The 72089-nt window shown below is 46.5% G+C and overlaps 1 protein-coding gene across 1 annotated transcript; it reads left to right on the top strand.

The window, feature by feature from the left end:
* The first annotated feature begins 8283 nt into the window (after window positions 1–8283).
* On the top strand, window positions 8284–44155 carry LOC147993152 (uncharacterized). Its single transcript, XM_087539240.1, has 7 exons — window positions 8284–8678; window positions 42102–42183; window positions 42358–42849; window positions 42998–43108; window positions 43452–43613; window positions 43708–43805; window positions 43912–44155. The coding sequence occupies exons 1-7, from the start codon at window positions 8284–8286 to the stop codon at window positions 43934–43936; spliced, it is 1365 nt and encodes a 454-aa protein (XP_087395366.1). The 3' UTR covers window positions 43937–44155.
* Window positions 44156–72089: the final 27934 nt, after the last annotated feature.

The following is a 72089-nucleotide window of genomic DNA, read 5'->3' on the forward strand; positions in this document are numbered from 1 at the left end:
GGATACATAGACAACACCATGTCCCTAGTAAGCCTCTAGTTGACTAGCTCGTTGATCAATAGATGGTTACGATTTCCTGACCATGGACATTGGATGTCGTTGATAACGGGATCACATCATTAGGAGAATGATGTGATGGACGAGACCCAATCCTAAGCCTGGCACAAGTTCATGTAGTTCATATGCTAAAGCTTTTCTAATGTCAAGTATCATTTCCTTAGACCATGAGATTGTGCAACTCCCGGATACCGTAGGGGTGCTTTGGGTGTGCCAAAAGTCACAACGTAACTGGGTGGCTATAAAGGTACACTACAGGTATCTCCGAAAGTGTCTGTTGGGTTGGCATGAATCGAGACTGGGATTTGTCACTCCGTATAAACGGAGAGGTATCTCTGGGCCCACTCGGTAGGACATCATCATAATGTGCACAATGTGATCAAGGAGTTGATCAGGGATGATGTGTTACCGAACGAGTAAGGAGACTTGCCGGTAACGAGATTGAACAAGGTATCGGGATACCGATGATCGAATCTCGGGCAAGTATCATACCGATAGACAAAGGGAATTGTATACGGGATTGATTAAGTCCTTGACATCGTGGTTCATCCGATGAGATCATCGTGGAACATGTGGGAGCCAACATGGGTATCCAGATCCCACTGTTGGTTATTGGCCGAAGAGTTATCTCGGCCATGTCTGCATGACTCCCGAACCCGTAGGGTCTACACACTTAAGGTTCGATGACGCTAGGGTTATAGGGAATAGATATACGTGGTTACCGAATATTGTTCGGAGTCCCGGATGAGATCCCGGACGTCACGAGGAGTTCCGGAATGGTCCGGAGGTAAAGATTAATATATAGGAAGTATGGTTTTGGCCACCGGAAGTGTTCCGGGCATCACCGGTAGTGTACCGGGACCACCGGAGGGGTCCGGGGGTCCACCAGGTGGGGCCACCAGCCCCGGAGGCCTACATGGGCCAATAGTGGGAAGGGACCAGCCCCTAGGCGGGCTGGGGCGCCTCCCACCAAGGCCCAAGGCGCCTCCAAGAGGGGAAGGGGGCAAACCCTAGGGCAGATGGGCCCTAAGGCCCACCCCAGGTGCGCCTCCCCCTCTCCCCCTTGTGGCCGCCACCCAGATGGGATCTGGGGGCTGCCGCCACCCCTAGGGAGGGAACCCTAGGTGGGGACGCAACCCCTCCCCTCCCCCTATATATACTTGAGGTTTGGGCTGCCCAAGACACACGATTCAATCTCCTTCTTGGCATAGTCCTACCCCTCTCCCTCCTCGTCTCTTGCGGTGCTTGGCAAAGCCCTGCTGGAGTACCACGCTCCTCCACCACCACCACGCCGTCGTGCTGCTGCTGGATGGAGTCTTCCCCAACCTCTCCTTCTCCCCTTGCTAGATCAAGGCGTAGGAGACGTCTCCGGGCTGTACGTGTGCTGAACACGGAGGTGCCGTCTGTTCGGCATTAGGATCATCGGTGATATGAATCACGACGAGTACGACTCCATCAACCCCGTTCACTTGAACGCTTCCGCTTAGCGATCTACAAGGGTATGTAGATGCAATCTCCTTCCCTCGTTAATAAAGTTCAAGCTGTTTTTCAAAAAAAAAATGCAACTAGAAAAGGTTGCTAAGACACAAAATGATTCGTCTAACAAGATGCATAATAAATGTAACAAACATGTTGTTAGAGTAATGACTAGAGGTAGTATAATGACTCGGGATTCTCAAAAGAATTGAATAAGATTCTTAGAGGGTCAATAATAGTGCATCTAGTTTCCCTAAAAGAAAAATAATAGGGTTAATTGGATTTATGCCACTGCAACTTTGACGAGTTGGAGAAATGCCATTACAAAAAGTGAAGTTGCAAATATGCCATTACAACTTTTTTATACCTCTACATTTGCCATTTTATTTACTTAAGAGAATATCGGTTCAATAAACGCTTGTATTTTAATATGTATTTCAGTACTGGGCTGGGGAATCAGCAGCTGCATCGCGCGCCCCTCATGCCGCAGCATGCCCATCGCGTCCACCTTCATGGCTGCCGCTGATGGAGGGGGAAAACCGGCGGGAATCACGGCGACCTCTCCACGGCTTCACGCGGATTTAGTTCTACAAGTGGAGGGTGGACAGCGAATAAACACAAGCACCTTGCGTGCATGCACACATAAGCTGGCCTTGCCGTGGACAGAGTTTCCCGGTGCACCGGCGCCGTCGTTGCAGCATGACGCTGATGATTCCACTTTTCACGCGATGACGCATGCGTCCGCTTCCTGCCGCCGCCGCCGCTCCCCTCCAGACGTCGGGCCGCTCACCTCCTGCCGCTGTCGCCGCGCGCGCCTCCTGCCGTTGTCGCGCCAGCCTCCAGCCGCCATCGCCGCTCCGCTCCAGCCGCTGGCCGCTCGCGCCTCCAGCGGTCGCTCTCCTCCAGACACCGGGCCGCGCGTGCCTCCAGACGCCGCCCAGCGCGTGCGTGTGCGTGCGGCTCGAATCAGTTTGGGCCAGCGTATAATGGTACGTGAATGTATACGGGACATATAAAAGGCAGTATATGGACAGGTATTGAAGAAAATGGCAAATGTAGAGGTATGAAAAAGTTGTGGTGGCATATTCCCAACTTCGACTTTTGTAATGGCATTTTTTCAAGTCATGAAAGTTGCAGTGGCATAAATACAATTAATCCAAAAGAATAAGGACAAAACTTGCATATTCTAGTTAGACTGCTACAGATAAATTTATTGAGAATCCTACTAATGTTTCTATTTTTTATGCTGAGACCAATTTGGTGATGAGCATATGTCTAGTGATGATAATATTGATAATGCTAATGATGATGCTCCACCTAATGTAACCAAAAATCCGATAATGAAATAGAAATAGAACCTGAAGTTGAGCTTAATGAATCACCTCCTAAGAATAAAAGATGTGATAAAAGAGATTTTTTTTCCTAAGAAGCATGAAAAGGAAAGAGATACATGGGTTCAGAAACCTATGCACTTTCCTAGTAAAGCTTTAAAATCTAAGGATGAAGATGCTTTCAATAGCTTTGTTGAATTGCTTATACATATATTCTTGTAAGTATCTTTGACTGATGCTATGTAAATGCCTCCTTATGCTAAATACATGAAAGATATTGTTACTAATAAAAGAAAAAAATTCTAAGGCTGGAATTTCTACTATGCTTGCAAATTATTCTTTCAAAGAAAAAATACCTAAAAATCTGGAAGACCCAGGGATACCTACTATACCATGTTCTATAAAGAATAACTATCCTAAAGGTGCCTTATGTGATTTGGGCGCTGGTGTTAGTGTTATGTCTTTCTCTTTTTATAAAATACTTGATTTGAGTAAATTGACTCCTACTGAAATTTCTTTGCAAATGGCTGACAAATCAAATACTATTCCTATCGGAATTTGTGAGGATGTTCTGTTTGTGGTTGCTAATGCTAATATTTTAACAGACTTTGTTATTCTTGATATGCCCGAGGACGACAACATGTTGGTTATCCTTGGAAGACCTTTTCTTAATACTACGGGGCCTGTTATTGATTGTAACAAAAGCAAAGTCACCTTCGATGTCAACAACAATGAGCATACGATATATTTTTCGAGGAAGCAAAATAAAGTGAATAGCCTCAATTCTATTGAAAGAATTATGACAATCACTATTGGAGGCTTTGAATCTCCTCTTCCGGCTCACGAAAAGGAATATCAAACTCTTATTGCTGGGACCATGCATATATGAGTTGAGGTAACTTAGTGCTATACAAAGATTCTTTGCTTTCATGTCACTCGGATGTAGTTCGGTAATAAGACCTAATCAACATTGTTAATGGATTCCTGTATCAATGGAATTAAGTTGCTGTGCTTGCAAACTAAAGTAGTATTGGGTCATGCATATTATGTGAGATGTAACCTCTTGCAGAGAAGAAATGGCTTTATTGGATAAACACAACTCGTTTATTTATTAAGAACTATATGGTTGCCGATTTGTACAGCCCAAGCTCATGTGCTATTGTTTTGTTTTTTTGCGAGATCATGTGCTCTTTTTGTTGGCAATACAAAAATTGGTGTTACAAATGGAGTAAATGCCTTTTTTCTGATGACATGATGTTGCTAAGACTGATACCTCCTTGCAAAAGCAGATCTAATAGGAGCATAAAGAAAAATTGACCATTTATTCATAGTTGATGTGCACCTTCCGTACTCATTTACTAAAGTAATTTCCTATTTTGTGCATCCCTTTCTCCAATGTTTTCTTATAGGTTTATTTGTTGTGATACACTGATATTTAAAGCAGGAGAAAACTTAGCTAAACCGATCATTTTTCTATTTCACACATCCTTCATGATGCAATGGAGTTAGAAAACTCTCTGTTTTTACTTGGCAGTCAGGTGATGACAATTCTAACCTAAACTACCATAACGTACATACTAAGTGAAGGTTGGTTACTTTGGATCATGCAAGATTATCCTGTTTGCAAATGCAAATGCGGTTCAACCACTCACTCATGTAGAAACTGAGTAACTGAGCACAATTTTTCCTTTCATTTTGTTTATGGCAAGAGATCGAAAACTGAACACGCAAGTAGAATGGTCACATCTTTCTGCAGTCTACTCCCATGCTAAAAATGTCGTGATAAACGATTCCTGCATGGCCATCTCAATACAAATCCCATGCTCATAATTTTTTAGAACTGATGCTCACAATATACTTGTTTCAAAAGAAGAGCTAACAAACACTAAAGACTTATAGAAGTCTTATATATACCTATGCATTTGCATGTGGAAGTGTGATATGATTTGCTTACGATCTCTAGCTTCAGCCCGTCTAAAGTATTGGAAGAAAACAAAAACATGAGTGTCGAGGAGGTGAGGGGAAAAGGAGCTGAAAAATACTGGCAATGTTGTGTCTTGCTTAGTCGACTTGAAGTGGGATTACCACTCTACAGTGTATGCCGATAGGAGCCGCGGTGACCTTTGTAGCTCTAGGAAGATCACCTACCATACAGTCGGTACACCTCCGGGCACATAATTCTAGAAGACGTGGTTGAAGCACCAGGTTGCCAAAGGTCTAATTGTGTCTTGTAAACTTGACAATGGAAGCCGAAAGGAGCAATGTTTGTCACACGTATACCTTCCATCATGCGACGACACACAACGAGATCCCAGTTCAAGGGAACAAGGAGGACTGGGATACGTATGATGGACGGCCCAACAGACAAAAAGACAAAGGAGTGAGCCGTAGGAAGATCATCTAGTACACTGGGTGTGTGGACTCGTGGGTCCTACTTGCAAGAGACTATATCGGAAGAAATGAGAATTATCTGAACTCACCTACTCTGTTCTGCATCTCCCCCACTTCCTCTATTCTTAACCCCTTCTCCCAAATTATCCTCTCAAATATGTGATCCCTCTACCACCACTAGTAGGACATCATAGTTTCATAGTGGCTATCCGGAATAAAATTTTGCTAGTGGCAGTCATGCTAATTTTTCTCTTGGACAGCACTCCGGAATTGATGTATGCACAAATCCGTGACAGAACCGAATTGGTGCGGGCTGGCATGGCAGCGCTCCGGGGCAAAGAGGCGGCGGGGTCAACGAAATGTTCCAGCCTCCCTTTTCTTGAACCCACGGTGGTGATGATGCCGTGGCCGTGGGTGGAGGAACACCAGGAGACCGGCAGCCTGCTGGATGATGATGGGCAGGTCCAAGTCCAAGGCGCCCTGCACGCATAGGTGATGTCTCACTCAACGTCCGATGGTCAGGAGCAAGGGTCTTGGCCATGGATGACAATGCTCTCAAAGCCTTAAAGGTAACCTGCAGGTGTTGCTGCTGCTGCTGCTAAGTGCCGCTGCCATCGATGCCGTTGCTGTTGACAATCAAGACAAGACTCACTTGGGAACCGTCTGTGGAGAATCACCTTCTGGCCAAGAGGATGCAACCTTGGAGTGACAATGGTGTCAAAGGTCATCAGGTGGTGTTGCTGCTGCTGCTGCTGCTAAGGGCATCTCCAGCCGCGTCCCCAACAGGCCTCCTCAGGCCACTTTTTCGGCGCCAGCGCCGAAAAAATGGCCCAGTCGCGCCCCCAGGACGCCGAAAATCGCCGGTTCGGACCTTTTTTCCGCCCGGCGGTCACAGGCCGAACCCGGCGCGCTGGGGAGCCGTTGGGGGCTCCGGCGGTAGGGAAAAGCACGCCTGGCCCACACCGACAGGGGAAAAGTCAAGGTTTTCTTCCCCCGACTCGCCTCGCACCCCCCGCGCCCTCGGCCACCACTATCTATATCCTGGCGACGGCCGCCGCCCTACCCCGCTAGATAGCCATTCCCCGCCGGAAAATAGCAGCGCTTCGCCGCGGCAGCCCCTCCCACAGCAACTGGGCGTTTTCGGCCGCCGTTTCCGGCCGCAGAGGCGCGGTTTAACGGCGGGTACACGCCCACCGAGCGCAAGGTGTTCGGAGTTTTGTCTGTCTCGGCAATGGACTCGGATGAGGAGGAAGAGCTCGCCGCGCTGCTGGAGGAGGAAGCCGCGGCCGACGTCCAGGAAGAAGAGCATCTGATGGTGCTCGCCGCCCTCGCCCAGCTGCTGGCGAGCAATGAAAAGCCGCGGCGAGGTGGCTCGACGCCGGGGCGGGTGAAAGCAAAGAACCGGCATCGTCTGCAAGGCTACTGCATGCTCTACTCCGACTACTTCGCCGATGCTCCACTTCATGGCGAGAGAACATTTCGGCGCCGTTATCGGATGAGCCGAAAGCTCTTCCTCAGGATTGTGAATTCCATCCGGGAGTTCGACAACTACTTCAAGTGCAAGATGGATTGCACTGGCGCTCTTGGATTCACCTCCATCCAGAAGTGCACGACAGTGATGAGGATGCTTGCATATGAAGCTCCCAGTGATTCACTCGACGACTATGGGCGCATGGCCGAGTCCACCAGCATAGAGTGTTTCTACAAGTTCTGTCGGGTAGTGGTGGCAGTGTTTGGGCCACAATACTTGAGAACACCCAACGTGGAAGACACTGCTCGGATCCTAGCCCAGAATGCAGCAAGAGGATTTCCTGAGATGCTTGGAAGCATCGATTGCATGCATTGGAAATGGAAGAACTGCCCATTTGGTTGGCAGGGGATGTACAAAGGCGCCAAAGGCGGTTGCAGTGTGGTGCTTGAGGCGGTAGCCACACAGGACCTCTGGATTTGGCACTCCTTCTTTGGTATGCCAGGAACTCACAATGACATCGACGTGCTGCAGTGCTCTCCTGTTTTTGCCAAGCTCGTTGAGGGCCATTCTCCTCCGGTGAACTTTGAGATCAATGGGCACCAATACAACAAGGGGTACTACCTAGCAAATGGCATCTATCCGAGATGGTCGACATTTGTGAAGACGATCTCAAACCCTATGCCAGGAGGCAAGAACACCTGGTTTGCGAAAGTTCAGGAGGCTTGCCGGAAGGATGTCGAGCGGGCATTTGGTGTGCTCCAATCTCGATTCGCTGTTGTTCGGTACCCCGCTCAGACCTGGTCGAAAGATCAAATGTGGGAGATCATGACTTGTTGTGTCATCTTGCACAACATGATCATCGAGAGCGAACAAGAAGACCCAGTGTTTGACACTGAACCATACTACAAGCAGGGTCCTCTAGCCGAAGTTGATCACCAGCTACCGGCAACTTGGACTGCCTATCTCAGTATGCGTCAGGAGATCCGAGACCCACAGGTGCATCATCAACTGCAGAAAGATCTGATTGAGCACCTATGGAGGCTCAAGGGGGACGCCGTGTGATGAAATACGAGTTTTTATTTGTTGAACTATATAATTTGTATTGAACTATTTGTTGTTGTACTATTTTGTTGAAGTATTTAATTTTTCTGTGATGAAATATGTGATAAGAAATAATTGTGTTGATAATTGAACGCCGAGACACGGCGAAACCACGCCGAATATGGGCCTATTCTCGCCCATATGGCCGTTTATTCGCCGAAATTGGGCTGCAATGTGGGCCAATTTCGGCGCCTGGAGGCGAGCTGGGGGCGACAACTGGGCGCAAAACCGCCCCAGCACTGAGTGTATCGCCGGCTCGCCCTCGGGTGACGATTTTTACGCGTCCTGGGAGGGCCAACGGCTGGAGATGCCCTAAGTGTCATTGAAAGAATGCGCACCACCACAGATCACATTGCTGTCGATCGAGAATCATGAAAAGGATGCGCCACTTTATTACTACTTGTGAACCATCGAGAATGGTGTTGTTGTGGGTGGGTGATCAGCAGATGCTAGAGCATGATTGAGGTGATTCTATCCAAGAACCACGAATCAAGAACAACCAAGGATGACTACACTACGTTCATGCATGTGTGGAACAATGTGAGCGAGTACCAGGCCAACCTCAACCTCGTCGCCGGCGCCTTCCCGGAGAAGGTCACGGCTCTCGCGCTCTGCCCGCTGCGGGGACGCAAACTCCAGGTCCTGCTCCAGCTGCCTCGTCAATTCCTCTCCCTTCGCCAACCTCCCGAACGTGTGCCCCGGCCCGGCTCCAAGGACGCCGTCATCTACTACCACACCTGCATGCTCCGCTACTCCGACGTCCAGTTCCTCACCGCTGCCGACGACTCCGGGCCCCTGGGCAACATGATGATCCGCAACACGGCGAACGCCACGTTGGAGTATCACGACCGGTTTTCCAATAAAAATATTTATTGAGAAACCAATCTTTTGAGTCCAGTATGAGAAAAATTCTCCTTACCGGTAGACAAATTCTTGATACAATAAGCCAGTAGCATGAAATATATTACAGGGTTGAGCCACGGTTGCTCAACCAAATTATTACAAGTATGCCAATAATTATACATAATGGCGGACATGACACAGTGGTGTGGAGGCATACTACTGACTCGACGATAGGGTGGTGGTGGAAAAACACAGCGGGGAGTGAGATACATGACTCTAAAACTGGCATCTCATCGAGCGTCGAGGTGAGGCTCGATGAATTTATTTGGTAGCGGAAGCGGATATAATACAGTGACCAAATCCAGGGTCGCACGAGACTGACTGGGATTCCTCTAGGCGTCGGACTCGCTATCGAACTCTTCATCCATGAGATCGCCTTCGTCAGCATCTGGCCAAATCAACAAGCCAGTGAGTACTTTGAAAGTACTCGCAAGACAGTTCGGACGTAAGATATAACAAATGCATGCATGAATGCGTCATGATTTATTCACCAATGTACATTCAAAAATTAGCATAACGAAGTAAGTAAAAGGGAAACGGCGGTAGTCCGCCTGAAATCCCAACAAAACATAAATGAAAACCGATCGGGTGTCTGAAGCGACGCCTCGAAGGGTGGACAAATAAATATAAGAAAAGGATGCCACAGTTGGGCGTCTTAGCGGCACCACATAAAGGGCTTTAAAAGAAATGCCACAGTCAGACGTCTAAGCGACATCACAGAAAGGGCTTTAAAAGAAATGCCACAGTCGGACGTCTAAGCGACATCACAGAAAGGGCTTTAAAAGAAATGCCACAGTCGGACGTCTAAGCGACATCACAGAAAGGGCTTTAAAAGAAATGCCACAGTCGGACGTCTAAACGACATCACAGAAAGGGCTTTAAAAGAAATGCCACAGTCGGACGTCTAAGCGACATCACAGAAAAGGGCTTTTATCGAAAGTAAAATATAACAATGCCACAGTCGGACGTCTGAGCGACATCGCAGAAAGGGCTTTTATTCACAAGTAAATAATACTCATAATCAACATTCAATTCATGAAAATAAACGGGTTAGTCCATCCACAGGAATAATCATTTAGCCGGAATTAGCACTCATACGATTCACCGGAGTCTCTGTCATCAAAATTGGCACTTGTCAGGATAAGATGATGTGAAACTTGGACATGGAATAGATGATTCGAAGGAATATAAGACTCTGCAGAGGTTGTACAAAAAATTTCCCACAGCCAACGGATTTCCGTTGTCACGAAGGACTAGTTCCGTTTATGGTATTTCGGAAGAAAACACAGCTAACCAGTACACACCCATCCTACGTCTCGATGCTAGGAATCACCCTAGACATCGTCCAAGAAAAACTTTTGAGACGGGGAGATCACAATGTCGAATAGCATGGGATCAAATTTATATACGTGCGCTCTAAGGGGTGCCCCCCTCTCGGTCCCAACCGGAAACACCCATGCCCCCTGACCGGATGACTGGCTTTAATCCAGGGCCATGGAACCATCATCACGGCCTCTCCTTTTGGTGTGTACCAGGAAAGCGGTTTGCAACTTACTAAGCCATATTCCCTGCGAAAAACATGTGGTAGTACAGGGAAGGAAAAAGGAGGAATTGGATCGATACGGTTTGACACTGTAGTCAAATAGTCTGGCATAAGACTGGCATGCTACAACACTGCCATCTTACCCATCCTCATGCCAACACATGGCCATTCATACTCACATCCATCCACTTATGGATCATCGAACTCACTTACCTCAACAATGCATGGAAATAACGTTCATCGGTATGCTCATCAACATGCCATGAGACTAACTAAATGCAAAACATGCCAAGACACTCATCATATCAAAATTTCAAACATGCTTGCCTGGTTCGGGGTAGTCGGAGCCTAGCTCGGTGAAGTTTGCGGTTCCGTCACCTCCTTCGGTATCTACGGTATAAAGAAAATGTATGCGCTATCGTAAATACCGTGAGGTGCACAAAAAGTATTCCAAATTTTTTTCAAATAAATATGATAGAAAACTAGACAAAAATTTGAAGAGGACAGAAAAAGAATCAATCAAAAATATTATCCTGCTTAAAAGTTATAAAGGTTTTTGTCCAGGGACTCATCTGTAATGAAACAGAAAGTTTCCAGGGGCTAGCTCATGAAAACAGAAAACGTTCCAGTGTTGAATACGCCAGCCCAGAGGGGAAAGCGTATTTTGCCCGAAGGCGCTTCTAGAAAACGATTCACTTAAAAATGACAGAGAGGCTGACGGTGGGGTCCCACTCGTCAGGTTTAAACTTTCAAATGGGGGGGGGGACGAAGCTCGTCGGCGCCCGAGAGCCGCGGTGGTCGCCGGCGGCGATCCACGGCGAGGCAGGGGGATCGGAGGGTACCTCCGTGATCAGGGCACCTTCCCGCGTCGGTTGGTGGTGGTGGTGGTCGCCGGCGAGTACCACGTCGACGGCGAGCTTTGCTCCGGCGGACGGCGGCTCGGGTGGTCGAGGGACTCGTCGGAGAGAGCTGCGAAGGACAAATTGATGCTGGCGTTAGCTTACTGGGTGCTAGAGGGAGTAACTGACGGGGTTTGGGCGCCGGAGACGGCCTCACCGGAGCGAATCGTGGTGGAGGCCGAGGCGGATCGGGGCGGCCGGAGTTGGGGGAGGAGACCTCCTCGAGGTCCTCCGGGTGGCTTGGCAGAGCTTTGGTGAGGTGTAGAGGTGGTGCGTGCTTGAGGGTGAGCTCGGGGGCCCTTTTTATAGGCGGCCCGAGGCGGTGGCCGTGAACGGGGGTCTCCGGTGAAGGTTACGGCGGCGCAGGGCTTGGTCGGGGGTAATTAGGACGTTGGGCGTCATCGTGGAGGTCCACGGTTCCGTTTAGGTGCTAATCGAGCTGGGATTTGGTGTTTTTGGGCGAGTTCGACAGAACGGGGCGGCGCGGGCCCGTCGGCAGCAGGGAGCACGTCCCGTGCTTGCCGGGCCACGGTAACGGTGCCACGGGCGTGCGCTGGCATGCATGAGGCCACGCGGAGAGCGGAGAAACGTTGGGCGGCGCCGAACGGCGTTGAGCCGCCGTTCTTGTTCCCTGTCGGCTGTAACGGGGTTTCGGCCGCCGCAAGACACGCCGGCGCGGGCGGCCAGGGGCGCCACCGACGCCGGGAAGACGCCAAGCGCGCGTGCGGGGGTGCTGGCCAGGGAGAAGAAGCCGCGTGCAACGCGCCAAGCGCACTGTCAACGCGTGAGTGAAGCTGACGGACGAAAAACGACACTGAAGTCTGAATTTTCTGAATTTGCAAAGGAACAGTGCAGCTCAGGTGTTCGACAGAATGTTTTTGGCCTCTGGGGATTTTTCCTTGAGCTGATTTTTGGTGGAGTGGCTACTCATTGCTCCAGTAGGCTGCCTGAATTTTGGTGGAATTTTTGGAGAAGTGTAGATATGAATTTCACCAAATTTGGCAAATCTGGTCCAAACTTGCAGAGACTGAATTTTGAAAATTTTGAAAAGGGGAGGAGTGGATCAAGATGGTTCTGGGTTGTGGATGTTAAGGACAATCCAGAGGAGTTGGTTTTAGGTCAAAACTCAAATGCAATAGGGTACTTGCTTTGAAAATCTCTCAGGCTCCAAATAATTTTCAGAAATGATTTGAGGGGAAAAATAATTAGAATAAAGTCCAAAACTTGCTTGGATGAGTTGGGACAGAGAACTTAGGTTGATTACAAGGAGTAGGGGAGGTTTTGGTGGGGTTTTACCACATGGACAAAATACAAAGTCATGGGTGGTTAACAAGATATGAAAATCCCAAATTTTCATAGAGTTTCTTTTTAAAAGAAAAAGATCAAACTCCCAAAATAATTTGAGAGGGAACCAACATAGGAGAAGTTTCAAAATATCAAACACCATAGTTTGAAGAAAAATAAAATCCTTGCCAAAGAAAAGGAAGTTTTTAAGAGGAAGGTTTTCTGGAAAAGAAATTTTTTAAAAGCCTTCTTTTAATAAAAATTCAACAAAGCTTTTGATGAAAACCAATTAAAATTTTTGGAGTGTCACAACACCTACCCCCTTAGGAAAAATCTCGTCCCCAAGATTTCAGCTGATCCTTAAATAAGTATGGATGTTCTGTCCGAAGAAAATCCTCTCTTTCCCAAGTTGCTTCACTTTCGGTGTGATTGCTCCACTGAACTCTGAAAAACTTGATGGTCCTCTGTCGGGTTCACCTTTCAGACTCCTCTAATATTTTTACTAGGCGTTCCCGATAAGTGAGGTCTGGCTGCACGTCAATGTTCTCATGGGATACTTGCTTCTCTGGTTTGCTTACGCACTTCCTTAATTGAGAGACGTGGAACACGTCGTGGATGTCGGACAAGTCTTCGGGTAAGTCTAGCTGGTAGGCTACAGTGCCTCTTCGTGCCACTATGCAGAATGGTCCAATGAATCTTGGTGCTAACTTTCCTTTAATCTTAAACCGTTGCAGTCCCCTCATGGGTGATACTCGTAGGTACACAAATTCACCGGGTTCAAAATTGACCCCACGATGTTTCTGATCATAATAACTCTTCTGTCGGCTTTGAGCGGTCTTGAGTCGGTCCCTGATTAGCTTGACTTTTTCCTCGGCTTCTTTGAGCACGTCTGGGCCGAAGATACGGCTGTCTCCGGTCTCTGACCAATTTAGCGGGGTACGACACCTCCATTCGTATAGGGCTTAAAAAGGTGCCATTCGCAGGCTGGCCTGGTAGCTGTTGTTGTATGCGAACTCGGCATATGGCAGACTTTCTTCCCAACTGGTTCCATAGGTGAGGACACATGCTCTCAGCATTTCTTCTAAAATTTGGTTTACGCGTTCAGTCTGTCCATCAGTCTGGGGATGGTAGGCTGTACTGAAGGCCAATTGAGTTCCCAGAGCCTGTTGTAAATGATCCCAGAATCTCGAGACAAATTGAGTGCCTCTGTCGGATATTATAGTCTTCGGGACTCCATGCAGACAAATTATACGGGAGAGATAAATCCTGGCAAGCTTCTGAGTGTTGTAGGTTGTCTTCACTGGAATAAAATGTGCCACTTTGGTTAATCTATCGCTGATGACCCATATGGCATCATTCCCGTGTCGTGACCGAGGTAGTCCGACAATAAAATCCATCCCTATTTCATCCCATTTCCACTCAGGTATTTTGTTTGGTTGCAGTAGTCCGGCTGGTTTTTGATGCTCAACTTTTATGCGTTGACAAGAATCGCAACACGCAACGAATGTGGCTATGTCCCTCTTCATACCGTGCCACCAAAATCTCTCCTGAATATCCTTATACATTTTGGTTCCTCCAGGGTGGATTGAATATGGGGTGGTGTGTGCTTCAGTTAGGATTTTCTGTTTGAGGTCCTCTATGTTTGGCACACAGAGTCTGTCTCCGTACCGTAATATTCCATCATCGCCTATGACAAATTCCGAGGCCTTGCCCATACTCACCTTTCTTTTAATTCCTTCAATGCTGGGGTGACCAGGCTGAGCTTCCTTAATTCTCTCCACAAGGTCGGGCTTTATTTCCAAGTTTGATATGGTGCCTTCCGCGATCATTAATAAGTTGAGTTTGGCAAATTCTTGTTGGAATTCAGGTCTCAAGCTTTGCAGACTGTTTTCGTCGGAGCTGGGGTTCCGACTAAGAGCATCGACCACTACATTTGCTTTCCCTGGATGATAGTGGATACCAACATCATAATCCTTTACCAGTTCCAACCAGCGTCGTTGCCGTAAGTTTAGTTCTGGCTGTGTGAAAATATATTTGAGACTTTTATGGTCCGTGTATATTTCACATCGATTCCCAAGTAAGAAATGCCTCCATTCCTTAAGTGCATGAATAACTGCTGCCATTTCTAAGTCATGAGTGGGATAATTTTCCTCATGCTTGCGGAGTTGTCGTGAAGCGTATGCGACAACCTTGCCTTCTTGCATCAACACGCATCCGAGACCTTTTCGGGATGCGTCACAGTACACCTCAAAGTTTTTGTGTATGTCAGGCACAATTAATACTGGTGCTGTGGTTAATTTCCGTTTTAACTCTTGGAAATTTTTTTCTCAGGCTTCTGTCCATTCAAACTTCTTGTCCTTCTTGAGCAACTGCATCATTGGTTTGGCTAGGGTGGAGAATCCTTCAATAAATCTGCGGTAATATCCTGCCATTCCCAAGAAACTTCGTACGTCCGTTACGCTGGCTGGTGCCTTCCAGCCAAGTATGGCCCTAACTTTCTCTGGGTCCACTGCGATACCGTCTTGGTTCAGCACGTGACCTAGAAAGCCTACTTGCCTTAGCCAAAATTCGCACTTGCTGAACTTGGCATACAATTGATGTTTCCTGAGTTCTCCTAGCACAATCCTGAGGTGTTCCGCGTGCTCTTCTGGTGTCTTGGAGTATACTAGAATATCGTCGATGCATACCACAACGAACTTGTCCATAAACTTCATAAATACTTTGTTCATGAGGTGAACAAAATATGCGGGAGCGTTTGTTAATCCAAAAGGCATAACTGTGAACTCATATAGTCCATATCTGGAGGTGAAGGCTGTTTTGGGGATATCTTCTGTTCGCACTTTTAATTGATGGTATCCTGACCTTAAGTCAATCTTTGAGAATACCTTGGCCTGAGCGAGCTGATCAAATAAATCATTTATTCGAGGCATCGGGTATTTGTTCTTGACTGTGACCCTGTTAAGTGCTCGGTAGTCTATGCACAATCTTAGTGTTCCATCCTTCTTTTTGGCAAATAGAATTGGTGATCCCCAAGGTGAGGAGCTGGCTCGAATGTATCCCTTGTCTAGTAATTCCTTTATTTGTTTCTTCAACTCAATCAACTCGGATGGTGCCATTCTATATGGTTTCTTGTATATGGGGGTGGTTCCTGGTGCTAGCTCAATGCTGAATTCTATTTCTCAGTCCGGTGGCATGCCTGGTAGTTCTTCGGGAAATACATCTGGAAATTCACATACCACTGGAACCTTGCTTAACTCAGAAACGTCCACCTTATTCAATCTCGGCTGCCGGGGTATTTTTCTTTCCTTGGATGATACTTTTATTGTCTTCCCGTGGTGATGCGTGAGAATTACGGTCCGGTTGAAACAGTCAATAAAACCTTTGTTGGTGGCTAACCAGTCCATCCCTAGGATGACATCCAGTCCTTTATTTTCCAACACAATAAGATTGGCGTAAAATTTCAATCCTTCGAACTCAATAACCACATTCTGACAGTAACTCTGAGTAACTTGCTGAATCCCAGGGGACTTGATGATCATGGATTTTTCCAAGGGAAACATCGAAAAATTATTTTGCAAAGCAAAACTTTTCGAAATGAATGAGTGAGAAGCTCCAGAATCAAACAAAACCGTTGTAGGTATTGTGTTGACAGGAAACGTACCGAGTATGATATCCGGAGCGTTTTGTGCTTCTTCTTTGGTCACGTGGTTTAGATGACCCTTCCTGTGGTTGTTTTTGGGGTTGAAATTGTTGCGCTTGGGCGCCGAATTATTTCCACCATTGTTTGGCTTTGGGGTCGAGTTCCTTGGCTTGGGGCACTGTTTGGCGTAGTGCCCTTCTTCTCCACAAGCGTAGCATGTAACGCCTGGGCGATATATGAACTCTTTGTCCCTTGCATGGTAATTCTTGGTTGGGCGAGAGAAGTTTGTCGTAGGTTTGTGTGTCCCACCTTTCTGAAAATCTGTCCTGCTTCGGTGGTTGCGTGCAAGAGTAGTCTGGTCTCTTTTTCGCTTACGTAAATCTTCCAAGCTACGTCTCTCATTTTCCAGAGTAATAGCTTTGTCCACTAGTGTCTTAAAATCTGGAAAAGTGTGAACGACCAGTTGGCATTTAAGCGCGGGCGCCAGACCGTCAAGGAATTTCTCCATCTTCTTGCTTTCAGTCATATGTTCTTCATTGGCGTAGCGGGACAATACAGTAAATTGACTGTTGTATTCTGACACTGTCAGGTTCCTTTGTTTGAGGTCATCAAATTCTCTCTTCTTGATTTTCATAATACTCTTGGGAATGTGTGCACCGCGGAAACCTTCCTTGAAATCATCCCAGGTTATATCATTTTCGTTGGGGTGCATGTGCAGAAAATTCTCCCACCATGATGCAGCTGCTCCTGTGAGATAGTGCGGAGCATATAGTACTTTCTCGAGATCTGAACATTTTGCAATAATTAATTTTCTCTCCATATCTCGAAGCCAATCCTCGGCTTCAAGAGGCTTGTCAGTATGAGAAAATGTTTGGGGACGTGTCTTCTGTAGCTCAGATAACTTAGAATGCTGCTGATACTGTCCATGGTGATTTCCCATGTTGATGACTTGGTTCATCATTTCCCGATGTTGTTGCTGACTCTGCTCATAAAGGCGGCACATTTGTGAAAGTGCCGATTCACTGCCCTGTTGGCTTGACTATCCCTGAGTGAACTTGTTGCTTGGTTGTGCATCATAATTTTCCTCTGGTGGAGTTGGCATGGAACGAGTCCAAGGACGAGACATTTTTCACTCTGGGGATATATTTTGTAAAACCCATAAGAAAAGCTGAAAGAGTCGCAAAAACAATTCCATAAATGCATAAAGCTGGCAAATAAAGTTAAATAACCAAGCTTACTTAAGAAAAACAAATCGATTTGCGCACGGAGATGGACTGCTCATTACATATCTTACACGCGGGAGGTAATTATACAATACGTCACTCAGGATATGCGTACATAATCCTGACATGTTATTTAGGCTAGTGCACTTCTCCAGATCCTACATGATGCGCAAACAAGCTACTTCTCACAACCTATGTACATATAAACATATCATACAAAACGGTACATTGCATGGCAGCTAAGCGTACTTAGGCGGAGATGTTGACGACCTCCTTTGCCCTGCCGAGGGTGAGGCGTAGCGAGGCTGGAGACCCGACTTCCTCCTCGCTAATAGGCTCCATACGTGTAGTGTTGCGCTGAGTAGATGGAGCGGGTGCCAGGGGCGGAACAACACGAACCGGGGTGGGCGCGCAGGGTGGTGCAGTGCGCGCTGGAGTGGGCGCAATAACTTGGTTGAACTCTTCGGTGGTAGGCAGGCGACGAGTAGGTGCATAAGATGCTGAGGACGAGACCCAAGTCAGTGGCGGTGCGGTGGGTAGGAGCTCCCTCCTGTTGGCAGCACAGCCATGAACTGAGTCCATGCGGGCAGCCACGAAGTCGTCCACCAGGTTGTCGAAGGCTGCCTCCAGGGCCCGGAGATACTCAATAAGCATCTCAAAAGCCTCGTCTCGTTCTCCTCTGGGGCAGGAGAATGCGTAGTGACAGGTGTAAGGCACATGGCATGGAAGATAACGGTAACGACGAGTCTTCATCACGGGTGGGACATCCCTGAGACGAGCTATCGCCTCGCGGGCTGCCATCTGCATAGCATGCCTCTCCGAGGCATGGCTCTTCCCAAGAACCGGAAGCGGCGTAACTCACCACGCCCTCCCTTGAACTGCACCGCGGCCTGGTGCGTGGTCAGACTGTCGTTGACTCGGTGCTGGCAGAGTGTGAAGACTGGGCGCACAGATGGCCCCATCGCGACCTGAACGATGAAGGAAAGAAGCTTGACGAACCCATCGGGCACGTTGGCGAAGGTCTGAGACTCGCAGCTGTTGTCGGCCATCTACAAAAGTAGGCAAAAATTCTGCATGGTCAGAACATAAATTTATGCTGACTGACAGAAAAAAAGGACTACAATCAATAAAATACGAAAAAGGCTCAATCATGCTAATAACCAATTAGCGATCGCACCTAGTGGCTTCCTACAGTCAGCCTGGCTCTGATACCAAGCTTATCATGACCTGTTTTCCAATAAAAATATTTATTGAGAAACCAATCTTTTGAGTCCAGTATGAGAAAAATTCTCCTTACCGGTAGACAAATTCTTGATACAATAAGCCAGTAGCATGAAATATATTACAGGGTTGAGCCACGGTTGCTCAACCAAATTATTACAAGTACGCCAATAATTATACATAATGGCGGACATGACACAGTGGTGTGGAGGCATACTACTGACTCGAGGATAGGGTGGTGGTGGAAAAACACAGCGGGGAGTGAGATACATGACTCTAAAACTGGCATCTCATCGAGCGTCGAGGTGAGGCTCGATGAATTTATTTGGTAGCGGAAGCGGATATAATACAGTGACCAAATCCAGGGTCGCACGAGACTGACTGGGATTCCTCTAGGCGTCGGACTCGCTATCGAACTCTTCATCCATGAGATCGCCTTCGTCAGCATCTGGCCAAATCAACAAGCCAGTGAGTACTTTGAAAGTACTCGCAGGACAGTTCGGACGTAAGATATAACAAATGCATGCATGAATGCGTCATAATTTATTCACCAATGTACATTAAAAAATTAGCATAACGAAGTAAGTAAAAGGGAAACGGCGGTAGTCCGCCTGAAATCCCAACAAAACATAAATGAAAATCGATCGGGTGTCTGAAGCGACGCCTCGAAGGGTGGATAAATAAATATAAGAAAAGGATTCCACAGTCGGGCGTCTTAGCGGCACCACATAAAGGGCTTTAAAAGAAATGCCACAATCGGACGTCTAAGCGACATCACAGAAAGGGCTTTAAAAGAAATGCCACAGTCGGACGTCTAAGCGACATCACAGAAAGGGCTTTAAAAGAAATGCCATAGTCGGACATCTAAGCAACATCACAGAAAGGGCTTTAAAAGAAATGCCACAGTCAGACGTCTAAACGACATCACAGAAAGGGCTTTAAAAGAAATGCCATAGTCGGACGTCTAAGCGACATCACAGAAAAGGGCTTTTATCGAAAGTAAAATATAACAATGCCACAGTCGGACGTCTGAGCGACATCGCAGAAAGGCCTTTTATTCACAAGTAAATAATACTCATAATCAACATTCAATTCATGAAAATAAACGGGTTAGTCCATCCACAGGAATAATCATTTAGCCGGAATTAGCACTCATACGATTCACCGGAGTCTCTGTCATCAAAATTGGCACTAGTCAGGATAAGATGATGTGAAACTTGGACATGGAATAGATGATTCGAAGGAATATAAGACTCTGCAGAGGTTGTACAAAAATTTCCCACAGCCAACGGATTTCCGTAGTCACGAAGGACTAGTTCCGTTTACAGTATTTCGGAAGAAAACACAGCTAACCAGTACACACCCATCCTACCTCTCGATGCTAGGAATCACCCTAGACATCGTCCAAGAAAAACTTTTGAGACGGGGAGATCACAATCTCGAATAGCATGGGATCAAATTTATATACGCGCGCTCTAAGGGGTGCCCCCCTCTCGGTCCCAACCGGAAACACCCATGCCCCCTGACCGGATGACTGGCTTTAATCCAGGGCCATGGAACCATCATCACGGCCTCTCCTTTTGGTGTGTACCAGGAAAGCGGTTTGCAACTTACTAAGCCATATTCCCTGCGGAAAACATGTGGTAGTACAGGGAAGGAAAAAGAAGGAATTGGATCGATACGGTTTGACACTGTAGTCAAATAGTCTGGCATAAGACTGGCATGCTACAACACTGCCATCTTACCCATCCTCATGCCAACACATGGCCATTCATACTCACATCCATCCACTTATGGATCATCGAACTCACTTACCTCAACAATGCATGGAAATAACGTTCATCGGTATGCTCATCAACATTCCATGAGACTAACTAAATGCAAAACATGCCAAGACACTCATCATATCAAAATTTCAAACATGCTTGCCTGGTTCGGAGTAGTCGGAGCCTAGCTCGGTGATGTTTGCGGTTCCGTCACCTCCTTCGGTATCTACGGTATAAAGAAAATGTATGCGCTATCGTAAATACCGTGAGGTGCACAAAAAGTATTCCAAATTTTTTTCAAATAAATATTATAGAAAACTAGACAAAAATCTAAAGAGGACAGAAAAAGAATCAATCAAAAATATTATCCTGCTTAAAAGTTATAAAGGTTTTTGTCCAGGGACTCATCTGTAATGAAATAGAAAGTTTCCAGGGGCTAGCTCATAAAAACAGAAAACGTTCCAGTGTTGAATACGCCAGCCCAGAGGCGAAAGCGTATTTTGCCCGAAGGCGCTTCTAGAAAACGATTCACTTAAAAATGACAGAGAGGCTGATGGTGGGGTCCCACTCGTCAGGTTTAAACTTTCAAATGGGGGGGGACGAAGCTCGTCGGCGCCCGAGAGCCGCGGTGGTCGCCGGCGGCAATCCACGGCGAGGCAGGGGGATCGGAGGGTACCTCCATGATCAGGGCACCTTCCCGCGTCGGTTGGTGGTGGTGGTGGTCGCCGGCGAGTACCACGTCGACGGCGAGCTTTGCTCCGGCGGACGGCGGCTCGGGTGGTCGAGGGACTCGTCGGAGAGAGCTGCGAAGGACAAATTGATGCTGGCGTTAGCTTACTGGGTGCTAGAGGGAGTAACTGACGGGGTTTGGGCGCCGGAGACGGCCTCACTGGAGCGAATCGTGGTGGAGGCCGAGGCGGATCGGGGCGGCCGGAGTTGGGGGAGGAGACCTCCTCGAGGTCCTCCGGGTGGCTTGGCAGAGCTTTGGTGAGGTGTAGAGGTGGTGCATGCTCGAGGGTGAGCTCGGGGGCCCTTTTTATAGGCGGCCCGAGGCGGTGGCCGTGAACGGGGGTCTCCGGTGAAGGTTACGGCGGCGCAGGGCTTGGTCGGGGGTAATTAGGACGTTGGGCGTCATCGTGGAGGTCCACGGTTCCGTTTAGGTGCTAATCGAGCTGGGATTTGGTGTTTTTGGGCGAGTTTGACAGAACGGGGCGGCGCGGGCCCGTCGGCGGCAGGGAGCACGTCCCGTGCTTGCCGGGCCACAGTGACGGTGCCAGGGGCGTGCGCTGGCATGCATGAGGCCACGCGGAGAGCGGAGAAACGTTGGGCGGCGCCGAACGGCGTTGAGCCGCCGTTCTTGTTCCCTGTCGGCTGTAATGGGGTTTCGGCCGCCGCAAGACATGCCGGCGCGGGCGGCCAGGGGCGCCACCGACGCCGGGAAGACGCCAAGCGCGCGTGCGGGGGTGCTGGCCAGGGAGAAGAAGCCGTGTGCAACGCGCCAAGCGCACTGTCAACGCGTGAGTGAAGCTGACGGACGAAAAACAACACTGAAGTCTGAATTTTCTGAATTTGCAAAGGAACAGTGCAGCTCAGGTGTTCGACAGAATGTTTTTGGCCTCTGGGGATTTTTCCTTGAGCTGAATTTGGTGGAGTGGCTACTCATTGCTCCAGTAGGCTGCCTGAATTTTGGTGGAATTTTTGGAGAAGTGAAGATATGAATTTCACCAAATTTGGCAAATCTGGTCCAACCTTGCAGAGACTGAATTTTGAAAATTTTGAAAAGGGGAGGAGTGGATCAAGATGGTTCTGGGTTGTGGATGTTAAGGACAATCCAGAGGAGTTGGTTTTAGGTCAAAACTCAAATGCAATAGGGTACTTGCTTTGAAAATCTCTCAGGCTCCAAATAATTTTCAGAAATGATTTGAGGGGAAAAATAATTAGAATAAAATCCAAAACTTGCTTGGATGAGTTGGGACAGAGAACTTAGGTTGATTACAAGGAGTAGGGGAGGTTTTGGTGGGGTTTTACCACATGGACAAAATACAAAGTCATGGGTGGTTAACAAGATATGAAAATCCCAAATTTTCATAGAGTTTCTTTTTAAAAGAAAAAGATCAAACTCCCAAAATAATTTGAGAGGGAACCAATAGAGGAGAAGTTTCAAAATATCAAACACCATAGTTTGAAGAAAAATAAAATCCTTGCCAAAGAAAAGGAAGTTTTTAAGAGGAAGGTTTTCTGGAAAAGAAATTTTTTAAAAGCCTTCTTTTAATAAAAATTCAACAAAGCTTTTGATGAAAACCAATTAAAATTTTTGGAGTGTCACAACACCTACCCCCTTAGGAAAAATCTCGTCCCCGAGATTTCAGCTGATCCTTAAATAAGTATGGATGTTCTGTCCGAAGAAAATCCTCTCTTTCCCAAGTTGCTTCACTTTCGGTGTGATTGCTCCACTGAACTCTGAAAAACTTGATGGTCCTCTGTCGGGTTCACCTTTCAGACTCCTCTAATATTTTTACTGGGCGTTCCCGATAAGTGAGGTCTGGCTGCACGTCAATGTTCTCATGGGATACTTGCTTCTCTGGTTTGCTTACGCACTTCCTTAATTGAGAGACGTGGAACACGTCGTGGATGTCGGACAAGTCTTCGGGTAAGTCTAGCTGGTAGGCTACAGTGCCTCTTCGTGCCACTATGCAGAATGGTCCAATGAATCTTGGTGCTAACTTTCCTTTAATCTTAAACCGTTGCAGTCCCCTCATGGGTGATACTCGTAGGTACACAAATTCACCGGGTTCAAAATTGACCCCACGATGTTTCTGATCGTAATAACTCTTCTGTCGGCTTTGAGCGGTCTTGAGTTGGTCCCTGATTAGCTTGACTTTTTCCTCGGCTTCTTTGAGCATGTCTGGGCCGAAGATACGACTGTCTCTGGTCTCTGACCAATTTAGCGGGGTACGACACCTCCATTCGTATAGGGCTTAAAAAGGTGCCATTCGCAGGCTGGCCTGGTAGCTGTTGTTGTATGCGAACTCGGCATATGGCAGACTTTCTTCCCAACTGGTTCCATAGGTGAGGACACATGCTCTCAGCATGTCTTCTAAAATTTGGTTTACGCGTTCAGTCTGTCCATCAGTCTGGGGATGGTAGGCTGTACTGAAGGCCAATTGAGTTCCTAGAGCCTGTTGTAAATGATCCCAGAATCTCGAGACAAATTGAGTGCCTCTGTCGGATATTATAGTCTTCGGGACTCCATGCAGACAAATTATACGGGAGAGATAAATCCTGGCAAGCTTCTGAGTGTTGTAGGTTGTCTTCACTGGAATAAAATGTGCCACTTTGGTTAATCTATCGGTGATGACCCATATGGCATCATTCCCGTGTCGTGACCGAGGTAGTCCGACAATAAAATCCATCCCTATTTCATCCCATTTCCACTCAGGTATTTTGTTTGGTTGTAGTAGTCCGGCTGGTTTTTGATGCTCAACTTTTATGCGTTGACAAGAATCGCAACACGCAACGAATGTGGCTATGTCCCTCTTCATACCGTGCCACCAAAATCTTTCCTGAATATCCTTATACATTTTGGTTCCTCCAGTGTGGATTGAATATGGGGTGGTGTGTGCTTCAGTTAGGATTTTCTGTTTGAGGTCCTCTATGTTTGGCACACAGAGTCTGTCTCCGTACCGTAATATTCCATCATCGCCTATGACAAATTCCGAGGCCTTGCCCATACTCACCTTTCTTTTAATTCCTTCAATGCTGGGGTGACCAGGCTGAGCTTCTTTAATTCTCTCCAGAAGGTCGGGCTTTATTTCCAAGTTTGATATGGTGCCTTCCGCGATCATTAATAAGTTGAGTTTGGCAAATTCTTGTTGGAATTCAGGTCTCAAGCTTTGCAGACTGTTTTCGTCGGAGCTGGGGTTCCGACTAAGAGCATCAGCCACTACATTTGCTTTCCCTGGATGATAGTGGATACCAACATCATAATCCTTTACGAATTCCAACCAGCGTCGTTGCCGTAAGTTTAGTTCTGGCTGTGTGAAAATATATTTGAGACTTTAATCAACTCGGATGGTGCCATTCTATATGGTTTCTTGTATATGGGGGTGGTTCCTGGTGCTAGCTCAATGCTGAATTCTATTTCTCGGTCCGGTGGCATGCATGGTAGTTCTTCGGGAAATACATCTGGAAATTCACATACCACTGGAACCTTGCTTAACTCAGAAACGTCCACCTTATTCAATCTCGGCTGCCGGGGTATTTTTCTTTCCTTGGATGATACTTTTATTGTCTTCCCGTGGTGATGCGTGAGAATTACGGTCCGGTTGAAACAGTTAATAAAACCTTTGTTGGTGGCTAACCAGTCCATCCCTAGGATGACATCCAGTCCTTTATTTTCCAAAAAATAAGATTGGCGTAAAATTTCAATCCTTCGAACTCAATAACCACATTCTGACAGTAACTCTGAGTAACTTGCTGAATCCCAGGGGACTTGATGATCATGGATTTTTCCAAGGGAAACATTGAAAAATTATTTTGCAAAGCAAAACTTTTCGAAATGAATGAGTGAGAAGCTCCAGAATCAAACAAAACCGTTGCAGGTATTGTGCTGACAGGAAACGTACCGAGTATGATATCCGGAGCGTTTTGTGCTTCTTCTTTGGTCACCTGGTTTAGATGACCCTTCCTGTGGTTGTTGTTGGGGTTGAAATTGTTGCGCTTGGGCGCCGAATTATTTCCACCATTGTTTGGCTTTGGGGTCGAGTTCCTTGGCTTGGGGCACTGTTTGGCGTAGTGCCCTTCTTCTCCACAAGCGTAGCATGTAACGCCTGGGCGATATATGAACTCTTTGTCCCTTCCATGGTAATTCTTGGTTGGGCGAGAGATGTTTGTCGTAGGTTTGTGTGTCCCACCTTTCTGAAAATCTGTCCTGCTTCGGTGGTTGCGTGCAAGAGTAGTCTGGTCTCTTTTTCGCTTACGTAAATCTTCCAAGCTACGTCTCTCATTTTCCAGAGTAATAGCTTTGTCCACTAGTGTCTTAAAATCTGGAAAAGTGTGAACGACCAGTTGGCATTTAAGCGCGGGCGGCAGACCGTCAAGGAATTTCTCCATCTTCTTGCTTTCAGTCATACGTTCTTCATTGGCGTAGCGGGACAATAGAGTTAATTGACTGTTGTATTCTGACACTGTCAGGTTCCTTTGTTTGAGGTCATCAAATTCTCTCTTCTTGATTTTCATAATACTCTTGGGAATGTGTGCACCGCGGAAACCTTCCTTGAAATCATCCCAGGTTATATCATTTTCGTTGGGGTGCATGTGCAGAAAATTCTCCCACCATGATGCAGCTGCTCCTGTGAGATAGTGTGGAGCATATAGTACTTTCTCGAGATCTGAACATTTTGCAATAATTAATTTTCTCTCCATATCTCGAAGCCAATCCTCGGCTTCAAGAGGCTTGTCAGTATGAGAAAATGTTTGGGGACGTGTCTTCTGTAGCTCAGATAACTTAGAATGCTGCTGATACTGTCCATGGTGATTTCCCATGTTGATGACTTGGTTCATCATTTCCCGATGTTGTTGCTGACTCTGCTCATAAAGGCGGCACATTTGTGAAAGTGCCGATTCACTGCCCTGTTGGCTTGACTATCCCTGAGTGAACTCGTTGCTTGGTTGTGCATCATAATTTTCCTCTGGTGGAGTTGGCATGGAACGAGTCCAAGGACGAGACATTTTTCACTCTGGGGATATATTTTGTAAAACCCATAAGAAAAGCTGAAAGAGTCGCAAAAACAATTCCATAAATGCATAAAGCTGGCAAATAAAGTTAAATAACCAAGCTTACTTAAGAAAAACAAATCGATTTCCGCACGGAGAAGGACTGCTCATTACATATCTTACACGCGGGCGGTAATTATACAATACGTCACTCAGGATATGCGTACATAATCCTGACATGTTATTTAGGCTAGTGCACTTCTCCAGATCCTACATGATGCGCAAACAAGCTACTTCTCACAACCTATGTACATATAAACATATCATACAAAACGGTACATTGCATGGCAGCTAAGCGTACTCAGGCGGAGATGTTGACGACCTCCTTTGCCCTGCCGAGGGTGAGGCGTAGCGAGGCTGGAGACCCGACTTCCTCCTCGCTAATAGGCTCCATACGTGTAGTGTTGCGCTGAGTAAATGGAGCGGGTGCCAGGGGCGGAACAACACGAACCGGGGTGGGCGCGCAGGGTGGTGCAGTGCGCACTGGAGTGGGCGCAATAACTTGGTTGAACTCTTTGGTGGTAGGCAGGCGACGAGTAGGTGCATAAGATGCTGAGGACGAGACCCAAGTCAGTGGCGGTGCGGTGGGTAGGAGCTCCCTCCTATTGGCAGCACAACCATGAACTGAGTCCATGCGGGCAGCCACGAAGTCGTCCACCAGGTTGTTGAAGGCTGCCTCCAGGGCCCGGAGATACTCAATAAGCATCTCAAAAGCCTCATCTCGTTCTCCTCTGGGGCAGGAGAATGCGTAGTGACAGGTGTAAGGCACATGGCATGGAAGATAACGGTAACGACGAGTCTTCATCACGGGTGGGACATCCCTGAGACGAGCTATCGCCTCGCAGGCTGCCATCTGCATAGCATGCGTCTCCGTAGGCATGGCTCTTCCCAAGAACCGGTAGCGGCGTAACTCACCACGCCCTCCCTTGAACTGCACCGCGGCCTGGTGCATGGTCAGACTGTCGTTGACTCGGTGCTGGCAGAGTGTGAAGACTGGGCGCACAGATGGCCCCATCGCGACCTCAACGATGAAGGAAAGAATCTTGACGAACCCATCGGGCACGTTGGCGAAGGTCTGAGACTCGCAGCTGTTGTCGGCCATCTACAAAAGTAGGCAAAAATTCTGCATGGTCAGAACATAAATTTATGCTGACTGACAGAAAAAAAGGACTACAATCAATAAAATACGAAAAAGGCTCAATCATGCTAATAACCAATTAGCGATCGCACCTAGTGGCTTCCTACAGTCAGCCTAGCTCTGATACCAAGCTTATCACGACCTGTTTTCCAATAAAAATATTTATTGAGAAACCAATCTTTTGAGTCCAGTATGAGAAAAATTCTCCTTACCGGTAGACAAATTCTTGATACAATAAGCCAGTAGCATGAAATATATTACAGGGTTGAGCAACGGTTGCTCAACCAAATTATTACAAGTACGCCAATAATTATACATAATGGCGGACATGACACAGTGGTGTGGAGGCATACTACTGACTCGAGGATAGGGTGGTGGTGGAAAAACACAGCGAGGAGTGAGATACATGACTCTAAAACTGGCATCTCATCGAGCGTCGAGGTGAGGCTCGATGAATTTATTTGGTAGCGGAAGCGGATATAATACAGTGACCAAATCCAGGGTCGCACGAGACTGACTGGGATTCCTCTAGGCATCGGACTCGCTATCGAACTCTTCATCCATGAGATCGCCTTCGTCAGCATCTGGCCAAATCAACAAGCCAGTGAGTACTTTGAAAGTACTCGCAAGACAGTTCAGACGTAAGATATAACAAATGCATGCATGAATGCGTCATGATTTATTCACCAATGTACATTCAAAAATTAGCATAACGAAGTAAGTAAAAGGGAAACGGCGGTAGTCTGCCTGAAATCCCAACAAAACATAAATGAAAATCGATCGGGTGTCTGAAGCGAAGCCTCGAAGGGTGGATAAATAAATATAAGAAAAGGATGCCACAGTCGGGCGTCTTAGCGGCACCACATAAAGGGCTTTAAAAGAAATGCCACAGTCGGACGTCTAAGCGACATCACAGAAAGGGCTTTAAAAGAAATGCCACAGTCGGACGTCTAAGCGACATCATAGAAAGGGCTTTAAAAGAAATGCCACAGTCGGACATCTAAGCAACATCACAGAAAGGGCTTTAAAAGAAATGCCACAGTCAGACGTCTAAACGACATCACAGAAAGGGCTTTAAAAGAAATGCCACAGTCGGACGTCTAAGCGACATCACAGAAAAGGGCTTTTATCGAAAGTAAAATATAACAATGCCACAGTTGGACGTCTGAGCGACATCGCAGAAAGGGCTTTTATTCACAATTAAATAATACTCATAATCAACATTCAATTCATGAAAATAAACGGGTTAGTCCATCCACAGGAATAATCATTTAGCCGGAATTAGCACTCATACGATTCACCGGAGTCTCTGTCATCAAAATTGGCTCTTGTCAGGATAAGATGATGTGAAACTTGGACATGGAATAGATGATTCGAAGGAATATAAGACTCTGCAGAGGTTGTACAAAAATTTCCCACAGCCAACGGATTTCCGTAGTCACGAAGGACTAGTTCCGTTTATGGTATTTCGGAAGAAAACACAGCTAACCAGTACACACCCATCCTACCTCTCGATGCTAGGAATCACCCTAGACATCGTCCAAGAAAAACTTTTGAGACGGGGAGATCACAATCTCGAATAGCATGGGATCAAATTTATATACGCGCGCTCTAAGGGGTGCCCCCCTCTCGGTCCCAACCGGAAACACCCATGCCCCCTGACCGGATGACTGGCTTTAATCCAGGGCCATGGAACCATCATCACGGCCTCTCCTTTTGGTGTGTACCAGGAAAGTGGTTTGCAACTTACTAAGCCATATTCCCTGCGGAAAACATGTGGTAGTACAGGGAAGGAAAAAGAAGGAATTGGATCGATACGGTTTGACACTGTAGTCAAATAGTCTGGCATAAGACTGGCATGCTACAACACTGCCATCTTACCCATCCTCATGCCAACACATGGCCATTCATACTCACATCCATCCACTTATGGATCATCGAACTCACTTACCTCAACAATGCATGGAAATAACGTTCATCGGTATGCTCATCAACATGCCATGAGACTAACTAAATGCAAAACATGCCAAGACACTCATCATATCAAAATTTCAAACATGCTTGCCTGGTTCGGAGTAGTCGGAGCCTAGCTCAGTGAAGTTTGCGGTTCCGTCACCTCCTTCGGTATCTACGGTATAAAGAAAATGTATGCGCTATCGTAAATACCGTGAGGTGCACAAAAAGTATTCCAAATTTTTTTCGAATAAATATGATAGAAAACTAGACAAAAATCTGAAGAGGACAGAAAAAGAATCAATCAAAAATATTATCCTGCTTAAAAGTTATAAAGGTTTTTGTCCAGGGACTCATCTGTAATGAAACAGAAAGTTTCCAGGGGCTAGCTCATAAAAACAGAAAACGTTCCAGTGTTGAATAAGCCAGCCCAGAGGGGAAAGCGTATTTTGCCCGAAGGCGCTTCTAGAAAACGATTCACTTAAAAATGACAGAGAGGCTGACGGTGGGGTCCCACTCGTCAGGTTTAAACTTTCAAATGGGGGGGGGGGACGAAGCTCGTCGGCACCCGAGAGCCGCGGTGGTCGCCGGCGGCGATCCACGGCGAGGCAGGGGGATCGGAGGGTACCTCCATGATCAGGGCACCTTCCCGCGTCGGTTGGTGGTGGTGGTGGTCGCCGGCGAGTACCACGTCGATGGCGAGCTTTGCTCCGGCGGACGGCGGCTCGGGTGGTCGAGGGACTCATCGGAGAGAGCTGTGAAGGAAAAATTGATGCTGGCGTTAGCTTACTGGGTGCTAGAGGGAGTAACTGACGGGGTTTGGGCGCCGGAGACGGCCTCACCGGAGCGAATCGTGGTGGAGGCCGAGGCGGATCGGGGCGGCCGGAGTTGGGGGAGGAGACCTCCTCGAGGTCCTCCGGGTGGCTTGGCAGAGCTTTGGTGAGGTGTAGAGGTGGTGCATGCTCGAGGGTGAGCTCGGGGGCCCTTTTTATAGGCGGCCCGAGGCGGTGGCCGTGAACGGGGGTCTCCGGTGAAGGTTACGGCGGCGCAGGGCTTGGTCGGGGGTAATTAGGACGTTGGGCGTCATCGTGGAGGTCCACGGTTCCGTTTAGGTGCTAATCGAGCTGGGATTTGGTGTTTTTGGGCGAGTTCGACAGAACGGGGCGGCGCGGGCCCGTCGGCGGCAGGGAGCACGTCCCGTGCTTGCCGGGCCACGGTGACGGTGCCACGGGCGTGCGCTGGCATGCATGAGGCCACGCGGAGAGCGGAGAAACGTTGGGCGGCGCCGAACGGCGTTGAGCCGCCGTTCTTGTTCCCTGTCGGCTGTAACGGGGTTTCGGCCGCCGCAAGACATGCCGGCGCGGGCGGCCAGGGGCGCCACCGACGCCGGGAAGACGCCAAGCGCGCGTGCGGGGGTGCTGGCCAGGGAGAAGAAGCCATGTGCAACGCGCCAAGCGCACTGTCAACGCGTGAGTGAAGCTGACGGACGAAAAACGACACTGAAGTCTGAATTTTCTGAATTTGCAAAGGAACAGTGCAGCTCAGGTGTTCGACAGAATGTTTTTGGCCTCTGGGTATTTTTCCTTGAGCTGATTTTTGATGGAGTGGCTACTCATTGCTCCAGTAGGCTGCCTGAATTTTGGTGGAATTTTTGGAGAAGTGTAGATATGAATTTCACCAAATTTGGCAAATCTGGTCCAAACTTGCAGAGACTGAATTTTGAAAATTTTGAAAAGGGGAGGAGTGGATCAAGATGGTTCTGGGTTTTGGATGTTAAGGACAATCCAGAGGAGTTGGTTTTAGGTCAAAACTCAAATGCAATAGGGTACTTGCTTTGAAAATCTCTCAGGCTCCAAATAATTTTCAGAAATGATTTGAGGGGAAAAATAATTAGAATAAAATCCAAAACTTGCTTGGATGAGTTGGGACAGAGAACTTAGGTTGATTACAAGGAGTAGGGGAGGTTTTGGTGGGGTTTTACCACATGGACAAAATACAAAGTCATGGGTGGTTAACAAGATATGAAAATCCCAAATTTTCATAGAGTTTCTTTTTAAAAGAAAAAGATCAAACTCCCAAAATAATTTGAGAGGGAACCAACAGAGGAGAAGTTTCAAAATATCAAACACCATAGTTTGAAGAAAAATAAAATCCTTGCCAAAGAAAAGGAAGTTTTTAAGAGGAAGGTTTTCTGGAAAAGAAATTTTTTAAAAGCCTTCTTTTAATAAAAATTCAACAAAGCTTTTGATGAAAACCAATTAAAATTTTTGGAGTGTCACAACACCTACCCCCTTAGGAAAAATCTCGTCCCCGAGATTTCAGCTGATCCTTAAATAAGTATGGATGTTCTGTCCGAAGAAAATCCTCTCTTTCCCAAGTTGCTTCACTTTCGGTGTGATTGCTCCACTGAACTCTGAAAAACTTGATGGTCCTCTGTCGGGTTCACCTTTCAGACTCCTCTAATATTTTTACTGGGCGTTCCCGATAAGTGAGGTCTGGCTGCACGTCAATGTTCTCATGGGATACTTGCTTCTCTGGTTTGCTTACGCACTTCCTTAATTGAGAGACGTGGAACACGTCGTGGATGTCGGACAAGTCTTCGGGTAAGTCTAGCTGGTAGGCTACAGTGCCTCTTCGTGCCACTATGCAGAATGGTCCAATGAATCTTGGTGCTAACTTTCCTTTAATCTTAAACCGTTGCAGTCCCCTCATGGGTGATACTCGTAGGTACACAAATTCACCGGGTTCAAAATTGACCCCATGATGTTTCTGATCGTAATAACTCTTCTGTCGGCTTTGAGCGGTCTTGAGTCGGTCCCTGATTAGCTTGACTTTTTCCTCGGCTTCTTTGAGCATGTCTGGGCCGAAGATACGACTGTCTCCGGTCTCTGACCAATTTAGCGGGGTACGACACCTCCATTCGTATAGGGCTTAAAAAGGTGCCATTCGCAGGCTGGCCTGGTAGCTGTTGTTGTATGCGAACTCGGCATATGGTAGACTTTCTTCCCAACTGGTTCCATAGGTGAGGACACATGCTCTCAGCATGTCTTCTAAAATTTGGTTTACGCGTTCAGTCTGTCCATCAGTCTGGGGATGGTAGGCTGTACTGAAGGCCAATTGAGTTCCTAGAGCCTGTTGTAAATGATCCCAGAATCTCGAGACAAATTGAGTGCCTCTGTCGGATATTATAGTCTTCGGGACTCCATGCAGACAAATTATATGGGAGAGATAAATCCTGGCAAGCTTCTGAGTGTTGTAGGTTGTCTTCACTGGAATAAAATGTGCCACTTTGGTTAATCTATCGGTGATGACCCATATGGCATCATTCCCATGTCGTGACCGAGGTAGTCCGACAATAAAATCCATCCCTATTTCATCCCATTTCCACTCAGGTATTTTGTTTGGTTGTAGTAGTCCGGCTGGTTTTTGATGCTCAACTTTTATGCGTTGACAAGAATCGCAACACGCAACGAATGTGGCTATGTCCCTCTTCATACCGTGCCACCAAAATCTTTCCTGAATATCCTTATACATTTTGGTTCCTCCAGGGTGGATTGAATATGGGGTGGTGTGTGCTTCAATTAGGATTTTCTGTTTGAGGTCCTCTATGTTTGGCACACAGAGTCTGTCTCCGTACCGTAATATTCCATCATCGCCTATGACAAATTCCGAGGCCTTGCCCATACTCACTTTTCTTTTAATTCCTTTAATGCTGGGGTGACCAGGCTGAGCTTCTTTAATTCTCTCCAGAAGGTCGGGCTTTATTTCCAAGTTTGATATGGTGCCTTCCGCGATCATTAATAAGTTGAGTTTGGCAAATTCTTGTTGGAATTCAGGTCTCAAGCTTTGCAGACTGTTTTCGTCGGAGCTGGGGTTCCGACTAAGAGCATCGGCCACTACATTTGCTTTCCCTGGATGATAGTGGATACCAACATCATAATCCTTTACCAATTCCAACCAGCGTCGTTGCCGTAAGTTTAGTTCTGGCTGTGTGAAAATATATTTGAGACTTTAATCAACTCGGATGGTGCCATTCTATATGGTTTCTTGTATATGGGGGTGGTTCCTGGTGCTAGCTCAATGCTAAATTCTATTTCTCGGTCCGGTGGCATGCCTGGTAGTTCTTCGGGAAATACATCTGGAAATTCACATACCACTGGAACCTTGCTTAACTCAGAAACGTCCACCTTATTCAATCTCGGCTGCCGGGGTATTTTTCTTTCCTTGGATGATACTTTTATTGTCTTCCCGTGGTGATGCGTGAGAATTACGGTCCGGTTGAAATAGTCAATAAAACCTTTGTTGGTGGCTAACCAGTCCATCCCTAGGATGACATCCAGTCCTTTATTTTCCAACACAATAAGATTGGCGTAAAATTTCAATCCTTCGAACTCAATAACCACATTCTGACAGTAACTCTGAGTAACTTGCTGAATCCCAGGGGACTTGATGATCATGGATTTTTCCAAGGGAAACATCGAAAAATTATTTTGCAAAGCAAAACTTTTCGAAATGAATGAGTGAGAAGCTCCAGAATCAAACAAAACCGTTGCAGGTATTGTGTTGACAGGAAACGTACCGAGTACGATATCCGGAGCGTTTTGTGCTTCTTCTTTGGTCACGTGGTTTAGATGACCCTTCCTGTGGTTGTTGTTGGGGATGAAATTGTTGCGCTTGGGCGCCGAATTATTTCCACCATTGTTTGGCTTTGGGGTCGAGTTCCTTGGCTTGGGGCACTGTTTGGCGTAGTGCCCTTCTTCTCCACAAGCGTAGCATGTAACGCCTGGGCGATATATGAACTCTTTGTCCCTTGCATGGTAATTCTTGGTTGGGCGAGAGAAGTTTGTCGTAGGTTTGTGTGTCCCACCTTTCTGAAAATCTGTCCTGCTTCGGTGGTTGCGTGCAAGAGTAGTCTGGTCTCTTTTTCGCTTACGTAAATCTTCCAAGCTACGTCTCTCATTTTCCAGAGTAATAGCTTTGTCCACTAGTGTCTTAAAATCTGGAAAAGTGTGAACGACCAGTTGGCATTTAAGCGCGGGCGCTAGACCGTCAAGGAATTTCTCCATCTTCTTGCTTTCAGTCATACGTTCTTCATTGGCGTAGCGGGACAATAGAGTAAATTGACTGTTGTATTCTGACACTGTCAGGTTCCTTTGTTTGAGATCATCAAATTCTCTCTTCTTGATTTTCATAATACTCTTGGGAATGTGTGCATCACGGAAACCTTCCTTGAAATCATCCCAGGTTATATAATTTTCGTTGGGGTGCATGTGCAGAAAATTCTCCCACCATGATGCAGCTGCTCCTGTGAGATAGTGCGGAGCATATAGTACTTTCTCGAGATCTGAACATTTTGCAATAATTAATTTTCTCTCCATATCTCGAAGCCAATCCTCGGCTTCAAGAGGCTTGTCAGTATGAGAAAATGTTTGGGGACGTGTCTTCTGTAGCTCAGATAACTTAGAATGCTGCTGATACTGTCCATGGTGATTTCCCATGTTGATGACTTGGTTCGTCATTTCCCGATGTTGTTGCTGACTCTGCTCATAAAGGCGGCACATTTGTGAAAGTGCCAATTCACTGCCCTGTTGGCTTGACTGTCCCTGAGTGAACTCGTTGCTTGGTTGTGCATCATAATTTTCCTCTGGTGGAGTTGGCATGGAACGAGTCCAAGGATGAGACATTTTTCACTCTGGGGATATATTTTGTAAAACCCATAAGAAAAGCTGAAAGAGTCGCAAAAACAATTCCATAAATGCATAAAGCTGGCAAATAAAGTTAAATAACCAAGCTTACTTAAGAACAACAAATCGATTTGCGCATGGAGAAGGACTGCTCATTACATATCTTACACGCGGGCGGTAATTATACAATACGTCACTCAGGATATGCGTACATAATCCTGACATGTTATTTAGGCTAGTGCACTTCTCCAGATCCTACATGATGCGCAAACAAGCTACTTCTCACAACCTATGTACATATAAACATATCATACAAAACGGTACATTGCATGGCAGCTAAGCGTACTCAGGCGGAGATGTTGACGACCTCCTTTGCCCTGCCTAGGGTGAGGCATAGCGAGGCTGGAGACCCGACTTCCTCCTCGCTAATAGGCTCCATACGTGTAGTGTTGCGCTGAGTAGATGGAACGGGTGCCAGGGGCGGAACAACACGAACTGGGGTGGGCGCGCAGGGTGGTGCAGTGCGCGCTGGAGTGGGCGCAATAACTTGGTTGAACTCTTCGGTGGTAGGAAGGCGACGAGTAGGTGCATAAGATGCTGAGGACGAGACCCAAGTCAGTGTCGGTGCGGTGGGTAGGAGCTCCCTCCCGTTGGCAGCACAGCCATGAACTGAGTCCATGCGGGCAGCCACGAAGTCGTCCACCAGGTTGTCGAAGGCTGCCTCCAGGGCCCGGAGATACTCAATAAGCATCTAAAAAGCCTCGTCTCATTCTCCTCTGGGGCAGGAGAATGCATAGTGACAGGTGTAAGGCACATGGCATGGAAGATAACGGTAACGACGAGTCTTCATCACGGGGAGGACATCCCTGAGACGAGCTATCGCCTCGCGGGCTGCCATCTGCATAGCATGCCTCTCCGTAGGCATGGCTCTTCCCAAGAACCGGAAGCGGCGTAACTCACCACGCCCTCCCTTGAACTGCACCGCGGCCTGGTGCATGGTCAGACTGTCGTTGACTCGGTGCTGGCAGAGTGTGAAGACTGGGCGCACAGATGGCCCCATCGCGACCTGAACGATGAAGGAAAGAAGCTTGACGAACCCATCGGGCACGTTGGCGAAGGTCTGAGACTCGCAGCTGTTGTCGGCCATCTACAAAAGTAGGCAAAAATTCTGCATGGTCAGAACATAAATTTATGCTGACTGACAGAAAAAAAGGACTACAATCAATAAAATACGAAAAAGGCTCAATCATGCTAATAACCAATTAGCGATCGCACCTAGTGGCTTCCTACAGTCAGCCTGGCTTTGATACCAAGCTTATCACGACCTGTTTTCCAATAAAAATATTTATTGAGAAACCAATCTTTTGAGTCCAGTATGAGAAAAATTCTCCTTACCGGTAGAAAAATTCTTGATACAATAAGCCAGTAGCATGAAATATATTACAGGGTTGAGCCACGGTTGCTCAACCAAATTATTACAGGTACGCCAATAATTATACATAATGGCGGACATGACACAGTGGTGTGGAGGCATACTACTGACTCGAGGATAGGGTGGTGGTGGAAAAACACAGCGGGGAGTGAGATACATGACTCTAAAACTGGCATCTCATCGAGCGTCGAGGTGAGGCTCGATGAATTTATTTGGTAGCGGAAGCGGATATAATACAGTGACCAAATCCAGGGTCGCACGAGACTGACTGGGATTCCTCTAGGCGTCGGACTCGCTATCGAACTCTTCATCCATGAGATCGCCTTCGTCAGCATCTGGCCAAATCAACAAGCCAGTGAGTACTTTGAAAGTACTCGCAAGACAGTTCGGACGTAAGATATAACAAATGCATGCATGAATGCGTCATGATTTATTCACCAATGTACATTCAAAAATTAGCATAACGAAGTAAGTAAAAGGGAAACGGCGGTAGTCCGCCTGAAATCCCAACAAAACATAAATGAAAATCGATCGGGTGTCTGAAGCGACGCCTCGAAGGGTGGATAAATAAATATAAGAAAAGGATGCCACAGTCGGGCGTCTTAGCGGCACCACATAAAGGGCTTTAAAAGAAATGCCACAGTCGGACGTCTAAGCGACATCACAGAAAGGGCTTTAAAAGAAATGCCACAGTCGGACGTCTAAGCGACATCACAGAAAGGGCTTTAAAAGAAATGCCACAGTCGGACGTGTAAGCGACATCACAGAAAGGGCTTTAAAAGAAATGCCACAGTCGGACGTCTAAACGACATCACAGAAAGGGCTTTAAAAGAAATGCCACAGTCGGACGTCTAAGCGACATCACAGAAAAGGGCTTTTATCGAAAGTAAAATATAACAATGCCACAGTCGGACGTCTGAGCGACATCGCAGAAAGGGCTTTTATTCACAAGTAAATAATACTCATAATCAACATTCAATTCATGAAAATAAACGGGTTAGTCCATCCACAGGAATAATCATTTAGCCGGAATTAGCACTCATACGATTCACCGGAGTCTCTGTCATCAAAATTGGCACTTGTCAGGATAAGATGATGTGGAACTTGGACATGGAATAGATGATTCGAAGGAATATAAGACTCTGCAGAGGTTGTACAAAAATTTCCCACAGCCAACGGATTTCCGTAGTCACGAAGGACTAGTTCCGTTTACGGTATTTCGGAAGAAAACACAGCTAACCAGTACACACCCATCCTACCACTCGATGCTAGGAATCACCCTAGACATCGTCCAAGAAAAACTTTTGAGACGGGGAGATCACAATCTCGAATAGCATGGGATCAAATTTATATACGCGCGCTCTAAGGGGTGCCCCCCTCTCGGTCCCAACCGGAAACACCCATGCCCCCTGACTGGATGACTGGCTTTAATCCAGGGCCATGGAACCATCATCACGGCCTCTCCTTTTGGTGTGTACCAGGAAAGCGGTTTGCAACTTACTAAGCCATATTCCCTGCGGAAAACATGTGGTAGTACAGGGAAGGAAAAAGGAGGAATTGGATCGATACGGTTTGACACTGTAGTCAAATAGTCTGGCATAAGACTGGCATGCTACAACACTGCCATCTTACCCATCCTCATGCCAACACATGGCCATTCATACTCACATCCATCCACTTATGGATCATCGAACTCACTTACCTCAACAATGCATGGAAATAACGTTCATCGGTATGCTCATCAACATGCCATGAGACTAACTAAATGCAAAACATGCCAAGACACTCATCATATCAAAATTTCAAACATGCTTGCCTGGTTCGGAGTAGTCGGAGCCTAGCTCGGTGAAGTTTGCGGTTCCGTCACCTCCTTCGGTATCTACGGTATAAAGAAAATGTATGCGCTATCGTAAATACCGTGAGGTGCACAAAAAGTATTCCAAATTTTTTTCAAATAAATATGATAAAAAACTAGACAAAAATCTGAAGAGGACAGAAAAAGAATCAATCAAAAATATTATCCTGCTTAAAAGTTATAAAGGTTTTTGTCCAGGGACTCATCTGTAATGAAACAGAAAGTTTCCAGGGGCTAGCTCATAAAAACAGAAAACGTTCCAGTGTTGAATACGCCAGCCCAGAGGGGAAAGCGTATTTTTCCCGAAGGCGCTTCTAGAAAATGATTCACTTAAAAATGACAGAGAGGCTGACGGTGGGGTCCCACTCGTCAGGTTTAAACTTTCAAATGGGGGGGAACGAAGCTCGTCGGCGCCCGAGAGCCGCGGTGGTCGCCGGCGGCGATCCACGGCGAGGCAGGGGGATCGGAGGGTACCTCCATGATCAGGGCACCTTCCCGCGTCGGTTGGTGGTGGTGGTGGTCGCCGGCAAGTACCACGTCGACGGCGAGCTTTGCTCCGGCGGACGGCGGCTCGGGTGGTCGAGGGACTCGTCGGAGAGAGCTGCGAAGGACAAATTGATGCTGGCGTTAGCTTACTGGGTGCTAGAGGGAGTAATTGACGGGGTTTGGGCGCCGGAGACTGCCTCACCGGAGCGAATCATGGTGGAGGCCGAGGCGGATCGGGGCGGCCGGAGTTGGGGGAGGAGACATCCTCGAGGTCCTCCGGGTGGCTTGGCAGAGCTTTGGTGAGGTGTAGAGGTGGTGCGTGCTCGAGGGTGAGCTCGGGGGCCCTTTTTATAGGTTGCCCGAGGCGGTGGCCGTGAACGGGGGTCTTCGGTGAAGGTTACGGCGGCGCAGGGCTTGGTCGGGGGTAATTAGGACGTTGGGCGTCATCGTGGAGGTCCACGGTTCCGTTTAGGTGCTAATCGAGCTGGGATTTGGTGTTTTTGGGCGAGTTCGACAGAACGGGGCGGCGCGGGCCCGTCGTCGGCAGGGAGCACGTCCCGTGCTTGCCGGGCCACGGTGACGGTGCCACGGGCGTGCGCTGGCATGCATGAGGCCACGCGGAGAGCGGAGAAACGTTGGGCGGCGCCGAACGGCGTTGAGCCGCCGTTCTTGTTCCCTGTCGGCTGTAACGGGGTTTCGGCCGCCGCAAGACACGCCGGCGCGGGCGGCCAGGGGCGCCACCGACGCCGGGAAGACGCCAAGCGCGCGTGCGGGGGTGCTGGCCAGGGAGAAGAAGCCGCGTGCAACGCGCCAAGCGCACTGTCAACGCGTGAGTGAAGCTGACGGACGAAAAACGACACTGAAGTCTGAATTTTCTGAATTTGCAAAGGAACAGTGCAGCTCAGGTGTTCGATAGAATGTTTTTGGCCTCTGGGGATTTTTCCTTGAGCTGATTTTTGGTGGAGTGGCTACTCATTGCTCCAGTAGGCTGCCTGAATTTTGGTGGAATTTTTGGAGAAGTGTAGATATGAATTTCACCAAATTTGGCAAATCTGGTCCAAACTTGCAGAGACTGAATTTTGAAAATTTTGAAAAGGGGAGGAGTGGATCAAGATGGTTCTGGGTTGTGGATGTTAAGGACAATCCAGAGGAGTTGGTTTTAGGTCAAAACTCAAATGCAATAGGGTACTTGCTTTGAAAATCTCTCAGGCTCCAAATAGTTTTCAGAAATGATTTGAGGGGAAAAATAATTAGAATAAAATCCAAAATTTGCTTGGATGAGTTGGGACCGAGAACTTAGGTTGATTACAAGGAGTAGGGGAGGTTTTGGTGGGGTTTTACCACATGGACAAAATACAAAGTCATGGGTGGTTAACAAGATATGAAAATCCCAAATTTTCATAGAGTTTCTTTTTAAAAGAAAAAGATCAAACTCCCAAAATAATTTGAGAGGGAACCAACAGAGGAGAAGTTTCAAAATATCAAACACCATAGTTTGAAGAAAAATAAAATCCTTGCCAAAGAAAAGGAAGTTTTTAAGAGGAAGGTTTTCTGGAAAAGAATTTTTTTAAAAGCCTTCTTTGAATAAAAATTCAACAAAGCTTTTGGTGAAAACCAATTAAAATTTTTGGAGTGTCACATGGAGCCAGGTACAACTGCACCATGGCCACGCTCATGAACGCCACCGCTTGCCGGAAGGCTATGCCGCGTGCAACTCCACGCGATGGTACGCGTCCGGGGCTGTCGACCTTGACCGGGAGTTCCTCAAGGTGTACCCGGAGTTGACGCTGTGCCGATGCTGGTTTAGTTCACAGACAGTAGTATCTTGCCCCCAGATGCAGCTTCCGGTACGAGACCAAGCCACTCATCAATGGAATGGCCCGGTGATCGTGCAGCTGGTAGGAACGTCGGTCGGCGAGCTTTGGAGAACATGCGCCGGTCGTGGTGCCCACAGCTCCGGCAGCGGCAACAGCTAGCAGACAGGGTGAGTTTTTATATACGGAAATGTTAACGCCCACACGTGTGGGCGTTCACCACCCCGACCACACGCAAGCATCACCGTTGGCAGGTGTGTGCACGAATCTTGGAAGAAACCAGGTGGTTTTTTGTGCCACGTAGGATGAGGCGCGTGTGCGGTGTGCGAGTAGGTTCGCCCGCACGTTGGTTGCCACCCCGCGGTCAGCGGTTGCCATCTGAGTCGTGCGGTGGAACTGCAATGCGCCCGCACGCCACGCTTCGACTGCGGTTGACGTCGCACGCCTCTGCCCCCTCTCCCTCACACTTCCATTTACTCACCCACACCACAGTTACCGGCATAACCCACTCGCATTTCAAAGCATCGAAGGAGAAGGCGAGGGGAGAAGGCGACGACGGAGGCGGAAGAATCGACGGTGTTCGGGACCGTTGGTGGAGCTCGCCGGAATGGAGCGGCTCGCCGGAGCGCCTGCGGTTGAAGGTACTGCTCGCTGCAACCCTCGCATTCCCTTCCTGCATTTCATCCCCTTCCCTCCCTGTTCGATTCCTCGATCGAGATTCGTAGAAATTGAGGCGATTCGTCGATGCGTCGGCGTTCCTGCCGGCGCCGTAGTCGTCTGATAGCCGCTTTTGGTTGCACTGGTCAGTTTCGTCGCGGGCGCGGCGGCGGCATCGTCGGCGTGGTTCTACCTGTTTGGAGGCACGAACTAGTATTGCCTATGGATTGAGCAGGTGTCTCCCGGGGTTGTTTCTGATGTGCGTTGGTTCGATTTTGTGTTTGCAGTCAGTTCGTGGGAGAATTTTGAGGGTGAATTTGAAGTCGAGGTAGTTGCCATTGAACCCTAGATCTAGTTAGTTTGGTTTTGAAAATGCAGTATGAGGCGAACTTGATAGTTACATTAGCTATCATGTTTGTGCGACCACTAACTCCCTGAACAAATTTGATAGTTGCCACAAATGTGTCTCCCCTTGCGGCAACAATTTACTGAAATGATTGTGTTAGTTGCCACACACACGCTCTTCCATGTGGCAAATAATTTTGCTGAAGTAATGTGATAGTTGACACGCACACGCTTTTTCTCCGTGTGGCAACTAAGGTTTTGCTGAATTCCTGTGTTAGGTGCCACAATCATGCTATTTTCATTGCGGCCAGTGTTTTTCTGAATGATATGTGATAGTAACCACACTGTGATAGTTGCCACAATCGGTAGTCAATGTACATTCACGAGCCAACTGCACTGGATGGCAACCACTATGCACATAAAGTGTGCCTGTTGCCACCTGGATAGTATATTCATGTGGCAAATAGAGTGCGAACACACTGCCTGTTGCCATTCTGCATATAAGACAATGTGGTAAATTGGTTGCATAATGTGGCAACCGACTTTGCATATCAAATGTATCAGATGCCATACATATGCTTTGCATGTGGCAAGTTTTTGCTGACCTCTTTGCATTTACATTTCCACCATGACAATTTGGTCTGTTCCCATCTCAGTAGAATGGCTCGTGGTGATCGTCAAAATGACGATGATGATTTCATGGATCCACCACAGCGTAATCGGGCAACTGTTAATGAGGTAAATGTTCATACATCCCCCTTCCTCCTGCTGTATGTTAATGGTTGACAACCTTGAGCTTGCAGTCGTCTGGCACGAACTAAAATTTCTTTACATTGCAAAACGCGGCAACAACTGATCTCTTTTTTGCAAAAACATGGCAACAACTGATCACTTTATGTCTGTTTTTTGCAGAAGAAGAAACGTATTCGTAACAGAGCCTCCCAAGAACGACTGACTGCGTTGACTGACAAATTCAGCGACGACCAGAAGGGGGCTGCTGCTGAGATGGGTATGCAGTCTATGATGGCTGTCCGGTGCACGAACCTTGTCAACCCTGTATGCGATTGGCTTGGTGAGATCTACGACCCCGCCTCCAGAGAATTCGTGATTCCGGGACGCGGAAGACTACCGCTGAATGAGGAATCCGTGTTCTGCACGTTGGGCGTGCCCCATGGACATATCAAAGTCCCGTACGAGGTCAACAACGAGATCGAGGAAGCGCTGTTCCCCCGTTTGTTTCTTGGGTTGGAATCCATGCCGAACACGACTGCAGTGGCAGATTCGTTGGAGGCCATGACGACGCACGGAGATGTTTTCAAGATGAAGCTACTCATGTACCTCATCTCAGCCGTTTTCGCGCCGACCACTTCTCTTCGCCCAAGCAACAAATGCTTCCCCATCCTGGTGAATGATCTATCTTTACTACATTATTTTTCCTTCAATTTTTTTGCTCCGATGTCATGTGCAAGCTAGTCACTGACAGTTTTTTTTGTTGTTTTTTCATTGGAATTCTGACGCGGCAACTCCTTGTCCTGAATTTTATGGGGTGCAGGCTAAACTAAAAGATGTGAAGAACATGAACTGGTGTAAGTTCATTGCCGACTTCCTGCATGATGCATTTGCAAGCAAGGTGTACCAGAAGGGTTGTCGACTACATTTAATGGTATTTTTTTACTGGTCCTTTATGTGAACACTATTTTTTAACACATCATTATTCATGCATGTCATCATGATCATAACAAGATGGCAACTGCCATGTTGATTATGTGGCAACTGCCATCATGACTATATGGCAACTGCCATCATACTGTGATGGCAACTGCCAACATGACAACATGGCAACTGCCATCATACTATGATGGCAACTGCCATCACTCTATGATGGCAACTAGCACATGCAGATGGCATATTCTTCGTAAAATACCATATATTTTATCCTGTTATTTGTCGCAAAATACCATGACCGCAACTGATTTTTCTTTCTTTTTAAAATTGTTGTACATCAGCTCATGTACGTCGACTGCCTTGATCTGTCCACCGTGGACTTCACTGGGACAGGAGGCCCACCGCCTGCGCACAAGTTTGCTGTTTCTGCGTGGACTATCGATGCTGTCAAGGCTGTGCTTGCTGCAGACAGGGTAACTGATAGCAAATATGGTAAACTGCAGGTTAGTTCTGCTTTTTTTGCAACACATGAACTGCTAGTCAGTGTTCATCATTCTCTCTCTTATATCATTTGCTACTTTTTTTCTTTCTCCCCAGCTGATGGCCAAGCATTCTATAGACTACAGCGTGTTTGGGGGCCTCAAAACTTTGAAAAGTGGATGGACGTGCACTCAGCTCCGTCTTGTCCTTCAGAGGTAATCAAAAGATATACATATATGGTTTGCCGTGGAGTATTTTTCAATGTCGTGCAAGTGATTGCAATACGGGGTTGTCATTGATGCCTCTTTGTTTTGTGTACAGGCGAGGGCACCTGTTGAGCAGCTAATAGGGCAGTTTGCATCTGGAATGACTGGCTTGCTCGGGAAGTTGGTTGAGGGGTGGACGTCCCTCAGTGGCTCTGACGGCGACGCGGTTGCGAGGCAATTCACTTCATTCGTCCCAGAACGTACACACCGGCCAACCGGTTGCCGTGGCCGGTATGACTACAACAGTTCCCAGGAGCCCGCTGACACACAAGATGAACTAGGTGGAGACGCTGGTCTCAGCAAGGATGATGATGATGTCATGGATAATGTGCAAGAGGACACCGATGATGATGAACACACTGAAGTTCGCGCAGGTGGTAACAAGGGCAAGGATGCAACAGATGTCCCCCAACCGGATAAAGTCAAACAACACACGGCTGTGAGAGGCGAAGGGGTTTTTCCATCAAAGAGGGGGATGGCTCCAGAGGGTGCTGGGCAAGTTTCTGCTGGCAAGAGGTCTAGGACCGACCCTGTAGCTGCCAGGAAGAGGTTCGACTTTCATCTTAGCTTTTTGCTTTGTCTATTTTCTTCGAACAGACTCATCCTCTTCTTTGCACTTGTGTTCTTTCAAACGCAGCAACGAGATTGCTGTATGACAATTGCCACCTCTTTTTTTTGACCTCCATCTCATACGTGCAGCGAGCCGACAGCTGGTGGACGAGCAATTACGAAGAAACAGGCGCCAACACCAACCCGTGTTTCAGCTCGGTTGAACAAAGGTGCACCCATTGCCGGTGATGCCACTTCCACCAGGACATCTCCTCGCACGACGACAACCAACACCGGGGATCCTGTCGTGTTGCCAGACCTGAGGAAGGCAGTCAGGAAGTAGGTTTCTTCATCTGCTTTCATTGACATAGCGCTATATTTTTTGATTTTCTAATGCATTCGTTTAGCTTCTCACATTGTCTTCTGTCATCGCCCCCCCACGTGGCAACCGCTGTTTTACCAAATGATATTTTATTTACTTTCTAAACGTGTGGCAACTTCTATTTTTGTTTTTCACATGGCATTTGGAATGTAGGCCAAATGGTAACTTTAATGCACCTTATGGCAACTGCCATCTTTTTACCGTTGTCTTGTGAGCTCATCCCACGCCTAGGTTTGAAATTGCATTCATGGCAGATCAGACATTTTTATCATTCTTTCAAGGTTTGCTAACATGGCAACTGCTGCTGGATGGCAACTGCTAGTTATGACACATGGCAACTGACGTTCCCCTTACATGGCAACTACCAGCTTTTCCACCTATTTTTCCATTTTCTTAAGATTTCTACCAAGGCAAACATAATTTTGTTTCATTTTTACATACCTTTTTCATGCGCTTCATTTTTTTATGCAGGGTGAAGAAGACTACTACGCGTGGGTCCAAGCATATCAGTAAGGACCCGCTCGAACGCATGCATTCAAAGTTGTCAACAGGGGGCAACTCAGATGTACAGGAGGCACCAGTCGACAATACTGCTGCTGCACCGTTGACCGCTCCCACCAACTCTGATGCAAGTGGCAGACCATCTCCGCCGGCTGCAGATGTGCAGCCTACAACAACAGGCATCCGTACATCGGGGAGTGACGAGTCGGTATCTGCCAGGACAGCTGAAATACTGCCAACCCTTCTGGCAATGAAGGATGCTGCTGTGAGTCATGCCACCCCATCAGCAAGCGTTGAAGTGGACGCTCCCGAGACGAACCTAGGCAAGGAAGATTCCCGCTCATCTGACACTGATTCCAAGCGCGTGCGCGGTGGCACTCCTGTGTCCACAACAGAAGCGGTCGAGGCGGCAGCTCACAAGGACTTGCCATCTACAGGTGAGAGTCCTGGCACAACAGCTCCAGCTCCTGGCGGTGCAAATACTGCTAAGGCGACTGTTTCGCGTGTTGGTCTACCACCTAGGTGTCGTAGCCCCCGCAAGCAACCAACAGACATACCGAACGCACCGACAGTAGCCAGGAGCAGGAGAGACGAGTCTGGTTTTGTTCCTGCGTCCACACTGTTCCCGCCACCTGCCAAAAGCAATGTGACGGAGAAACCTGAAGACCGGAGCACAACTGATACAGGTGTCAAGCCGGGCACGAGCGATGCAGGTGAACACCCGGAGCAGACTGTGCCTTTTCCTGCAGTGGAAATCCCCAGCATAAATCTGCGCACTTCCAGGCTCCCAGTCAACGTCGGTGTCCCCTACAGCCCAAACAAGAAGATTGTCATGAAAGCTACGGTTGATACCACTGACAACACGCCCCGCCCTGCAAATAAGGATGATCATTCTGCAGCGGCTGATTCAGATATGTTTGTTGATCCTCCACCCTTGGATTCTGCCCCGCAAGTCGTTCATGGTCCGGCCAGCAGGAATGAGAGGCACCCAATGGCCTTTACCCCACCGAGTTTCAACCTTGGCATCAGTCAAGATCAACCGGTTGTGCAAGATCCTATGCCAGTTGCCTTTGCATTCCCAGGAGGCATGCCTGCAATGATGGCGCAACCAATGGTCGAGGGCAGGAAGGCTGTCAAGTTCGCAGAGCCGATTGTGGCAGGTACACTTGCCATGTCCATATGATTTTTCTTGCACACGTCTGTGTAGTTTCACTGTTGTCCCAATCATATTTTTTGTTTTGGGGGGTTCTCACTTGTGATGGCAACTGACATGCGATGACATGGCAACTGGATTTGATGCACCGTGTCACCTACTTTTTTTCTGCCATGCTGCATTTTACATTTGGGCAACCATGTGGCAACTGAAGTTGATTCAATATGGCAACCGTAGTCTCCGTAACATGGCAAACACAGTGCATCACACATGGCAACTGGAATTGATTCAACACCATGTCACCTGCATTTTTTTTGTTTCCATGCTGCAGTTTTTCATAAAGCAATCACATGGCAAGTGCAGTTGACACAACATGGCAACTGTAGTTGCTGTGACATGGCAACTACATTCCAACTAGATGGCAACTACATTTCAACTACATGGCAACTGTAGTTGCTATGACATGGTCACTACAGCTGGATCACACATGGCAACTGCCCCAGTTTTTCCTACCCACAACTCACATCATGGACCCCATCTTTTCTCACAATCCATCTGCTTTTGATTTCCTAGGTATCCTAACCCACTTTTTTTTATCACTGCAGCCACACCTGAGGAGATTTCACCGTCTCTTGAAGAAACTTACGGCATGCTTGAGGAGGCAGCATTGCAGAGGAAGTCCTCACGAGGGCAAGGGCAATCAAGTTCCAACGTGCCTGCAGACACGGTATCTGAGGATACCATTAGGAGTGCCACTCCTGGTTCTGTGAGGCAGCAGAGGGTAGTGCACCCACCTCCCGCGGAAGACTATGAGCCCGAATTCAGGGCCACTAAAGAACAGACCCAGCTGTACGATATCGTCAAGCGGTTTGGAAATGCGAGGTCCAGCGGCAAGCACATGAAGGAGCTGAAAGCGTAAACGACCACACCCCATAACATCTCATTTTGCTTTGCTCCTTTTTTACCATTCACATCCTTCGTACTTTCTATGTTATATTGTTTTAGTTCTTTCATAAATTTTTTTTACTTAGTAGGCATGATCCTTCCATGTTATATTGTTTTCATACAACTCATGTTTGGACAGAACCAAAGTCATTCAATGCGGAGCGACGTACGTCGACCTTGGTGATCTTGCTGAGTCCATGAGGCCAAACGGCAAAATGTCGACGAACGTAGTTGCATGCGGTATTGACTACATCAACAACCACACCGATGTGTGCGCCGACAAGACAATCATGCATTACAGTGTGACCTGCAAAATATGGGACGGCGACTTCCACCACAAAATCCTGAGGGAGAACTTTGCCCAACACGGTGATTTCAAGCTCACAATGAAGAAATATGTGAGTACTCCTTCAATGTCTACACTTTTTTTTTCACAAGGTGTGCTTTTTGTTGCCATCATATGCAGTTATGTTTTACGTGGCAGCTGTTTTCATGTGGCAACAGCTGCCGTGCACACTGACTTATTTGATTTTTGCATGCCGCGCAAACTATGTGGCAACTTGACAGTAAAATACATGGCATACTTTTGTTCACACATGGACGACAACTTTATTTCAACTACCCCCACCCATAACCATTGTTTTTCTACGTGATTCTAATTCCTTTGTCCCTCTGCTGTTCTTTACGCGAACGCTGATTCTCATTTTCCTCACTTTTTTAAATGCAGGTCATGTTCCACATGTTCCAGGAGCTTTCACCACATGACCCACACGACAAGTGTGGTCACCACTACGTGATCTGTCTTGACCTGAAGAACCAACGTGTTGAGGTGCTTGATTCAATCCGTTCGGAAGATGATGCAGACCTCACCACGCATGTCGAATTCTTCATTAAGAACCTCAAAGAGACATGGCACCGTCACTATAAACACTCAAAGGTCCAGATCAGTCATTTCCCGACTGAGTATGTGGCGACTACAAAGCAAGGGAACACGTAATTCCTTCATCCCTTTTTGTCTGCCATTTTACATCAATCCAATTCTTGTTTTGTTTGTCAGATCTGAAATTGAAGTCTGTCTTTTGTTACGTCTGAGCTCTTTGCGTGGTCACGTTACTCTTTTCCTCGTGCAGGACGGACTGTGGCTTTCATGCGCTGAAGTACCTTGCGAAGTGGGAAGGCAGAATTGTCCCCGCTATCACAGCTGCAACGGTCGTTGAGCTCCGGAAAATCCACGCATGGAACTGGTTGACAAATGAAGATTTCAACAAGCAGGCGGGAGCACGCGAGTTTGTACAGGAAGCTGTCAAGAAAGTCACCAAGAAGTACAAGTGATCACGTGGCGTTACAGACCGGACGCACACCTTACATTCTGTTGCCGAGGAATGTAAGGTATTATCTCGTTGTTTATTGTTGAAAACTATGTTTGTGTGCTATGTTGTGGCTACAACCCCGCGTAGGCTACTATGTAGTGGTGGTGTGCGAGTGACATTTGAATAGTTTCATGTAATATATGTGTGGATGTGAACCTGCTTTTAGGAGTAATTATTACAATGGTTTCGTCGTTTCTAGCACCATTTTGATGCTTTGAACGCGTCTACGATGTTTTCAAAACGATGGCAAATGTAGTTCATCAGACATGGGTAGTGGAAGTCATTGTCGTTTTACATTTTTGGCTGTTTTGCTTCTTCATTGTCATCGGTAACTGCACGGGGGTAGGTTGATCATGCAGCCACAATGTTTTTGCTGGGGTTTATGCACGTTACGCTGTTTTCCAACTTGTTTCCCATACACTTGCACACAACACACTACGTGCTCGTAAACCGCGTCATTTTTGTCATGTGAATACATGCCCTGCAGAGTCATCAGGAATACCATGGCATATGTCCAGTACATCTAACATGGCAGATACAGTACAAACAACATGGCCGCTCCAGCATAATTAACATGGCAACTACAACACAACTAAGATGGCAGATCCAGTACAATTAACATGGCAGATCCACTACAACTAGCATGGCATATTCAGTACAAAACAGCATGGCATATTTAGCATAAATTAGAATGACATGTTTAGTATCAAAAATCATGGCATACTAACTACACATAACATGGCAAATTAAATGCATACATCATGGCAGATTAAGTACCCATAACATGGCAACTGCATTTAACCATTCAATGAATTTTCCCTTGCACTTCTGATGCCCCTGAAGAGTTATTCCCCCAATTGTTTTAAAAAAGAATTCTCAACATGTAGGGTACAAAACAAAATGTCCACAACGCCAAAATTTTTGCTCATGGATTGGCCGCCCCTTTCTTCGTTTTCTTGTGTTTTGCTTGGATCTCCAATCCCGACTTGTACCTTATCTCTCTTGGACGCCCCTTTGTGATAGAACGGGGTGGGTTCCTGACCTGGGTCTGTGTGCTTGCTGTTCCAGATCCTATCTCCGAGTTTTCAGACGACGGCCCCGTGGATGAAGGCACGCTTGATGTGCGGGGGAACCGGTGTAAGGCTCCCTCGGCTTTCCTCTTCTTGATCTCATCAAGCTCTCTTTTGAGTGCTTTCCTGTGTTTTTCTGCGACTCTCGCTGTGTCATCACTCTTGCACGCTTCATCAATTAGCTCAGCATTGTTCTTTGTCAGCACAACGTGCCTCACGGCTTCCATGGCTGACTCTGGTCTCTCGTCATGCACAGCCAGAACTGCGTGTGTTGTTTGCGGCGCCAACGCATCGTCAGCGTCCCAAGTCCATCGCCGCCTTATGAAATGTCGGGGCATCCGTGTCACAGCGTTCACGTCCATTACTTTTAGTATGTGATAGCACACAATGCCGTCCCGTTCGAACTTGCAGCATTGGCAGTAGAACTCGCCTTCGCCTATCGAGGCTGTGACGAAGTAGTTCCTTCCTTTGTCCGGGTCTTCAGGTTCTGAATCTGACATGCCCAAAATAGAACACACCTTGAACGTACGTTCGTCCACCTGGAAAGCCGTGAACATGCTGGCACGCTTTATTTCTTCCTGGAATCTGCATTTTTTGTGTGTTTTCTGTTAAACTATTGTGGGCTTTTTTCTTGTAGCACCTTATGTTGTCATGGAAAATAGATATACATTTTGTTTGAACATGGCAAACGTAATTCATTGAACATGGCAAATATAGTATGTTGAACATGGCAAATGCAGTACGCTATACATGGCAAATGCAGTACAATAGACATGGCAACTGCATTTTCAACAAACATGGAAGATGCATCTTATTTAAACATGGCAACTGCATTTTGTTAAACATGGCAACTAGAGTTTATTAAACATGGCAATTGCATTTCAGCAAACATGGCAGTTGCATTTTAGTAAACATGGCAATTGCATTTCAATAGACATGGCAACAACATAACATTTTCCATTTGACACTAGCATTTGCACACCAACATGTCCAGTTGAAGTACATTGCATTAAACATGGCAACTGCATTTTCATGACAACATTGAAACTGCATCCGGGTAAGCATGACAAACAAAATTTCTATTGAATATGACAACTGCATCTGTGTAAGCATGGCAAACAGTACTTTATTAAACATGGCAACCGCAAAATCATGGCAACTGCATCGCACTCTATAAGGCACATACTGACTTGGTGCTTTTTCTGCAAATAAGACTGTAACGCAACTGACTTACTTGTTAAAGATCTTGTTGGTGTATATCTTGCTCATTTGCCTCTCCATCGGTAAGTACGTTAGCAATTTTGGCTGCTTTAGCGCGGTGTTCGCTTCTTGCTGCAGCTCAGATCCCAGAATTTTTTGTTGCAAAGCTGTGTACTGTTTGGCAAACTGTAGCAATGAGTTGCCAGGACAGACGTACCGCTTCAAAACAGCATTGAATCCCTCGCTGCGCTGCGTAGTCTGCAGAAAGGGGAAGAAGCACTGCATGAAGTAGGCCGGCACCCAGTACATTCCCTTCTCCCACAGGCTTACAAGAGTCTCGTTGTCTTGGACTTGATGTGTTTCAGTCATGGCCATCCAGCTCCTTTCAAACTCCTCCACCGTCAAGCTGTGGTCCACGCACAGTTTGAATGCCTTGTGCAGCTCTGGACGATCAGCAAAGAACGGTCCTAGCGTCTCCTCAGCCTTCTTTATAATGTGCCACCTACAGTGTCTGTGCACTGCCAACGGAAAGACCTCCTCTATGCCTGCACGCATGCTGAAATCTTGGTCCCTTATTATGTTCATCGGAGCAAGTCCATCCATGCACTCCAAGAAGGTCTTGAACAGCCAAACGTACCCATCCGTGTCTTCGTTCTGGACGAGCCCGCAGCCGAACTGCAACGACTGATTGTGGTTATTTATCCCTATGAACGGAGCGCACGGCATCTTGTACATGTTGGTGAGGTACGTCGCGTCGAATGAAATGCAATCTCGAAAATGTTTGTAGGCTCTCCTTGCAGCACCATCCACCCAATACATGTTCCTGACACGGTCCTCATCGTCCAACCTTATCCTGTAGAAGAAATCTGCATCTTCTTTGGCTTTCTCATCGAAGTAGGAAATTGTGGCCTCTATGTCTGCCAACTTGCTCTCTCTACGATACCTTGCCCGTAGGTTTGTGACGTCAGCTGGTATGTACGGCATGCTACTCAGAGTCCCCTTTTTGCTGTGGATGAGAGATAGTATCTGCACCATTCTCGATGGACCGACGTTACAATCATGTAGCAGCTTTACGAATTGCCTTTCGACGGGGGTGAACCCTCTGTGGGCGGTCAGAAATTTCACCAGGTTGAACTTCTTTATCAGTTGGTGGTTGTGCTCGTCAAAATACTCATTGACCACCCACTGTGCTCCATCTACGTTTAGCTTACACCGGACAGGGCACTCAGTCTTCTGAATGATACCTCTCTTTCGTTCCGGAACGACAGGCGCATCGCCTTTCCCCTTCTTGTTCCTGCGTGCCTTGTGGCACCTCATCTCACCTCTGCTGTACTCATCAGTTTTCTTAATTTTCCTACGGTACTCGGTGTTGACCGCAAACCCATGGAACTTTGCATATGTTTGGTAGTATTCCTTTGCTGCTTCGAATGACTCAAATCTCTGCCCAATGTACGGTGGCTGCGGCACCACGATCTCTGATTGCCCACCATCTTCATCCTCTTGCGCATCGTCGTCAGTTTCATTGTTCACTTCAGTATGGGCGGCAGTCCCATATACATGAGAGTTGCCAGTGCTTGTGTTCAAAGGGGTGCTTGCCGGCATTGCTGGAATGATTGCCATTCCCGACTCTGACTCGAAATTCTTTGCGGCATGTTTGTCTGCTGTCTGGTGGAACGCGTCTTCCGTGCGCTCAGAGCTCCCCGCAGTAGATGCGCCGGCGCCGCTCTGCATTGTAGTTGTAGGTTCTGTAACAGGGAAAAACAGGTACAAGATTGAGAATTTTGTGTTGGATAACATGTGGATCACAATGGATCACACCATCTTCAAGTGATTTTCCATGACATCTTTTACAAACAGCAAGCCGTCAGTCTGTTGGTGGTCATTTTTATGGCAGCTGTAGGTGTGCAGACACAGCACCTACTGTTCAACAAACATGGCAACCATTGTTTTGCCTACAAATAACTACAAACAGCAAATGTAGCGCTGTTTTTTGTGGTTCAGATATTTTCCCTCTACCTTGTTGTGCTGTATTTGACCATCGTGTGCGGTCTGTTACACCATAATGACGTGATCCACCAGGAATTTGCGAAGCTTGCCAGGAGACGTTTGCCGGGTCACCGCCAGCGTAATAACCTGCAATCATAGTAGTGGTTGGTCAAATCGCGGCAAACGCATTTCGTGCTAGCACGGCAACTGCAGTTGCCCTTATGTGGCAAATGCATTTTTGCTTGCATGGCAACTGAAGTTGCATCGGTAGGGCAATCGCAGTTTGTTATTAGATGGCAATTGCAGTTGTCATGAAATGGCAACTGCAGCTTTTCCTACATGGCAACTGCAGGTGTGCAGAGATGGCAAATGTTGTGTTTAATACATGGCAACTGTAGAAGACCAGTCATGGCAATTTTTGTAGTTGTCAACTACACTCCTTGTGCTGACTGAGCATCCGCATCTTCACTATGTTTATGGACTCACCTGTGTACGGCGTCGATGGCAGGTACATGGGTGCTGCCCGATTCCACATGCTGCACGAAGGCTCTGCATTTTACACCCGTGATAACTCGTGAGTCCTTTTGCCATCTTTTTTTCATGTTCATTTTTCATGTCCACAGCATTATGTGCTCTTTTTTCGTTTTTGCATTACCTTGATTAGCCATACTAGCTAGTTGGAGTTGGCTGCCCGTACATTTGTCAGCGTTAGCGCCTTGTGAGTGCACTTGCCACGGGGCCCCCCTAAGAGTGTTCTGGTCATAAGAACCTGCAAGACAAATGACAGTGCACGACATAAGTAGAATGTCATGTCCATCGTCGCGAAGATGGCAAATGTTTCTCTTCATTTTTTAGCACGCATCGTACCTACGCCTGCATACTGTTCTAGCAGCGGCAGCAACGGCCCTGCAGAGATGAGCTGACTGTACTCTGATGCATCGAAAGGTGGCAGCATTTCTGGCCTTTGAGAACCCCAATCATCTGCACCATCTTCGTGATTCATTCTTTTCCGTGTCTCGCTTCTGTTCTGATGTGCTCTCAATCACTGGATGAACAAGAAGGCATCAACAATCCAATTTTTTTTATCATTGTGCTGCTTGCATGTAGAAGTTAACACGTCAGTGCTATCACATTTTCATGCATTGGCAACCAACATATCATGGCTAGTAGGACATGCACATCCACTATCCTTTTCTAAAATCTGGTGCTAGCTATCCGTTTGATTCGATGGCATCAGGCTCTACAATAGGATGGCAAGCAATAAGTTGACATGGTGGCAGTTGACGACAATGACAGGTGGCAACTGACGTTATACACCAATGGCAATTAAGTTTCACACCCCCCATTATTCCAAATTTATCAATTCTCTCTCCCTTTTTATGCATTCCTGCACATCCATTCATTCACCAACTAGGAGCATCAACCTACTGAGAACTCACGGTTATCTCTAGCGTACTACATGGCAAATCTAGTGTATTCTGCTTGGCAACTGCGAAGTCACACAACGTATGTAGTGTTTTAACCTTGTAGGATGGATCTAGTTGCCAACTTCGTCGGTAATTTTGCAATTTTCTGCCCAGAAGGAGGATGAGAAACAGTAGGGAGATCGGGAGATTCACCGGCTTTTAGCTGGTCGGCTCTGGAGGGCATTGTTGGAGTGGGGGTTGGGGGGTCGGGGTGGGATGGGGTGGGGGGAGATAAGGGATGTGGTTTGCGGTGGGAGCGCCCTACAGATCCTCCCTGGTTGCCATGGCAACCAGAGATGGCCGGCGACGGAGGTCGGGGTTCGACAGGCGGGTGGCGAGGGCGCAGACGGGAGAGGGGACGGATCGGAGGCCGGGAACGGCTGGGTCATGCGGGCAGCGGCTTGTCTGGCCCGGACGAGGCAGTGCAGGCGGGGTTGCCACGCACCGGACGTGTGGGCGCGCTTTTGTGCGCACGGACGGGGTTGTGCGGGGCGGTTCCCATCCATGCCACACGATGCGTGCGGGCGGGTCGCCCTCCACGCCACACGTGTGGCAGTTATCCCGACCCTTTATATAACTTGTAGTAGTACGTACAATATTATATTTCACCTCTGCATCTCCCCTGCTTTCCTCGGCTCTGCTTCCTCTGCTTTCCTCTGATCCTCGCTACGTGACTACTCATTTGTGGTTCGCTTGCTGCTGCGGCGCAAATAATCCAACCACCACACAACATGATGGTTATTTTTCTCTTCCTTTTGGGTTTGGGTTTCCATCCCCTTCTCTTCGCGCTGCTCGCGCGCCCCCCATCACGATGGCTCCTTCGCCTCCTGGCCTCAGCTCCATCTCTCCGCCATCGCCCTGGCCCCGCCTCCTCGTGTGCCCATGGTCGGACGGACTAAGCCTACTGCCCCACCTCAAGCCCGACCACCCTCCTTTAACACAATCTCTCTACATTTGATGAGGATGAGGATGCCGGGGAGTAAGCTGTGGCACAGGCATTTGGCCAAGGCGGACTAGCCACTTCCTACGCAGGCCACGAGTTAGGGCTGACCAAGGGTCTCAAAGACAAGGGGGACAAGGTGGGGCTTCCTCTGCTTTTCCTATGCTTTTCGGTACGTGGCTACCACAACCACACCACACAATTGTTATTTTCCTTCTTCTTTTTGGGTTTGGGTTTCCATCTCCCTTCCACTGTTCTCTCTGCGCTGCCGCCGATGCACGGTGCAGACGAGAACGACGAGGACCAACCTCCTGTCGGTACCACCCCGGCCCGCCCGCTCCTTCGCCTCTCGGTCTCAGCTTCATCCGCGCCCTCCCTCTCCGCCATCGCCCTAGCCTCGCGTCCTCCTGCGCCCATGGTCGGATGCTACCTCTTGAACATGCGTTGGTTTTTCCTTGAAGAGGAAAGAGCGATGCAGCAAAGTAGCGTGAGTATTTCCCTCTGTTTTTGAGAACCAAGGTATCAATCCAGTAAGAGACAACGCACAAGTCACCTAGTACCTGCACAAACAATCAAGAACCTTGCAACCAACGCGATTAAGGGGTTGTCAATCCCTTCACGGTCACTCGCAAAAGTGAGATATAATAAAGATAGTAAGTAACTATTTTTGGTATTTTTGTTGTATAGATTGGAAAGAAAAGATTGCAAAATAAAAGAACGGCGACAGAAATTGGCAAGTTGACGGGATGTAAAATAGACCCGGGGGCCATAGGTTTCACTAGCGGCTTCTCTCAAGATAGCATGTATTACGGTGGGTGAACAAATTACTGCCGAGCAATTGATAGAAAAGCGCATAGTTATGAAGTTATCTAAGGCAATGATCATGAATATAGGCATCACATCCGTGTCAAGTAGACCGAAACGATTCTGCATCTACCACTATTACTCCACACATCGACCGCTATCCAACATGCATCTAGAGTATTAAGTTCATTTAATCAGAGTAACGCTTTAAGCAAGATGACATGATGTAGAGGGATAAACTCAAGCAATATGATATAAACCCCATCTTTTTATCCTCGATGGCAACAATACAATACGTGCCTTGCTGCCCCTACTGTCACTGGGAAAGGACACCGCAAGATTGAACCAAAAGCTAAGCACTTCTCCCATTGCAAGAAAGATCAATCTAGTAGGCCAAACTAAACCGATAATTCGAAGAGACTTGCAAAGGTATCAAATCATGCATATAAGAATTCAGAGAAGAACCAAATAATATTCATAGATAAACTTGTTCATAAATCCACAATTCATTGGATCTCGGCAAACACACCGCAAAAGAGTATTACATCGAATAGATCTCCAAGAACATCGAGGAGAACTTTGTATTGAGAATCAAAGAGAGAGAAAAAACCATCTAGCTAATAACTATGGACCCGAAGGTCTGTGGTAAACTACTCACGCATCATCAGAGAGGCATGGTGTTGATGTAGAAGCCCTCTGTGATCGATACCCCCTCTGGCAGATCGCCAAAAAGGCCCCAAGATGGGATCCCACGGATACAGAAGGTTGCGGCGGTGGAAAAGTGGTTTTGTGGCTCCCCTGATGTGTTTAGGGTATAAGAGTATATATAGGCAAAGGAAGTACGTCAGTGGGGCTCCGTGGGGCCCACGAGGGTGGGGGCGTGCCCTCCTGCCTCGTGGTCGCCTTGCAGAGTTCCAGACTTCAACTCCAAGTCTTCTGGTGTGCTTTTGGTCCAAGAAAGATCATCGCGAAGGTTTAATTCCGTTTGGACTCCGTTTGGTATTCCTTTTCTGCAAAACCCTAAAATAGGCAAAAAAAAACAAAAACTGGCACTTGGCCTCCGGTTAATAGGTTAGTCCCAAAAATAATATAAAAGAGCATATTAAAGCCCATTAAACATACAAAACAGATAATATAGTGGCATGAAACAATCAAAAATTATAGATACGTTGGAGACGTATCATCAGACTAACCCTATTGCTCTACCTCAAGCCCGACCACACTCCCTGTACACAATCCTTCTGCATTTGAGGAGGAGGAGGATGCCAGGGAGCAAGCTGTGGCGCCGGCGTTTGGCCAAGGCGGACTAGCCACTTCCTGTGCAGGCCACGAGTTAGGGCTGACCAAGGGTCTCAAAGACAAGGGGGACAAGGTGGGACTTCCTCTGCTTTTCCTATGCTTTCCGGTACGTGGCTACCACAACCACACCACACCACACGATTGTTATTTTCCTTCTTCTTTTTGGGTTTGGGTTTCCATCTCCCTTCCACTATTCTCTCTGTGCCGCCGCCGATCCACGGTGCAGACGAGAACGACGAGGACCAACCTCCTGTCGGTACCACCCCGCCCGCTCCTTTGCCTCTCAATCTCAGCTCTATCCGTGCCCTTCCTCTCCGCCATCACCCTAGCCTCGCGTCCTCCCGCGCCCATGGTCGGACTAACTCTATTGCTCTACCTCAAGCCCGACCACCCTCCTTGAACACAATCCCTCTACATTTGAGGAGGAGGAGGAGGATGCCGGGGAGCAAGCTGCGGGGCCGACGTTTGGCCAAGGCGGACTAGCCACTTCCTGCTCAGGGCACGAGTTAGGTATGAACAAGGGTCTCAAAGACAAGGGGGACAAGGTGGGGCTTCCTCTATTTTTCCTATGCTTTCCTGTACGTGGCTACCATAGCCACACCACACGATTGTTATTTTCCTTCTTCTTTTTGGGTTTGGGTTTCCATCTCCCTGAAGGAAATATGCCCTAGAGGCAATAATAAAGTTATTATTTATTTCCTTATATCATGATAAATTTTTATTATTCATGCTAGAATTTTATTAACCGGAAACATAATACATGTGTGAATACATAGACAAACAGAGTGTCACTAGTATGCCTCTACTTGACTAGCTCGTTAATCAAAGATGGTTAAGTTTCCTAACCATGGACAAACAAGTTGTCATTTGATTAACGAGATCACATCATTAGTTGAATGATTTGATTGACATGACCCATTCCATTAGCTTAGCACCCGATCGTTTAGTATGTTGCTATTGCTTTCTTCATGACTTATACATGTTCCTATGAATATGAGATTATGCAACTCCCGTTTGCCGGAGGAACACTTTGTGTGCTACCAAACGTCACAATATAAATGGGTGATTATAAAGGAGCTCTACAGGTGTCTCCAAAGGTACATGTTGGGTTGGCGTATTTCGAGATTAGGATTTGTCACTCCGATTGTCGGAGAGGTATCTCTAGGCCCTCTCGGTAATGCACATCACATAAGCCTTGCAAGCATTACAACTAATATGTTAGTGGTGAGATGATGTATTACGGAACGAGTAAAGAGACTTGTCAGTAATGAGATTGAGCTAGGTATTGGATACCGACGATCGAATCTCGGGCAAGTAACATACCGATGACAAAGGAACAACGTATGTTGTTATGCGGTCTGACCGATAAAGATCTTCGTAGAATATGTAGGAGCCAATATGGGCATCCAGGCCCCGCTATTGGTTATTGACCGGAGATTTGTCTCAGTCATGTCTACATTGTTCTCGAACCGTAGGGTCCACACGCTTAACGTTAGGATGACAATTATTATGAGTTTATGCATTTTGATGTACCGAAGTTAGTTCGGAGTCCCGGATGTGATCACGGACATGAAGAGGAGTCTCGAAATGGTCGAGACATAAAGATTGATATATTGGACGACTATATTCGGACACCGGAAGCGTTCCGGGGAAGTTTCGGATAAAACCGGAGAACCAGGGGGTTACCGAAACCCCCCGGGGGGTTAATGGGCCTCATGGGCCTAAAGTGGAGAAGAGGAAGGGGCTGCCAGGGCAGGCCGCGCGCCCCCTCTCCCCCTAGTCCGAATTGGACAAGGAGGGAGGGGCGGCGCCCCCCCTTTCCTCCTCTCCTCCCCTCTGTCCTACTTGGACAAGGAAAGGGAGGGGAGTCCTACTCCCGGTAGGAGTAGGACTCCTCCTGCGCGCCTCCTCTAGGCCGGCCGCACCCCCCTTGGATCCTTTATATACGGATGCAGGGGGGCACCCTAGAACACACAAGTTGATCTTCGTGATCGTTCCTTAGCCGTGTGCGGTGCCCCCCTCCACCATATTCCACCTTGGTCATATCGTTGCAGTGCTTAGGCGAAGCCCTGCGCCGGTAGAACATCATCATCGTCACCACGCCGTCGTGCTGACGGAACTCATCCCCGAAGCTTTGCTGGATCGGATCCCGGGGAGCGTCATCGAGCTGTACGTGTGCTAAGAACTCGGAGGTGCCGGAGTAACGGTGCTTGGATCGGTCGGATCGGGAAGACGTACGACTACTTCCTCTACGTTGCGTCAACGCTTCTGCTTCGGTCTACGAGGGTACGTAGACAACACTCTCTCCTCTCGTTGCTATGCATCACCATGATCTTGCTTGTGCGTAGGAATTTTTTTGAAATTACCACGTTCCCCAAAAGTGGTATCCGAGCCTAGGTTTTATGTGTTGATGTTATATGCACGAGTAGAACACAAGTGAGTTGTGGGCGATATAAGTCATACTGCTTACCAGCATGTCATACTTTGGTTCGGCGGTATTGTTGGACGAAGTGACCCGGACCGACATTACGCGTACGCTTACGCGAGACCGGTTCTCCCGACGTGCTTTGCACAGAGGTGGCTTGCGGGCAACAGTTTCTCCAACTTTAGTTGAACCGAGTGTGGCTACGCTCGGTCCTTGCGAAGGTTAAAACAGCACCAACTTGACAAACTATCGTTGTGGTTTTGATGCATAGGTAAGATTGGTTCTTGCTTAAGCCCGTAGCAGCCACGTAAAACTTGCAACAACAAAGTAGAGGACGTCTAACTTGTTTTTGCAGGGCATGTTGTGATGTGATATAGTCAAGACATGATGCTGAATTTTATTGTATGAGATGATCATGTTTTGTAACCGAGTTATCGGCAATTGGCAGGAGCCATATGGTTGTCGCTTTATTGTATGCAATGCAATCGCCCTGTAATGCTTTACTTTATCACTAAACGGTAGCGATAGTCGTAGAAGCATAAGATTGGCGAAACGACAACGATGCTACGATGGAGATCAAGGTGTCGCGCCGGTGACGATGGTGATCATGACGGTGCTTCGGAGATGGAGATCACAGGCACAAGATGATGATGGCCATATCATATCACTTATATTGATTGCATGTGATGTTTATCTTTTATGCATCTTATCTTGCTTTGTTTGACAGTAGCATTATAAGATGATCTCTCACTAATTATCAAGAAGTGTTCTCCCTGAGTATGCACCGTTGCGAAAGTTCTTCGTGCTGAGACACCACGTGATGATCGGGTGTGATAGGCTCTACGTTCAAATACAATGGGTGCAAAACAATTGCACACGCGGAATACTCAGGTTATACTTGACGAGCCAAGCATATACAGATGTGGCCTCGGAACACGGAGACCAAAATTCGAGCGTGAATCATATAGTAGATATGATCAACATAGTGATGTTCACCGATGAAACTACTCCATCTCACGTGATGATCGGACATGGTTTAGTTGATTTGGATCACGTAATCACTTAGAGGATTAGAGGGATGTCTATCTAAGTGGGAGTTCTTTAAGTAAATTAATTGAACCTAAATTTATCATGAAACTTAGTACCCGATAGTATCTTGCTTGCTTATGTTTGATTGTAGATAGATGGCTCGTGCTGTTGTTCCGTTGAATTTTAATGCGTTCCTTGAGAAAGCAAAGTTGAAAGATGATGGTAGCAATTACACGGACTGGGTCCATAACTTGAGGATTATCCTCATTGCTGGACAATAGAATTACGTCCTGGAAGCACCGCTGGGTGCCATGCCTGCTGCTGGAGCAACGCCAGATGTTATGAACGTCTGGCAGAGCAAAGCTGATGACTACTCGATAGTTCAGTGTGCCATGCTTTACGGCTTAGAATCGGGACTTCAACGATGTTTTGAACGTCATGGAGCATATGAGATGTTCGAGGAGTTGAAGTTAATATTTCAAGCAAATGCCCGGATTGAGAGATATGAAGTCTCCAATAAGTTCTATAGCTGCAAGATGGAGGAGAACAGTTCTGTCAGTGAGCATATACTCAAAATGTCTGGGTATAATAATCACTTGATTCAATTGGCAGTTAATCTTCCAGATGATTGCATCATTGACAGAATTCTCCAATCACTGCCACCAAGCTACAAGAGCTTCGTGATGAACTATAATATGCAAGGGATGAATAAGACTATTCCCGAGCTCTTCGCAATGCTGAAAGCTGCAGAGGTAGAAATCAAAAAGGAGCATCAAGTGTTGATGGTCAACAAGACCACTAGTTTCAAGAAAAAGGGCAAAGGGAAGAAGAAGGGGAACTTCAAGAAGAACGGCAAGCAAGTTGCTGCTCAAGAGTAGAAACCCAAGTCTGGACCTAAGCCTGAAACTGAGTGCTTCTACTGCAAGCAGACTGGTCACTGGAAGCGGAACTGCCCCAAGTATTTGGCGGATAAGAAGGATGGCAAGGTGAACAAAGGTATATGTGATATACATGTTATTGATGTGTACCTTACTAATGCTCGCAGTAGCACCTGGGTATTTGATACTGGTTTTGTTGCTAATATTTGCAACTCGAAACAGGGACTACGGATTAAGCGAAGATTGGCTAAGGACGAGGTGACGATGCGCGTGGGAAACGGTTCCAAAGTCGATGTGATCGCGGTCGGCACGCTACCTCTACATCTACCTTCGGGATTAGTATTAGACCTAAATAATTGTTATTTGGTGCTAGCGTTAAGCATGAACATTATATCTGGATCTTGTTTAATGCGAGACGGTTATTCATTTAAATCAGAGAATAATGGTTGTTCTATTTATATGAGTAATATCTTTTATGGTCATGCACCCTTGAAGAGTGGTCTATTCTTATTGAATCTCGATAGTAGTAATACACATATTCATAATGTTGAAGCCAAAAGATGCAGAATTGATAATGATGGTGCAACTTATTTGTGGCACTGCCGTTTAGGTCATATCGGTGTAAAGCGCATGAAGAAACTCCATACCGATGGACTTTTGGAACCACTTGATTATGAATCACTTGGTACTTGCGAACCGTGCCTCATGGGCAAGATGACTAAAACACCGTTCTCCGGTACTATGGAGAGAGCAACAGATTTGTTAGAAATCATACATACAGATGTATGTGGTCCGATGAATATTGAGGCTCGTGGCGGATATCGTTATTTTCTCACCTTCACAGATGACTTAAGCAGATATGGGTATATCTACTTAATGAAACATAAGTCTGAAACATTTGAAAAGTTCAAAGAATTTCAGAGTGAAGTTGAATATCATCGTAACAAGAAAATAAAGTTTCTACGATCTAATCGTGGAGGAGAATATTTGAGTTATGAGTTCGGTGTACATTTGAAAAATTGTGGAATAGTTTCGCAACTCACGCCACCCGGAACACCACAGCGTAATGGTGTGTCCGAACATCGTAATCGCACTTTACTAGATATGGTGCGATCTATGATGTCTCTTACTGATTTACCGCTATCATTTTGGGGATACGCTCTAGAGACGGCCGCATTCACGTTAAATAGGGCACCATCAAAATCCGTTGAGATGACGCCTTATGAACTGTGGTTTGGCAAGAAACCAAAGTTGTCGTTTCTGAAAGTTTGGGGCTGCGATGCTTATGTGAAAAAGCTTCAACCTGATAAGCTCGAACCCAAATCGGACAAATGTGTCTTCATAGGATATCCAAAGGAAACTATTGGATACACCTTCTATCACAGATCCGAAGGCAAGACTTTTGTTGCTAAATTCAGAAACTTTCTGGAGAAGGAGTTTCTCTCGAAAGAAGTGAGTGGGAGGAAAGTAGAACTTGACGAGGTAACTATACCTGCTCCCTTGTTGGAAAGTAGTTCATCACAGAAAACTGTTTCAGTGACACCTACACCAGTTAGTGAGGAAGCTAATGATGATGATCATGAAACTTTAGATCAAGATACTACTGAACCTCGTAGATCAACCAGAGTGAGATCCGCGCCAGAGTGGTACAGTAATCCTGTTCTGGAAGTCATGCTACTAGATCATGATGAACCTACGAACTATGAAGAAGCGATGGTGAGCCCAGATTCCGCAAAATGGCTAGAAGCCATGAAATCTGAGATGGGATCCATGTATGAGAACAAAGTATGGACTTTGGTTGACTTGCCCGATGATCGGCAAGCGATTGAGAATAAATGGATCTTCAAGAAGAAGGCTGACGCTGACGGTAATATTACTGTCTACAAAGCTCGACTTGTCGCAAAAGGTTTTCGGCAAGTTCAAGGGATTGACTACGATGAGACCTTCTCACCCGTAGCAATGCTTAAGTCTGTCCGAATCATGTTAGCAATTGCCGCATTTTATGATTATGAGATTTGGCAGATGGATGTCAAAACTGCATTCCTGAATGGATTTCTGGAAGAAGAGTTGTATATGATGCAACCAGAAGGTTTTGTCGATCCAAAGGGAACTAACAAAGTGTGCAAGCTCCAGCGATCCATTTATGGACTGGTGCAAGCCTCTCGGAGTTGGAATAAACGCTTTGATAGTGTGATCAAAGCATTTGGTTTTATACAGACTTTTGGAGAAGCCTGTATTTACAAGAAAGTGAGTGGGAGCTCTGTAGCATTTCAGATATTATATGTGGATGACATATTACTGATTGGAAATGATATAGAATTTCTGGATAGCATAAAGGGATACTTGAATAAGAGTTTTTCAATGAAAGACCTCGGTGAAGCTGCTTACATATTAGGCATTAAGATCTATAGAGATAGATCAAGACGCTTAATTGGACTTTCACAAAGCACATACCTTGACAAAGTTTTGAAAAAGTTCAAAATATGATCAAGCAAAGAAAGGGTTCTTGCCTGTGTTACAAGGTGTGAAATTGAGTAAGACTCAAAGCCCGACCACTGCAGAAGATAGAGAGAAAATGAAAGATGTTCCCTATGCTTCAGCCATAGGCTCTATCATGTATGCAATGCTGTGTACCAGACCTGATGTGTGCCTTGCTATAAGTCTAGCAGGGAGGTACCAAAGTAATCCAGGAGTGGATCACTAGACAGCGGTCAAGAACATCCTGAAATACCTGAAAAGGACTAAGGATATGTTTCTCATATATGGAGGTGACAAAGAGCTCATCGTAAAAGGTTATGTTGATGCAAGCTTTGACACTGATCCGGACGATTCTAAATCGCAAACCGGATATGTGTTTACATTAAACGGTGGAGCTGTGAGTTGGTGCAGTTCTAAACAAAGCGTCGTAGCGGGATCTACATGTGAAGCGGAGTACATAGCTGCTTCGGAAGCAGCAAATGAAGGAGTCTGGATGAAGGAGTTCATATCCGATCTAGGTGTCATACCTAGTGCATCGGGTCCAATGAAAATCTTTTGTGACTATACTGGTGCAATTGCCTTGGCAAAGGAATCCAGATTTCACAAGAGAACCAAGCACATCAAGAGACGCTTCAATTCCATCTGGGATCTAGTCCAGGTGGGAGACATAGAGATTTGCAAGATACATACGGATCTGAATGTTGCAGACCCGTTGACTAAGCCTCTTCCACGAGCAAAACATGATCAGCACCAAGACTCCTTGGGTGTTAGAATCATTACTGTGTAATCTAGATTATTTACTCTAGTGCAAGTGGGAGACTGAAGGAAATATGCCCTAGAGGCAATAATAAAGTTATTATTTATTTCCTTATATCATGATAAATGTTTATTATTCATGCTAGAATTGTATTAACCGGAAACATAATACATGTGTGAATACATAGACAAACAGAGTGTCACTAGTATGCCTCTACTTGACTAGCTCGTTAATCAAAGATGGTTAAGTTTCCTAACCATGGACAAAGAAGTTGTCATTTGATTAACGAGATCACATCATTAGTTGAATGATCTGATTGACATGACCCATTCCATTAGCTTAGCACCCGATCGTTTAGTATGTTGCTATTGCTTTCTTCATGACTTATACATGTTCCTATGACTATGAGATTATGCAACTCCCGTTTGCCGGAGGAACACTTTGTGTGTTACCAAACGTCACAACGTAAATGGGTGATTATAAAGGAGCTCTACAGGTGTCTCCAAAGGTACATGTTGGGTTGGCGTATTTCGAGATTAGGATTTGTCACTCTGATTGTCGGAGAGGTATCTCTGGGCCCTCTCGGTAATGCACATCACATAAGCCTTGCAAGCATTATAACTAATATGTTAGTTGTGAGATGATGTATTACGAAACGAGTAAAGAGACTTGTCGGTAACGAGATTGAGCTAGGTATTGGATACCGACGATCGAATCTCGGGCAAGTAACATACCGATGACAAAGGGAACAACGTATGTTGTTATGCGGTCTGACCGATAGAGATCTTCATACAATATGTAGGAGCCAATATGGGCATCCAGGTCCCGCTATTGGTTATTGACCGGAGATTTGTCTCAGTCATGTCTACATTGTTCTCGAACCGTAGGGTCCGCACGCTTAACGTTACGATGACAGTTATTATGAGTTTATGCATTTTGATGTACCGAAGTTAGTTCGGAGTCCCGGATGTGATCACGGACATGACGAGGAGTCTCGAAATGGTCGAGACATAAAGATTGATATATTGGACGACTATATTCGGACACCGGAAGCGTTCCGGGGAAGTTTCGGATAAAACCGGAGAACCGAGGGGTTACCGGAACCCCCCGGGGGGTTAATGGGCCTCATGGGCCTAAAGTGGAGAAGAGGAAGGGGCTGCCAGGGCAGGCCGCGCGCCCCCTCTCCCCCTAGTCTGAATTGGACAAGGAGGGAGGGGCGGCGCCCCCCCTTTTCCTCCTCTCCTCCCCTCTCTCCTACTTGGACAAGGAAAGGGAGAGGAGTCCTACTCCCGGTAGGAGTAGGACTCCTCCTGCGCGCCTCCTCTAGGCCGGCCGCACCCCCCTTGGATCCTTTATATACGGAGGCAGGGGGCACCCTAGAACACACAAGTTGATCTTCGTGATCGTTACTTAGCCGTGTGCGGTGCCCCCTCCACCATATTCCACCTCGGTCATATCGTTGTAGTGCTTAGGCGAAGCCCTGCGCCGGTAGAACATCATCATCGTCACCACGCCGTCGTGCTGACGGAACTCATCCCCAAAGCTTTGCTGGATCGGAGCCCGGGGAGCGTCATCGAGCTGTACGTGTGCTAAGAACTCGGAGGTGCCGGAGTAACGGTGCTTGGATCGGTCGGATCGGGAAGACGTATGACTACTTCCTCTACGTTGTGTCAACGCTTCCGTTGCGATCTACAAGGGTACGTAGATCATACTCTCCCCTCTCGTTGCTATGCATCACCATGATCTTGCGTGTGCGTAGGAATTTCTTTGAAATTACTACGTTCCCCAACACTTCCTTCCACTGTTCTCTCTGCGCCGCCGCTGATCCGCGGTGCAGACGAGAACGACGAGGACCAACCTCCTATCGGTACCACCCCGCCCGCTCCTTCGCCTCTCGGACTCAGCTCCATCCGCACCCTCCCTCTCCACCATCGCCCTAGCCTCGCGTCCTCCCATGCCCATGTTCGGACTAACCCTACTGCTCCACCTCAAGCCCGACCACCCTCATTCAACACAATCTCTCTGCGTTTGGGACCAGCCCTGCGCAGGCCACGAGTCAGGGCCGACCAAGGGTCTCAATGTCATGGAAATGACAAGGGGTGCAACCATGGATGATGATGTCATCAATGATGATGACAAGACATTAGAGCAATGTGGCCAACTCTAGTCAACGCTCTATTTCATAGGAGGATGTGGCCAAGTAAAGCTCCCCGACCTAGCAGCTTCCGGTGCATATTAGCACACATAGCTTGGCCGGACCTAGCTGACCCCCTAAATATAACAGAGTAGATTTTTGTTTTTTTACTTATTATGCAATTCTAATTTACATTGCAACTACATATTAGCACACACATAGAAATTACACATAAAATATGAATGTTCAAGAAAATCACGAATATAGATTACAAATTGAATTGTTCAAACTTAAACACGCCGGATGGTTTGAATGTAACAAATAACATGTAAAAGCACAACTACGAACTACTATGAATTTGCAAGTGATGCTCAATAAGATGTTCTTGGAGCTGAGTATGAACTTGTTGGTTCTCAATCCTACAACGCCCTTCAAGGAATGCCTACATCCTATTTGGAACATAGTCTGGCTCAACAAGAGTCCCCTTGGTGATGTAAGCATATCTTTCTCATCTTCAATGATCATGTTATGCAATACGATGCAACATGTCAGGATCTGCCATAGAACCTTGGACATCCAGTACTTGACAGGGCTACAAACAATTGCAAAGCACTTTTGAAGCACACCAAAAGCTCTCTCTACATCTTCCCAGTTGCTTCTTGACATTGGGAAAATTGAAATTTTTGTTACCTTTTGGACATGGAATTGTTTGACTAATGTGGCCCATGGGGGATAGTGCTATAAGCAAGGTAGCAACCCATCGAGTAGTTGTGTCCATTGATCGAATAGTTGCAAGTAGGAGCATTCCTGTAATAAGCCTAGAAAACAGTGGCGATCTTGATAGCACATTCAAGTCATTGCTAGAGCCAGGCAAACCAAAGAATGAATGCCATATGCAAATATCCTTCATTGCAACTACCTCAAGAATGATCGTTATTTTGATGCAGGGGCCTTTGTACTGATAATTCTTTCATGTCTTGTGCATACAGTCAAGTTATCCAAGCATCCTTGACCATCCTCTTGTTTTACTCTCTGTCATGAGCCTCTGGGTGTCTTCCTCGTTGGGTGCTCTCAAGTACTCCGGTCCAAAAACATCAATCACTGCTTTAGTGAACCTTCGAACGGCCTCCAAGATTGTGTCTTCACCAATGCTAACATCGTCGTCAATTGCATCGACCGAACGCCCATATGCCAAGACTCAAATAACAGCAATGCACTTCATCAGAAGACTTGCACTTATCTCTCTGTGTGGATTTCTTCGAAGCTTGAACCAGTCATCATACTTCTCAACGGCTTTTGCAATGGTTAGAAAAAGACTTGTGTGCACCCAAAAGCGCCGGCGAAAATACTTATTCGGATAGGTTGGATTTGGATGAAATTAAGTAGTCTGTTATGATCTTGGCATGGCCCTCCACACTAGTACAGTTGATTTTTATGCGGCCAAACTGCGATCCTCTCCTAGGCCGCCAAATATCATCATTGAAAATCATGCGAAGAATGGTCTCAAAGTCTTCATCGTCTTCTTCCTCTTCAATGACGATGAGTTCTTGAAGACCATCCCCCTTAACATATCAACTTTTCACAACACTTTTGCCCTTGTTTTGGACTCTAATTTGCATGAACTAACCCAAGCTGGCACTCTTTTTAGCAGAACTACTTTGGTGTTTTTGTGGAGAATTAAGATTTCTCAGAATTGGAAAATCGTTACGGAGAATTATTTTGGAATTAATAAAAAAATATTGGCGCAAGAACTTACTGGAGGGACGGGGCACATGTGAACCAGAAGATCAGGGGGCGCCCACCCTGGGGCGCACCATCTGAGCTTGTGGGTCCCACTGGTCCCCGTTTGCCCTACCTCCAAGTCCATAAGTGCCGTCTTCCCAAGAAAAAAATCAGAGAGAAGGAATTATCGCGTTTTACAATACGAAGCACTGCCACGTCATGTTCTTCATCGGGAGGGCTGATCTGGAGTCCGTCTCGGGCTTCGGGGAGGGGATTCGTCGTCGTCGTCATTAACAACCCCTCTTCATCGACAACCTCATGGTGCTCACCACCAAGAGTGAGTAATTCCATTGTAGGCATGCTAGAGGTAGATGTGGATGGATGAAATTTGTCATGTAATCGAGTCAATATGTTAGGGCTTGGTCCCTGTATGATTGTATGTTCTTCACCTGCATCTATCTTGTATGCATGTTTTAATTCTCGATAATGATTTAGTTTCACCCCTGTTTCTAATTCTTCACTCCGATCTTTGTCAAATTCATCAGATTTTGACGAATTTCTAAAAATCTCCCATTCTGGACTAAACCCGCGCTTTCAATTATTATAAGTGATGCTACATTAGTATGAAGTATCAAGTAAAGACTACACACATATTGTCAATTTATGACCGAGCTTAATTTCCAAGATTCAGTTGCCAACTACTCAGTTTATACTCTATATTTTCTTCAAATATACTTACCTAATAATACACTAGAAAGCACTTTTAAGTTTTTTATACAATATGCTTTAGGAGGTCTATCATGATATTTAAAGATGTTAAAATAAAGATAGGTTCACACACCCATGCAATTTGTATACACTATATAGTTTATTCAATCATCAAAATGAACTTTTGCTAAGATACATAACTTAATTTAGCATACTTTTTTACTGATGTATGTTACAATCGTATGACAAGGAATACAATAATTAACAATTAGCAATATTGTTGTGTGATTAAATATTCCAACTAAGGGCATAACATCGTACTCTTTTAGGTTGTAGCCTAACGAAATAATATGTATAGAAGAATATAAAAGTTTAGTACAAAAATATATGTAATTGTATTTCATCAGGGTCCATAATATGTTTATCTCATTTACCTTGAGTTAATTGAAAATTCTCTATGTATCATATTTGTATATGCATTTATGATAATATTGACCATGTAAACGTAGATAATAAAAAGGAGGTGCGTATGGTTAGCCAATTTCTGTTCAGAAGTTTTTGCCCTTTTTTGGTCAAATTGGTGAGGTAGTCGTTGGCTTTTGGCCTTAAATGCTATATGCCATGTACCCAGGATGGATGTAATTCTGTTTTGGTACTTCTTAGATGTATCTGAAGCTTCAAAATTTGAAGGGTTGAGTTTACAAATATCATGAGATAAAAAATGGTTGAAAACTAACTGGTTTTGTCTTGGTATGAAAAATCGGCATTGAGTTTTTGTGCTATAAACAGACTTTGAAACTCTACCTATTATGACATTTTGAACATAGGGTGTGCACATTGCTTGGTTAAATTAGTATGAAGCTTACTGTTTGCTGTTGAGAATTTTGTTACTTGACTTAAAATATGTTTTTATAGGCCCGCGTGTTGGTGAGATGGAGCGTGCTTGTTTAGCGCATGATGCCACCATTCTAATATTTGAGCGTCGCCTTTTTCCATGGATCATCACCGTTGTCTTTGTGCATGGATTGCATTTCTTCATCACCATCACTAGTCAATTCATTATTGATTTTTATATGTAATCAGTGTAGTTGGAACCCGATTTCCTTTTTATTTTGGGTTGTCCATAAATGCAAACATTGTAGGCATTGATTTAATGATCGTTACCAGATGATAAAGCAATAATAACAACTAGATGAATTTACTGATCACCTCTGCTTTGCTCTGTCTGTCTTACCAAGATGAATTTATGTAGCATGTATTTTATTTAACAAGATGAAAATGTTTACTGCTCCTTCTGATTTGATTGGTGAAACCCAATTTGTGTGTTAGCAAACACGAGCAGGAATACAATGTACAATCATTTGCAGGAAGAATTTATATAATGAAAATATATCTGAGCAAAAAATCATGGATGGATGTACATCGAGTGAAGCGGCCATCGGAAATGAAATTTAGATGATGTGCCTTGAGAACCACTGGATTTTATAGGAAGAGTAGTCTAACGAACTAGCCATTTGTTTTGGTTTTAAAAAAATCTAGCTCATGGTTTCAATTGCAAGCACCATCTCAAACCTGCAACTCAATCTTCCTCACACGGTTCACCACACATGGATAAAATCAACATCAATTACTTTAAGTCCGAAACCATTCGACTGACTTCTGAGTCAGTGCTACCTCTTGAGCATGCGTTGTTTTTCCCTTGAAGAGGAAAGGGTGATGCAGCAAAGTAGCATAAGTATCTCCCTAAGTTTTTGAGAACCAAGGTATCAATCCAGTAGGAGAACACGCGCGATCCCCTCGTACCTACACAAACAAATAAGAACCTTGCAACCAACGCGATAAAGGGGTTGTCAATCCCTTCATGACCATTTGCAAAAGTGAGATCTGATAGAGATGATAAGATAATATTTTTGGTATTTTTATGATAAAGATTAAAAGTAAAGATTACAAAGTAAAATAGATTTTAAACTTATATGATGGAGAATAGACCCGGGGGCCATAGGTTTCACTAGTGGCTTCTCTCAAGATAGCATAAGTATTATGGTGGGTGAACAAATTACTGTCGAGCAATTGATAGAATTGAGCATAGTTATGAGAATATCTAGGCATAATCATGTATATAGGCATCACGTCCGCAACAAGTAGACCGACTCATGCCTGCATCCACTACTATTACTCCACACATCGACCGCTATTCAGCATGCATCTAGAGTATTAAGTTCATAAGAACAGAGTAACGCATTAGGCAAGATGACATGATGTAGAGGGATAAACTCAAGCAATATACTATAAACCCCATCTTTTTATCCTCGATGGCAACAATACAATATGTGTCGTTTCCCCTTCTGTCACTGGGATCGAGCACCGCATGATTGAACCCAAAGCTAAGCACTTCTCCCATTGCAAGAAAGATCAATCTAGTAGGCCAAACCAAACT

Source organism: Triticum urartu, chromosome 1A, assembly GCF_056163025.1.
Source record: "Triticum urartu cultivar PI428250 chromosome 1A, HENAU_Tu73, whole genome shotgun sequence".
NCBI classification, from domain to species: domain Eukaryota; kingdom Viridiplantae; phylum Streptophyta; class Magnoliopsida; order Poales; family Poaceae; genus Triticum; species Triticum urartu.

What these genes read in the sequence shown, in the direction of transcription:
- LOC147993152 (XM_087539240.1), top strand. Translation starts at nt 8,284, where the DNA reads ATGATTGAGGTGATTCTATCCAAGAACCACGAATCAAGAACAACCAAG. An exon ending in ATCGGGCAACTGTTAATGAG is followed by an intron (nt 42,184 to 42,357) that starts GTAAATGTTCAT and finishes TGTTTTTTGCAG; the next exon opens with AAGAAGAAACGTATTCGTAA. An exon ending in ACAAATGCTTCCCCATCCTG is followed by an intron (nt 42,850 to 42,997) that starts GTGAATGATCTA and finishes TATGGGGTGCAG; the next exon opens with GCTAAACTAAAAGATGTGAA.